The sequence below is a fragment of the Dipteris shenzhenensis genome, chromosome 10, assembly GCF_047967505.1.
Source record: "Dipteris shenzhenensis isolate YYH24624 ecotype China chromosome 10, Dip_SZ_1.0, whole genome shotgun sequence".
NCBI lineage: Eukaryota > Viridiplantae > Streptophyta > Polypodiopsida > Gleicheniales > Dipteridaceae > Dipteris > Dipteris shenzhenensis.
Window position 1 is genome coordinate 3,798,944 of NC_141605.1, and position 72,089 is coordinate 3,871,032.

Consider the following 72,089-nt stretch of genomic DNA (forward strand, 5'->3'; position numbering starts at 1 on the left):
GAGTTGCAAGCCTAGTCAATACATAACAATTTTGCAAAAGTTGATGCACTTTGGCTTCCTATATAGCCTAATTTATGATATTATGCATTTATGCTATTAAGGTTTAGAAATAGACCTAGATCAAAGCATTGGGCTAATTGCATAGCAGGCAATGCTTTACCTTCAAAAAACAAGTGCATATGCACTTACTTATGATGGGTGTACTACATGCACAGAACCACATGGTGATTTATCTTAGTTAGGAGATTTGATATCATGTACCTCAGTATTTGATAGCTATTGCACATTGGTTAGTGGCGCTTTTGCTTAGTTATGCAGGTTCCAAAAAGAAATTGCATTTGATAAATTAGAGTTCCATTCACATGGCTTGCTAATGGCTACAAGAAATGTTTCCTGGATTATAGAAGTGCTAAATTTCATGGAGATTGGCCCGGATGGTTCCGATACAGCTATATGGTATCGATTCTTAATCAATAAACACTGCAAGAAGCTTGGTCAAAGGAAGTGTGAACCGAATACAACATCCATTTATGGCTCTAGTAATTGACATGTTGTTAACAAGAAAAGTGCAATTAGAAAAAAGTGTTGATGATTATATGCTAGGTACTGCGGCTAATCGCATCGCATGCCACATTTGCCCAAATGCATCAACACTTATCTTTTGGCCAATACTTGTTAAAGAAAGTACTATAAATGTTTCCATTAAGGGAGGGAGAGGGAAAGAGAGAGAGAGAGAGAGAGAGAGAGAGAGAGAGAGAGAGAGAGAGAGATGGATCCCGTTATAATATAATTCCAAGTATAAAATCCATAAGATCAATCTTGGTGACACATTACCCTCTCATTATCAAGGATTGACCGTACGATAATTCAAGGGATAAAAGACTAAAGAGGAAGAGTTGAAAGGAGAGAAGAAAATGGGTTCTTGCACCTCCATCGATGCAATGGCATTTTTTAGGTTTGGAAATGACATCCATGGAAAGAAAAAGACCAAGAATGCCTTGTTGAATACTATTTAAAAAATTAAGGCATAATTGATTCTAAAAATTTTTAATTTCACACGAGACAACAAGGGAGGATAAATTTTATGCAGCTTTTGTGCTTGCTAAGTACTAAGTAAGCTAATGAAAAGCAAGGAAGACCAATTCGAGGGATCTCATGGACATTTGCATATAGATGTAGATGGCTTTATAGCAATAAGAATTAAAACGAAAAAAAAAGAGGGCAAAGAGATTGAGAGTGTGTTAAATTCTTGTGACTCGATGGAGTAGCTGTCTATAGCCAAAGCAAGGTGATGGACATGTGAATATCAAGAAGAGAATAAACAATAAAAAAATCAAAGAGCTGAAATTATGTGCATACCAATGGTCATTTTACACAAAGCCTAATTAGATCTAGAAAGACTTAGAATGCATGAGAGTGTATGGAATGTAGGATTGTAGCTATCCAAAAAACCATGTTGGTTTCATTCCATAGCGCCATCTATGCATAGGTTTATAGCAGTTGTTTACAAGAGCTTGCAAGATTTGGGTTTATAGCAACCAGATGCCCCTTCATCCTCTTCTTTAGACACCTCTCCTACTTCTCCAACTTCTTTCTTGCTTGCTACTACTAATACAGGGTCAACATCAACCGCATCCATGCCTCCACTTCACGCTACATCATTAGCTCGCCTATTATTAGTAATACCTAGCTTATTATTTAAAATAATAAAAGTGTATAAATAGAGGAGGGTATGGCTCTACTAATACCTAGCTTGTGGAAAGAAGAATGTATGGATTACTTTGATTGTTCTTGCACTAAAGAATAGGTTGTACTCATAGTACAGGATTAAGGTGCAATATAGAGATGTAATCATACCATTTGCAATAGAATCAATTCATTTAGAGAATAATGTAAGACCTTAACTCGAAACTGTAGTGTAAGTAGAATGATTAATGAACAATACTATAACTTTACCAAGTTATCCACTATAAGGGACCACATAATTTTGGAACAAGCTCATTTTCAACATTATTTCCTTTTCATCCATCGATGATGTTCTTTACAAATGAGGCAATACGTTAGGGGAAAGACCTCAAGTGAAGAAACTAAATATCAACAACCACTTCCCCAATTGGCACTATAAAACCCAATGAGCTATGACTTAAAATTTGTGACTTGATGTTCTTGAGATATGGAAACTTATGGTTTGTTATCCCGCCAAGAAATAACAAAGCCCTCCCCAACCCATTCCATTTGTGGACACACATATTGGCCATGAACTAGATCACAATTCCCGCTACCTAAAAAGCCTTGTGCTATCATCAAGTACATCAGCTAACCAATTGCATGTTGAAACAAAGTGGGATCCTCAAAAGGATAAGTCACAAGCTTATGCAAATTTGCTTCAACTACCTAATAGACCTTTTTTATGTGAAAAATTTCCAACGTCAAATAAACTCAAAAGCTTCTTGGTCATGCTAAACATGAAATGCACATTGCGTAGGGAATTTAAATCCATCAAATTGGCATTATGCACTTTCTTGAGAACAAGCCAAATTGTTTTAGGCTTATCACTAATAAAACTATGAGCATTGGCTCTATAAACAAGGATTCTTCATGACAATTGCATCAACCCTATCCCAAAACTTGTTCTCCTTCATCTCATAATGGTCATTATGAGTAAACCTTGAGGACAAAATAAATAAAGTATAAGGGATTTAAATATGAATAATCATACATTTAGAAAGTATGCTTATAGTATTACCTTAGGCAATGAATGTGGGAGGCTAGCATCATCCCCCTTCTATGGTTACCCTATTTGATCATTGTATTTGTGCAATCAAACATCGCCTGTGCATGATCACAATAATCCTTTCTATCCATAAGGTCTATTCAATGAACTACATATTGAAAAATAGGGCACAGATCATCTCACATCCTCATTTCTTGCCAAGTAAAAACATTCCTTTACAAGATCATACTTTTTATGGATAAGAGATATGGATTCGAATTCAGTTGTTTGATGGTGCCCATGTGTTGTGCATGTCTACTCTCATCCATTTGCAATCCCTTGAATCCTAAAATGAAATTTCCCCTTGTACTATCTCCACATTCCTTATACAAGCCTTTACTATATTTATTACAAAGTTATTGGAATTTTGCAGTAGTATATTATTGCTATCATCTATTAGCACCTCTTGTATTCCTATTACCATGTTTGCAAGCATCTTCTTGTTTGTGTGTGTGTGTGTGTGTATGTGTGTGTGTGTGTGTGTGTGAGAGAGAGAGAGAGAGAGAGAGAGAGAGAGAGAGAGGCTTTAAGGGCATGGTGGGTTATGCCAAGAATTAAATTATGATCTCAGCGTAACCCACCATGCTCTTAAAGTCTCTCTCTCTCTCTCTCTCTCTCTCTCTCTCTCTCTCTCTCTCTCTCTCTCTCTCTCTCTCTCTCTCTCTCTCTCTCTCTCTCTCTCTCTCTCTCTCTCTCTCTCTCTCTCTCTCTCTCTCTCTCTCTCTCTCTCTCTCTCTCTCTCTCTCTCTCTCTCTCTCTCTCTCCATTCCTTTTAAAGTGAAAGGATGTAACAAATATCTATAGCGATAGCATTACTAGCAAGTATATGGACCTCAAGTGACATGAGGAGGGAAATCAATCATGAATAGAGACCACTTTCCACACACACGCGCGCATGCGCGCACACACACACACACACAAAATTAAGATACTACATAAACTACTAGTCGAGTTATAGATAATGTTATCACTAATGTGAATTGTTTATGCACAATATCACAATATTCAACCATAGAGTTTTATCATCAATGTTTTTTAGCCCTTCCAAATCCACATAATTCCACTCTCATCTTGTGTGTTTTTAAGCTTAACTGCTCCAGGTTTCCATGTATTTGTACGCATAGATCTACCTATATGCATGTTTTTTGAGTCTATCATCCTAGCATTTCACCAAAGGGGATCTATAAGCTCTCCACAATAAGTTCACGAGTTTGAACATGAGATCCATCACATATTGACTTTAGAAACTCATAAATTCTTTCATTTAGAAACTCACGAAATTCTTCTCCTAGACACCTGTGAGTTTTCTTTTTCTTTCTTATTGTAAGTTTCATATGCCATACATTATCATGTACTAGGACATAATGCCTGTACTTAAATTGTGCATTCTTGCTCACATCCAATCTGGGCCATGACTTTTGAGTACATTGTCTGTGTAGTTTGGGTGTGCGAGCTCTTTGTTTGATTGGAGTTTGTTTTTGCATGTTGTTTAATCAAGGCCACTAAATAAATGTAGAGGAGCACACTTCGTCTCTTCCATACAAGCTATTAGAAACATCTTTAGAGGACAATTTTACATACTTCTTGAGTTTGTATGAGCTTGTCTTAGTAGATGGCCATAGAATCAGGAGCTTCAATTCTCTATAGGCCCTTTGTGAGATGCTCATGAGCATGTAGCCATTGTTCATCATGGTGGTTGTTTCAAATTTTGTAGGTATATCATTAGAAAAAGCTCCATCCATGAGCTTTCTTCATGTTTTTGAGCTTCTACACTATAGTTTCCATCCGCAAGCACTGTCTCCACACTATATTCTATGGAGTCACTCTTCTTACTGCAATTCGCCCTTTTGAACTCCTCTAGGATAGGGCCGCTATTTAAGTTCCTCCAAGCTAGGGCCATCGTTCGAGCTCTTCGGTCAACTCACTATTCGTGCCTTCACTCGGCTCATCTTCTACATATCTCCAAGATTGATGAGTGTGTCAGTAGAAGGCACCCCTTCTATTGACACACTCAAATATCTTTGCTTTCTCATGTTTTTCTCTTGCTCCCATGCAACTACAAAATCTCCCACCATGCGTGCCAACCCCTCTTTCCAACATCATCATCATCAACATGCAAGGACTTTTTGAGATCCATGTATTCTCTCTCTAGAGACCATCTGCATGGCTAAGGGCTTCATCAACAATGGAGGCATGATAAGAGTTGAGAAATATATACTGGTTGTGTCACACTTACGTTGTGATTGCTTGCATAGTAGTTGCTACTGGAGGATCTCTCTTTGGTTATGATCTTTGCATCTCAGGTGAAGTTCTATGCCATTCTAATCGGTGATTGCTCACACGTTAAGCTTGCTTTGTACTTGTTTTGAGGTGTTACCATATCGATGGTAATTGAAATCTACCCTCCAGTGTTCTAGTTCGTAGGATGTAGAAGTCTACACAAATCCAGCACCATGAAAGAAACATCTCATGCATAGAATACTATCATAACATAAGCTAGTTTTGTCACACCATGTGAGACGAATTAGATTTGTAATGGCAATTCTCTTCCATTTGAGTCTTGCTTGTAGTCTCCCTTCCTTTCCAAGATTTGTACTTAAGTGATGCATTTACTTATAGGCGGGGTAACATTTATGGAGGATTTCCTTGAGAAGTAGGTACAAAAGCATAAGATGCATAAGAATCACGACTAGGACTATTGGCAATACAACGATGAAAGGCTTACAAATTTCGCCTCATATCTCTACAACTTTCCACGTATTGGTTTAGTTGCGAAAAAGCAGATTTTTCCTTCGTTGTTTTTTGAGTACGTTATGTAAATTGATGTCCCTTTGTTTTATGCTCCTTTAGTTTTGCCTACAATTTGTTTTGCTCTGTAGTGTTTGTTTAGTTTTTAAAGAAGAGCTTCCAAAGTTGACGCAAGGGATGCTTATGAACGGATTTCCTTTTGGGCTGCTTCCAAAGTTGATGCAAGGGATGCTTATGAACGCTATCTTTTCTACGTACTTTTGGGCTGAGCATTGTAATGGATTGCCTTAGGTGTCCTAGAGCAGCTAGGCTACGTACGTTTATCCTCGGTGATCTAGAGCCTTTCTTGTTGTTATTGGGTGCACATTCCCTGCACTTACTCATTAATGTGTTGGTTCGACTAAAAACCCTCAGTGCTCGAGAGGATTTCATTTAAATAAGCTCACACCCCTTTTTATACACCATGAGGTGTTAGTATTGGAAGCTACTACATCTAGACCTTCTAGTGTTTGTCCTCTTAAGCTTTGTACCGCTATCATTTCCTCCTTTTGCATTAGTGTCATTGAGCTTGCCTAAGCTACAAGCATGAAGTAGAGTCCAACTTAAACTTCAAGAACCTGCTAGCTTCTCCTTTTGGGCAAGCCTCACCTTGTTTCTTTAGAAATAAAACTTATGAACCCAAGCCCATGACCCTTGGTGGCTAGGGTCTGAGCTTTTCTTTGCTGTGCGTAATGGGTATGGCTTGTGTCGACCACGCATAATGTCAAGGTCCCTGGTCGACGAGATGATAGCGACCGTCCGATTCCCTGGAGCCTGTTATCCGCAGAAGATTGAATCGGGTGTCAACATCACGCTCAATCAAAGCTGGAAATACATTGCATGTCCGCATCACACTGTTTGTGACGATCGATAATGGTGACGGAAGTTGGAAAATGTCCGCAAAATGGCCCTTTTGTGAATTGCCTAGGCATTTCACTTAAGACGAGGGCCTACTGGGTAAAAAACTGCAATGCGTGCCTTCCCGCTCCCGCTCCCGCTCCTAGGAAGCTCCACGTTTACAGCTATGGCCGTAATTCCATGCACGCACTCTCTCCCCTCCGCTGCTTCTTCATGCTTCCCGCCACGCTGTAGCCCCGCAGCATCCAGGCCCCCTCACTTTCTCGCCCTTTTCTTACCTCCCTCAACTTCCTCTTCTCTTGGATCCCCTGTTCCTGCCCCTCCCAAGACTACCCGTCGGCCTTTCCCCCTTTCTTTAGGTGTGCTCTCCTCGCAATGGTCGAGTCAAATTTTCTTGCCTGCTTTCTACACAGCCTGATCAGCGGTTGGTTGGTCTTAGCTATTCGTACGCTTCTGCATTTGTCTACTCCTAGAAACGGGATTAACAGCCCGGTTTGATTTTCCGAATCTGCAGATGGTGCGGACCTAGGTGATTTAGCCACGGAGTACTCCACGTGTCCATCGAAAAAGGATGGTGGCATGTTGGGCTGGGTTCGAAAGGGCCACATGGTATGGAACGCATCTAAATTTGTAAAATGAGGAGTATTAGAAAAACATGAAACAATTGTCAAGAACGTAAGAGATGAATAACGATTTTGAATGGTTTTGGCCTTGGGTTATCATTGAAAATTTCCCAAAAATATTGTGAACCGAGCACGAAGTCGAGGGGCCTAGTGCCTATCAACTTTGGAGGCTGACCTTGGCGTTGGCCAAACAAAAGAGAACCGGGCAATCTGTTTTAGACTAGAACGTCTTTTGGGGAAAAGGTAAGCTTTTTAAATAACACGAGGATAGAGGAGCCTCACAGTAAGCCGATGGGAATTACTTCTCATGTATAGAGGCGCGTAAGCTGATGAGAATTACTTCTCATTTATATAGGAGCCTCACAGGAAGCGGATGGGAATTACTTCTACTAAGCTGAGGTTGCAATATGACATACATGTTGCAATAGCTTTTCTTTTAATATATTTTTATTGCTTCAGCTGTCCGGATCGTCCGTGCACACAACTGCGATTTTCAAATCCAATTGCCCTAAGAGTGTAATGCCAAATCTGTATTATAGGGTGCCCATATTCTAGTCTTGTGTATTTTTCACTATTAATGCTCTTTTTTGTCTCTCTTGTTCTTGGCTAAAATTATTGGGATGGCCTTATTCATACTCATGTGGTAACTCTATTACATGCTGTTTGTATAAATGTGTGCTCGTGTGTATGTGAGTAATTGTGCTAATTACACCCACCGTTGGATGTTGGTGGGGATGTCATGCTAGCTGGGCATGTCCTGCATTCATCTACACACGTACATACAACTACCTATCTATCTATCTATATTTGAGATTGAAAGACTCCACATCCTCAGAGATAAGTTGCCACTGCTTTTAATTTCATCAGCAACTTGACACTCCTGTACAACTTCATTATGATAGATGCTCCTCTGCCCAGCTGGTTCTCGGAGAACTTTTGAACACAAAAAATCCCATAATCTGGAACTCAGTTTAATGAACAAGCTCATAACCTAAACATGGATCTTATCATCCGTGAATTTCTTCACCCTCTTCATCTTTAGAAGTAGAGCCCTTGAGATGCCAATAGTCATGCTGAACTTGCTGCCTTTATTAGCTTCATTCCTTGATTTGCATGCACTCCTCAGCAGGCTTTTTGTCTCAACATTGGAAACAGGTCCTTTATTAGCATTGCCTCCCTAAAATGCGGCAGTCTGTCCATATGGAGTTCCAGTCTTGCAAATCATTTGCATGTCCCAGCCTACCAAATTCTCTAATCCCCCTGTGCTTCTAGTGCCATAGATGAGGTCAGGGTTGTCAAAGTCCTTGAATCTACAAAGGAAAGTGACCACCTGGAAAGATGCATCAATCTGTAGAGGGGTGGCCCTATACTCTACTAGCAGGAGATGGTGTGGGTCTGATGGCTTGGTGCGAATCATTTGTGCAAGCAGTAGAACTTGTTGTCTCTTGATACAGGACTGGTCTGTCTCAGATAGATCTGGGTAGGGGCTATAACTAGGGCAAGCAAGAGAGTCGAAGAGGAGAGACTTGGTGTGGGATAGCCTCTTCTTAGTTAGGCCTGCATAATTGCGCCTCATCATGAAGATCAAGCTTGAAAAGAGAACTCCTAAGCACATATAAGATGTAACAATCTCCACTAGTATCCCATTGAAAGTGAATTGATATAGTTGGAACATCATTTGGACAGATAGGACACTATATGAGCGTAGAGTCAAGACTACAACCAGGTAGAGAGAGGAGATCATAGGCACTATTGGGGTCAAACTAGGTTTTAAAAAATGGCCGACCTTGTTTAGTCTATACACACTCACCCTTAGCCGGATCTTTAATCCTGATTCTTCTATATGCAAGGGGCGTGGTTTTGCTCTCCTCCTTAGTCAAGGGTCTCCAACGACACTTGGACGCACTTCAAACGTTCTGTCAAACACATAATCTATTATGCGAAAATCCATAAAGCAATAGTCAACCCTCTGCTTCGGTGCCTTGGGGACACCTCTCAGAGTGAATTGTCATGTGCTTTGCTCAAAGCCAGGTTGCTTGCCCAAGAGCTTTGAATCCATCATGCTCCACAAAAATTGACTTAGTTGAGTATCAAGTGTCGAGGCATAAATATTGGACACGACATGCCCAATCATAATGGTCTTGTAGTTTTTTGAGTGCATGGGATCCCTTGCCTCATAGATCGAGAAGATGTTGTAAAGGGTCTAGGTGTGAGGGAATCTAGTGCAAATCGCTTCATTAAATAGCTTTACTAGATTGAGGCTAGGGTATCAAGCCCGTATGCAATGTACTTAATGCATAGTCCCTCGTGATCCTTGGCTATGCCATCGTTTAGCTTTAGGGTTAAGTGTTTGATATCGCTAATGGTGAAAAGTGAACAAGAGGTAGGTTGGGGTAGCTGTGAAAAGTCTGGTGTTGGTCGGTGAGGGATGTCATAGAGAGTGCGTGCACTAGATGGTTGATTCAATGAGAGGGGACCGGGATCTTTGTATTCCTCCTTATTCTGTGCATCATTAGCTTGCGTAATGAGTTTGCAATCCTTACGTAGGTAGGTTCTCCTTTCATTTAAAGCATTTCATCTTTGAAACGATTAAAAATAGAAGGGATCAGGTTTTTATAAACCTGATGGTTATAATAAAGAGTAATTTTTGATAACTCACTATCTTTTTTTGAGAGAATCTTCAAGCTCTCAAAGTTTGTAAGGAAAGATGCTTAAATGTGAAAGAGGCATTCTAGTGGCTTTGTTACTTAAGTATGCATCCAGTCTATCCAAGAAGAGATCGAGAGTCACTCAGAACTTAGATAGCAGCTTGTGCGTAGGGGTCCTCTTTTATTTTTTTGGCTCGATGTCCTCCTTTTGTTGGCTTACACATATGTTTGAATTGGTCATTTTTTCTTATTCCAAATGTACTCCTTAGTTACGACGCTCTACTACCTTGAGAACATTTCATTTGTGAGTTTGAAACTATACTGTCTTCATGTGCCCTTGAAGATATTGAGCACCTAGAAACCTATGCAACTACCTTGTGGGAGTCAGTTACATGGAAGTGAGACCTGGATACAAGGATTGTCTTTCCTTTCTGTGATTTATATGCTCGTCGGGGAGAGACTAAAATGAAAATGTTTAGACTTCACAAGCAGTTATAGCTTGAATGAAGAGATTTTGGACTACCTTTTGATTAGCCTTCTCCTTTAGTGCTAGCCTTCATCATGGCTGAGTCTGCCCTTCACCTCCGGAGTGCCGACAGAAACTATACTATGGTCTACACCCACTGTTGGGCGCTGATGACGTCAGTGGGGATGTCATAGTAGCTAGTCCTTGCTATGCATGATGGAGTTTATGGTTTTCAACCTTGTGAGTGACTATCATGAGATTGAAATTGCACTATGTTGTGTTTTTAGAGGATGAGTTTGGGAATGTTCCTGGATTCATCTAGGTATATGCTTCTGCTGTATTAGCGGACATGCAAATTTCACCTTGTGAAGTTTTCGTCCAAGTTGCGGCCTGCTGGTATTGTGATAATTCTTTCTATCTTAAATGGTGCGTTGCCCTATCAGCTAGATTTAGATTTAGATGCTCGTCGGGGAGAGACTAAAATGAAAATGTAAGCAGTTATAGCTTGAATGAAGAGATTTTGGACTACCTTTTGATTAGCCTTCTCCTTTAATGCTAGCCTTCATCATGGCTGAGTCTGCCCTTCACCTCCGGAGTGCCGACAGAAACGCAGTACGAAGACTTTGTATAAATGGATGCTCAAGTATGTGTGGGTGTGTGGATTTGTATGTGTGAGAGCATATTTTTATACTATGGTCTACACCCACTGTTGGGCGCTGATGACGTCAGTGGGGATGTCATAGTAGCTAGTCCTTGCTATGCATGATGGAGTTTATGGTTTTCAACCTTGTGAGTGACTATCATGAGATTGAAACTGCACTATGTTGTGTTTTTAGAGGATGAGTTTGGGAATGTTCCTGGATTCATCTAGGTATATGCTTCTGCCGTATTAGCGGACATGCAAATTTCACCTTGTGAAGTTTTCGTCCAAGTTGCGGCCTGCTGGTATTGTGATAATTCTTTCTATCTTAAATGGTGCGTTGCCCTATCAGCTAGATTTAGATTTAGATGCTCGTCGGGGAGAGACTAAAATGAAAATGTTTAGACTTCACAAGCAGTTATAGCTTGAATGAAGAGATTTTGGACTACCTTTTGATTAGCCTTCTCCTTTAGTGCTAGCCTTCATCATGGCTGAGTCTGCCCTTCACCTCCGGAGTGCCAACAGAAACTCAGTACGAAGACTTTGTATAAATGGATGCTCACGTATGTGTGGGTGTGTGGATTTGTATGTGTGAGAGCATATTTTTATACTATGGTCTACACCCACTGTTGGGCGCTGATGACGTCAGTGGGGACATAGTAGCTAGTCCTTGCTATGCATGATGGAGTTTATGGTTTTCAACCTTGTGAGTGACTATCATGAGATTGAAACTGCACTATGTTGTGTTTTTAGAGGATGAGTTTGGGAATGTTCCTGGATTCATCTAGGTATATGTTATTTGCATCCTGGCGATTTTTTGAATAGCTGGTCTGAGGAATTGGCTGTTTTTTTTAAAATAAAATAAAATAAAAAATTTCTGAGAAGGGGTTGTTAGAGTTTATTGCATTGACATAACTTTAGTACTTCTTGTGCTAGCCTTTACATGCGTATGTGCTTGCATGCATTTGAGAGAGTGGGTACATGCATATGGTTTTAATCTATTTTTGTATATTGACATGATTGCTTGTGTGCCTTTTTGGAGATGCTTTGCCTGGTCTATATGCATTGTGGTCTATATGCATTGTGGGAATCTTTTGACGTTGGTAATTTGGGCTCTGGTGCAGAGATGTGCCCTCACTGATTCTGCACTATGGAATGGAAAACCAGTAGTACCACTGATCCCAGCACAGCGATCACAAAGCTGGAATGGGATCCTTTACCCACAAGATCTTAAAGATGTGGACTTAGAGGACATGCGGGATACACGTCTTCGCATTTTTTCAGGGACAGCCAATCTACCATTGGCTCAGGTGCACTGGGTTCAAATAATTTGACTCATGACTCTGTACATAGTTGATAGTTATTGCCTCTAGTATTTAAACTGCATGATTAAACATTATTTTTAATCCCATCGTTTCCTGTATAGACTGTTGAATCGTGTCACTGCAAAGTACATGTTCTGATGTTATTTCGTCCTCCACTGTTTCACTGAACTTAGTGTTAGAAAAACCCAGACCCTTGGCTAGTTTCTCCATGCAGCGGAAATAGAAATGGATAAGGTGTGTGCAAGTAAGAATTTTCAAGGGGAATGTTTTAATTCAAAACTTCAAGCTTTTTCTGTCTACAAGAGAGAACTTACAAGCACCGAATTCAGGAGATACACAACAGCATAACAGTCCAAAATGTCTCAGAATATATTGCACAAATCTGAGCAAAACACTCTTACAAAGAGCTTCACCAGGGATCCCAAAACACGCAGTCCGCTGCCCTGGTCTATGGTGAGCACAAACACTGCTCCTACTTCTGTCCTTGCACTCCTCAGGTTGTGTGCTCCTCAGTGAGCTTTCGTGACCATCCTTATTGCAAGCTCCTTGGACAGCACCCTCCTGCAGACATGTGCTTTCGTACTGGCTGTAGCTATGCACCAAGTTTTGCCGGAGATTTTGCTCGAGAAGGTCCTTGGGTTGCTTCCAGTCTGAATTTCACAAATGCCCCCCACAATGGGGCCTTTTATAGAGGGCCCAAAGACTGGCCAACCCAGTCTGTAGGTCAGCCCAACAACCACAGACTGGGCCTACCCATTGTTTTTGCTGATCCAACTGCCCCACGCTATATAAAATCCTCTCTTTTACTATTGACCTGTCCAGGACTGCTGCCTGGTAGTCTGTAGTGGACTCCCACCTGGTAGTCTGTAGTGTTCTGTCCAGGTTGCTGGCTCCTGCTGCATACCCCAACTGGTTTGCCGACCTGTGGACTATCTTCTCTGGCCCACTGTTTGTGTGCATCGTGCTGTAGCCTTTTCTCTAGACTTTTTGCACCCTGCCTTCTGATCTGCCGACTTGTTCATCCTCTTCCAAGCCTTGCAAACTCTCCGTACAGGCTGCTGCCGACCACCTCTGCGTTTTGCTTCCGTCAGCCTGCATGTAGGCCATTTGCGCTTCTATCATGCAATCCTTTGTGGCTGCATCTGTCTTTTCCTGCCCTAGCCCATTTCCCCTTTAACCATAGCCCCAAGGCTGGCTGCATACATCCATACCGAGGCTCTATTACAGCGCCTTTGTCAGCCTTAAGTCCTGGGCTATGTGACAGCCTACAGTGCCGTCCACATACTTGCCTTGTGGATGATCCCCTCCACCTAGATTTACCCATGTGGCATTCAAAACTGATGCTCACACAGTAGACTCTTATCCCTCCATCCTACATTGGTATTATGTCCCTGTGCTCTTCTGATGTCGGGGTGTACAGGTGGGACAATGGACCCTTATTTCCAATACCCCCTCTCATTGTCACACTGTGGGCCCTCAATGATCCAAATGACTTCTATACTATGCTCCTCCCTTTTAAGAAGCTCTAAGGAATACTTGAGAAATATGTTGGAATCAAATCCCGATACCAACATACCGTTCATCTTTATGTCCAGCTCTGCTCTATCGTTGCAACTCAAGAACCAAGCTTGTATATAGGTACCATTCTCCAATGGCATTGTCAAATGCTGTTAGGAAGATGAGTGGCACACCATACGACTCGAGTACAATCTCTAGGGACTTCTAGTTGTCCCCCTTGGAATTTGTGCACCATTCACGCCCTGAAAAGCACCAAGTCTGTTGGGTTTGTTTCAACCGGTTATGCAACTTGCATGATCCACAACATACATCCAGAAACCCTTAAATGACCCCAGGTTGTCTTTAGCTACAAGCTCGAGATGAGCTCCTCTTAGGTTTAAATCCAGACTCCACTAAGGTACAATTCCTTTCAGCAGATGCCTTGGTCCTCCTTGAGAAGTCTTCATCGTGAATATCACCTGTAAGTAACAACTTCGTAGAGCTATCCATACCAACTAGGTCCCAGCAACCAATAGAAAGCTTCAAAGTGCTTCTGCTAAGAAAGATCCTCTTGTAGATATCTGTCAGAATGGTTTTCACCTCCAACCTAACAAGCATTTAATGGCAAGCATACTACTGTAGTCATCATGTAAATGTTAGAAATATTCATCTCTCTAAGGCAGTGGCCAATGTAATGAGGGGCTAGGGGCACTTTCCCTTTATAAAGTTTTTTCTCCTTAACCTCAGCTCGAGGTTGAGTTTATGGGTGAGTTTGTGACCACACATGTTTTGACTCTAGTTAGGGTCCATCCTAAGTTTTGTCCCTATGACTATCCTAGCTTTGTACTTCATTCTTGTTGTTGCAATTTCAGTTTAGCTTCCTTCAGCTCCTCGCTCTCTCGCTCTCTTTGCTTCCATTTTCAACATTTGGTATTAGAGCAAGGTTTCCCTTGCTCCCAAGCACCCCTCCCGCACCGGTGGCTTGGTTTTGTTGTGAAAGCCTTGACCTTTGTAGAGAAGAAAGTGAAGCCAGATCTCGTTTTTGCCATCAGCGCCTTTTTCTTCAAGTCCGGAAATCTTGTAGAGCTTCCCTCAAAATAGGCGACTGATTCTGTAGGCTTGGGTGACTTTTTTGAAGCATTTTCTTCGCTGGTCGACAAGCTTTTGCACTGTTTGTTTGTCGACAACTGAGCGACTGATTTTTTGATCTTCTACAGGCTGTGCGAGCTGTTTTTAATAGTTTTGGAGCTGTTCCAGCAGCTGGCAAAGAGCTCATGGAAGAGGTTTGAGGAGACTAGAGCTACAACAACATGAGGCTCAATGGTGGAAGAAAGAAAGTTTGCACTTCTAAAGGATGGGGAGCAGGTCGACAAGCTTTTTCACTGTTTGTTTGTCGACAACTGAGCGACTGATTTTTTGATCTTCTACAGGCTGTGCGAGCTGTTTTTAATAGTTTTGGAGCTGTTCAGAGGTGCCCAGCAGCTGGCAAAGAGCTCATGGAAGAGGTTTGAGGAGACTAGAGCTACAACAACATGAGGCTCAATGGTGGAAGAAAGAAAGTTTGCACTTCTAAAGGATGGGGAGCATGGTTAGAACTACTTTCATAATCCTTTTCCTATGAGGCAATTTTCGGGGCTAAACCCTAACGATTAAACATAATAGATAGCTATGTTTGAGAGCTGGGGTTTTCAAAAGGTAGCTCTCATATATGTGTATATATGTTGGAAAATTATATGTCAGCTCACCATCTGTAAGACCCCAAATGAGGAGTGCATCAAGGGGGTGTACTTAGGGTTTGAGGGATTGCCACATGGGTAGCACAGTAGTTGCCATGTGGGCAAAAGTCACACAAAGGAAAACACAAGGGGATTTTTCACCTCATTTGGAAGGGTTTTTGCAGCTGGCTGCACAGTTTTCTGAAGGATTCACTCAATTTTGCTCTTGTTTGGAGCTGTTCCAGCTCTGTTTTGTGAAGACTAAGGCTGGTGGATCATCTGGGAGCTGATATTTGCATATTAATTGCAAGTACAGTGCTGTACGTTGCTGATCCAGTCCTCATTTGAGGTGTTTGACCTCTGTTTTTTGTGCGGCCTGCGTGTGGGCTGCTTACTTTTGTGGATTTATTCTTTATCAGGATTATTGTTGGTGTTGGAGCTTTGTTTCTGTCTTCTTTGCTCGCATTTTTTGGCCCTTGTGCCATTTGGGTTTGCTCCTTCATGTAGATTCAAAACTCTGTGGGTATATGCCTTGTTGAGCCATTATTGCAAGAAGACATCGCTGAGCGCTTGAAGAGGCTTGCAAAGGAAAATAAAAATTAGTCTGGTATGGCTGTTTCAAGCTCAGCCATAAAGCAGGGAAAGATGATATTTTAGCATGTTGAGCATGATTGGGCATTTCTTACTTGTAGCTATGATGCCTCTTGGGAGTCACGCACTTTCAGCATAAATGAAGCGGCAAAAACATTGCTTTTTGATAGCGGTGCATCCTGTCAGATCACTTCGAGGAAAGAATTGTTTGACATATCATGTGCACCCATTGGCAAGAATGTCTTATGTGCCAACAATTCTTCTTATCCAATGAAAGGGATTGGATAGATTTTGCTTACAACTGTGGATGTTGCAGATCTCCGCATCGAGGATGCTTTGTTTGTCCTTGGGAGTAAGAAGAATCTACTTTTTGGGTCCTCTTTTGCTCAAAGAGGCTTTTAGGTCATCTTTGAAGATGAGAGATGTGCGTTGGTGTTGTGTCATGTGCACGGATTGGTATCTGACGTGTACTAGGTACACAAGACTAGCTCAGGTAACCTGGGGAGGTTTAGAGCTAGGCAGGCTTGATTCTCGGGTTGAGTGGCAAGGGTACGAACTATTTATAGGTCTTCGCTATTTTTGGCGCTTGGGGCTCGAGTCTATATAAGGGGCCCAGGGGGTTCAGTTCTCAGTGTGCCGATGGGAGCAAGTTTCGTTCCTAGGTGCTAGGTTTGATCCTGGATTGAGTCGCGGACGCGCGCTTGCATCTTAGCGTAGCCCAAGGCCCAGTAGCAGATCCCAGGCTTCACAGCGCCACCTGGTGGTATGGGACACCAGGCTGGTTTGGATCTGATTGGGAGTTCGTGCCAGCAGCTCAGCTCGTGGCTCGGAGGGGACATCTTTTGATTCGGGATCACATCCCGTAGATGTCATGGTTGGGTGGTGAGCAACCTGCTCAGTTTCACACGTTGTGTGTGTTTGTTTGTAGATCAGAGGTTTCAGGAGTGCTGGGACGTGTTAGTTGGTATCAGAGCCAGCTCTTGAGGTAGGAATTTCTGATGCGAGTACTTTGGACGATTTCTTCCTCGCGGTATGCCCTAAAATTCGAAATTTGCTGTTGCAAATTCTGGTTGGTTCATGGGTTATCAGGGGTGGTCAGGATGTAGGGAAAAGGTAGGAGAAAGAGAGAGTGTGTTTCGAATTTGCTGAAGGATTTAGGTGAGAGAGGGATGAGCGTAACTGGGAGAGAGCGGAGGTGCAGGTAGGAGAGGCGATAGAGGAGCTGAGTGGCAGGTCTGTAGATCGAGGCTGATCGGGATTGCGTGGGGGTAGAGAACGCAGAGGCGAGTGGTTGTGTGGGGCACCAGGGCTGGAAGGAGTTTCGGTGAGGGCAGGGTGATGCGTGAGGGGCTGGAACAGGGAGCGGCCACCCTGCGGGAGGTGCTGCTTTTTTCGAAAAAGCACCACCCTCCAAAGTTGGGAGGGTGAGCTTTTCTGGGAAGCAGGGCTTCCTAAATTAGCTGCCCTATTTCCTATATAGCTTGGCAAGGTCCCAAGCTCAGCCACAGCCTTGTGCAAGAAGCGCTCTTTGCCTAACGCCGTGATTGTGCCATCGGGATCCGGTACAGCCCGCGTCATCTTCCGTACACCCGCGCTAGCATCCGTACACCTGCGTCACCAACTGTACGGACTGTGATAGCATCCGTACAGATTGCGTCAGCAACCGTACGGACTGCGTTAGCATCCGTAAAGATTGCGTCAGCAGCCGTATAGCCACGTCAGCAATCCGTACTGTTTGCGTCACCTGTACGGCCAGAAGGAGGATTTCGTACAGTACGGATTACTGCAGATCTCCGTACACTGCAGCTTGCAGCGAATTCAGCAAGAGGAAGACTCCGGTTTATTGCGCCCGCGGTTCACCAGTTTTCAGCATCTTCTTCCGTCAGCATCTCTTGGGACGGTTTTTCTCTGCTCCACTCTCCTTTCAGCTTCGATTCCCCCAGTTATTTCTCTCAGTTATATTCGTTTCAAATCAGATTTCAGATATGTCTGATTCTGTAAATCTCGAGTTCACCATGGGAGATCAGGATTTGGATTACACTCCTGTGGGAGAGGAGGACCAGGGTCTTTACGACGATCTGATTACGAAGAAGGCCTTCAGTGAATTCACCACTGCTCTGGATGGAAAATTCGAGCAGGTTAATGCGAATCAAACGGGGTTGACACAGCAACTCCAAGGGATTTAAGCGACTCTCACTCTTCTGACTAGCACTGTGCAGGCACTCATGCATGTGGATGCCATGGCTTCAGTGCTAGGTCCGAACATAACTACAGACCCTTTTCCGGGAGATCAAAAGTCTCGAACGAAGGAGGTTGTTGACACTTGGTTACACAAGTGGCAGGTACACTTCCAGTTCCACCCGTACCCAGATGAAAAGAAGATACAGCTTGCAGCCGGTTTCATGTCAGGTAAGGCTCTGCTATGGTGGAAGGAACTCCAACCTAAGCCGGATACATGGATAGATTTCGAAGGGATCTTCAGGAAGGAGTTCCTGAAGAAGGAGGACGATTATGATATCGTTGGCAAGCTTAAAGCCCTCGATATGTCAAAGCTGAACTTGTCATTTGAAGTTTATCTTCAAAGGTTTCGGGATCTGCAGACCAGGGCCACAAAGATGGATCCAGTGACCTTGTTAGATTTCTTTGTGGATGGTTTGCCAGATTCGTACAATTTGCAAATAAAGAACAACAAATGCACAACGTTGCAAGAGGCCATGAACTACGCGCGTATTTATGATGATACCATGGCTGGTGCAAAAGCAACTACAGTTTTCGACACGAGTGGAAAGAACAAATGCAAGTTCTTTTAGCCTACGACTGGTACCAGGGAGACGAAGTCTGCAGACAACGCCTCCAAGAAAAACTTGACTCAAGCAAAGAATGGTCGAGCCCGTTTCCTTCGCACATTGAAGCTAAAGAAACAAGGACGATGCTTCTATTGCGAGGAGCGGGGCCACACCAAGAATGAATGTCCAAAGCGCAAGAATAAAAAAATTAGCGCTCGGACCGAAGCTCCAGGCGGGTCCAGGTACCAAACCCAAGGGAGCGAACCAAGTTTCGCTGACAGGTATTTCTGTAAATGTCATTACCTGCCCACTTTCTTGTAATTGCACTTTCAATACTTCGTTGTTTGGTTCCCATGATCTTTTCCGAGTTTATGGCGAAGTTAGGGACCAGCAGGTTCACATTCTCTTTGATCCAGGCAGCTCTCACAACTTTATTAATTACAAATTTGTGCAGAAGATGGGGCTGTCCACAGTACCTAAGCGATCACACCTATGAGGTGCAGCTTCTAGCTGGGAAGCAGTTTTGGGATCGCAAGGTTGAAGCACTTCCTATCCGGATTCAAGCTTACACAGGGGTTCTTAACGTGTTATGTTATGCACCTGGAGCATGTAGACTTGTTAATCGGAATAGAGTGGTTTAAAACCCACAATATTCAGATTGGATGGACGGAGCATACCCTTTCTTTTGTAGATAAGGACATCCAATTTTGTATTCAGTGTGATAAAATTCCCTCTTCTCAGGGACCTATTGTATCTGCGATGCAGCTTCGGAATATATTAAACACTTCTCATTATGATGTCTATCAGTGTGTTTTGATTCCGCTTTCTTCATTTGTTATCTCTATAATTAACAAGAATGATTTAAGTGTGTTTGAACACCGTGAATTGAGAATGTTGTTAGATAGTTTTAAGAATGTATTCCCTGCTCAACTGCCGGAAGGTTTACCTCCAGAACGGGCAGTAGATCATCGCATAGACTTAGTCCCATGGGCTCAACCTATTAGTGTACCACCTTATAGGATGAGCCAGCTAGAGGAGGATGAGTTAGCTACCCAGCTATAGGATTACCTGAATATGGGCTATATACGCCCAAGTAAATCACCTTGGGGTGCACCTGTCCTCTTAAGAAAGAAGAAAGATTCTATATGGAGAATGTGTATAGATTATAAACGATTAAATAAAGTGACAATCAAGAATCGATACCCTCTACCTCGTTCCGATGATCTGATAGACCGTTTGGTCGGAGCGAAGTATTTCACTAAGATTGATTTGCGTACGGGTTATCACCAAATCTGTATCTATGCTAAACACATAGATAGAACCGCATTCCGAACTAGGTATGGTCACTACGAGTTTCTTGTATTACCTTTTGGTTTGACCAATGCTCCTGTCACATTTCAGCAGATGATGAACGATTTGTTCAGGGATTTTCTGGGCAAATTTGTTGTAGTGTTCTTAGATGACATCTTGGTATACAGTCGAACGCTTGAGGATCACATAGGACACCTCCGGATTGTTTTAGCTATTCTAAGACAGCATAAGCTTTATGCCAAGATGAGTAAATGTGACTTCTTTATGAAGGAGATCATTTACTTGGGACACAAGATTTCTTCTGAAGGTATTAGCATTGATCTGGATCGTATCCAGAAGGTTTTAGAATGGCCTATTCCTCAGACTGTGAAACAACTTCGTTCTTTCCTAGGATTTACGGTATTTCTACGAAAGTTTGTGCATGATTATTCACATATCACGGCACCCTTGACAAACATATTGAAAGGTCGCGGACGCAGGTCTACCCAGCCGATCTCTTGGAATGATGCATTGAACAAGGATTTTGAAACCTTGAAGTTTTCTATCAAGGAAGCACCCGTTCTTGCATTACCCGATCCTACCCGGCCTTATGTTTTAGAGGCCGATGCGAGTGATTATGCGATTTGGACAGCCCTATTCCAAGAGGGCAGACCTGTAGCTTTCGAGAGTAAGAAGCTAGACGACACCCAATATCGTTGGCCCACACTCGAAAAAGAACTTTATGCTGTAGTGTATGCCCTTAAGGTTTGGAGACACTACTTGTATGGTTCAAAGTTCCTTGTATTGACTGATCATCAGTCAATTAAGTATGTGTGTGATGGATCTGAATTGAGGGGACGGAAAGCTAGATGGGTAGAATTAATGCAAGATTTTGATTTTGAAATACGTTATCGTAAGGGTTCGTTGAATAGTGTGGCGGATGCCTTAAGTCGAGTTAAGTTTGTAAATGCTTTGTCATTTATGGAAATATCCTCAGTCCTATTTCAATCCTTGAGAGGGCTATACGCAACTGATAGTCATTTCGGTTCTTATTGGCAGAGAGTCCAGGATGGGAGCTCCATGGTTGACCAGGACTCAGGGATTGTGCCACCTAGGGTACAGGCGGCGGGAGGTCAGTGGATGATTAGGAACGGCTTGTTGTTTCGGAATGAAAAGATTTGTGTGCCAGATATTCTGGACCTTAAATCCAAGATTCTCTGGGAGTGTCATGATGCTCCTAGTGCCGGACATTCGGGTATACATCGGACTCTGTCTCTTGTGAAGCATACCTTTTAGGCCTAAGATGCGTGTATTTATTGAGAACTATGTAGTAGGTTGCTGGGTTTGTCAGGTTACTAAGGTAGAACGCCTTAGAAGCGCGGGTTTATTACAGCCATTATAGATTCCAGGTAATAAATGGGAAAGTATTTCTATGGATTTTATTACTGGTTTGCCTCGAACGCGCAAGGGTCATGATTCCATTTGGGTCACAGTCGACGGTTTGACAAAAATGGCTAGATTCTTACCTACTAGAACAACTATTTCAGCTGTTCAGCTGGCTCACGAGTTTGTGGACCACTTGTTTAAGCTGTATGGTTTACCATCAGACATAGTCAGTAAGAGGGACTCAAAGTTTACAAGTAACTTTTGGACACTTGTTTTTGAGAAGTTAGAAACTACTCTAAGTATGAGTTCCTCGGATCACGCACAATCCGATGGCAGTACAGAGAAGGTCAACCAGTTGGTTGAAGACATGCTTCGGGCATATGTATCTAAGAGGTAGTCTTCATGGGAAGATTATCTACCTATGATATAATTTGCTTATAACAGTGCAAAGCATTCGAGTACTGGTTACAGTCCTTTTATGCTTATGTACGGGTTTCAACCTAAGTCACCAGTTATGGTTGGGTTAAAAGGGATTCAAAATGATGCTGCTAAGAACTTCTTGCAAGACATGCAAGAAATGTTGCAGTTTGCCAAGAAGTCTATTAGAAGTGCCCAAGATCGGGACAGATTTTATGCTAATAGACATCGTTCACCTCGAGAGTTCTCTGAACGAACGATGGTATATTTACGAATTCCCAAGGAATCCAAGAGCCTAAGTACTGGTTTGGTTCCGAAATTATTCCCCAGATACTGTGGCCCATTCAAGGTCATTAAAAGAATTGGACCAGTTGCATATCGACTAGAATTGCCTCCTGATGTTAAAGTCCATCCAGTCTTTCATGTCAGTAGATTGAAAGAAGTCTTGGGTGCGGATGATCAACTTGTTTCTCCTCATGAGATAATAGAAGTTACAGATTTGACTTTTATTCCACACGAACCTGAGTGTATTCTTGAATTTCGTGACAGAAAGATTCGTAATCGATCTATCACGGAATACAAGATCAAGTGGAAGGATCGTGTTGAGGAGGATGCAACATGGGAGACATTACAAAACCTCCAGAGAACATTTTCGGGTTTTTTAGCGAACTCAGGAGTGAGTTCTTAGAGGAGGGGGAGTATGTCATGTGCACGGATTGGTATCTGACGTGTACTAGGTACACAAGACTAGCTCAGGTAACCTGGGGAGGTTTAGAGCTAGGCAGGCTTGATTCTCGGGTTGAGTGGCAAGGGTACGAACTATTTATAGGTCTTCGCTATTTTTGGCGCTTGGGGCTCGAGTCTATATAAGGGGCCCAGGGGGTTCAGTTCTCAGTGTGCCGATGGGAGCAAGTTTCGTTCCTAGGTGCTAGGTTTGATCCTGGATTGAGTCGCGGACGCGCGCCTGCATCTTAGCGTAGCCCAAGGCCCAGTAGCAGATCCCAGGCTTCACAGCGCCACCTGGTGGTATGGGACACCAGGCTGGTTTGGATCTGATTGGGAGTTCGTGCCAGCAGCTCAGCTCGTGGCTCGGAGGGGACATCTCTTGATTCGGGATCACATCCCGTAGATGTCATGGTTGGGTGGTGAGCAGCTTGCTCAGTTTCTCACGGTGCATATTGTGGGCTACATAAGTCAGAAAGAAAGAAAGAAAGAAGAAAATATTTTAATGTCCTCAGAAGACCTCACTGGCCTATGGGACAAAGTACACACCAAAAAGTTGCAAATACATTTGCATACCCAGAGAATTGAGGGAGCGCTCAAGGCAACTCAGCCCAAATTATTAGATGCATAACTAAGTACTAAATTCTATCTTAGAAAGCCGGATTGAATAACATCAGTTTAAGACTGAGAGTCTTTGGTTTTAGATTTGAAATCTTGAATCAAAGCTAGTCCATCCTGGTAGAACACCATTTACCCTCCTTGCGTGCTTCCTTCACTTTAGTGAGCTCAACGTGTCTTTGCTTGAGCTGGGTTGGAGTGAGCTCCTCAGATATCCAAATTCTTGTACCTTTCAGCTTGCGTGTCTGTCTGAGAATCTTGACTCTGGCTGCTCTCTCATTAAAGCATATCTGCGCTTGTGTTCCTTTTTGAGTAACACTGCATATGTCGCTGTCATCCCAATCAATTGTGGTATTTCTTTCTTGAGGCATTATATCCTATCTTCTGTAAAACCCTCCTCCCCATCTCCAATGCATCCATCTTGCAGCCCCCCAGTGAGCAATATCATCTTGTTTTGTGTATAAATCAGCTATATTAACTTTGGTGCTAACATTTGCAAAATCTCCTGCTTGATAGAACTTACTTGAGTTGCGATCATTTCCTTCACTGTGGCAACATTCTATCTATGGTCTTGGCATTGAATTGATCTATGGTCTTGTTATTGACTTGCATGGCCAAGGCAATAATTTTCAGAATGCAAACCAGGGGCAGCAAGCTATTCCCCAACCCTTAGTGCATCCATGATAGTGTTCCAGGCAATAGCTCGTCAAGCTGTGGACAATCTTGGAAACTATTCTGTTGGTTTTCAGCGTGGAATGCAAGGAACTATGCTTGGGGGTATGCAGCCCAGAATCATACTGTAATGTATGGAAATATTGGTATGCAGCCAGGAATGCAAAGTGGAATGCATGGCACTATAGGAGCTCCTATAGGAATTTGTGGTATGCAAGGAACTGGGGTTGGTATGGCAAACCCTCTTATGGGTAGTAGCAATGTGAGTCAGGGTGTGGGTAATGCTATGGATGCTCCATATTTGCAGCCACCTATTTATGATAATTTGACACCCAAAGGCAAGGTGAGGCAGTAGTGAAGTTTGAGACCTTTAATGGGGCACAAGATAGAGGCTGGAAGCTTTGACTTTTGTTAAACGGTTTGATGCAGCCTTTTCAGGAGGTAACTTCATTGAGTCTTCTAAGATGTGCAAGGGAGCCACCTTCCTGAAAGAGGATGCATTACAATGGTGGACAAATTTGTTAATTCAGAACAAAGCACCGTCTAGTTGGGTTCGATTTAAATAGATATTCTCAGCTGCTTGGCTTACAACCACATTTGAGGTGGTTGTAATGACAGCTTGGCATAAGTTGGATGCAGCAATTGCCATAACTTGGAAGGGTATAACAAGAAGTTTTGGTAGGCCTTGCCGCTCTGATCGAGTGTTGTATACAGGTTTCACTCCGACTTCGTACTCGCGTGTTTAGGTTTTGCTCCGACTCCTAGTCCAAATGCAAAACATATCGGAGAATGAAGCCTGCTCTAGATCCGCAAGAGCATGTTTATTACCTAGAGCTCGAAGTTTGAGAACACAAGCAATTTTGTTATAGATTTTGCTGCAGCATATCTTGAATATAACGCATGCAAGTGCAAGTTTTCACCTTCAAGAAAGAAGGGGTACTCATTTGAGTGCTTGGCTGGATCTTGGTTAGTGGTATTTGATAGAGATGACTTGCCCCATGCTGCTCAGATGCAGTCAATATTGGCATGTGGACTCAAGACTCTGGGTCAGCACATGCACTTTGGTTGCACGTGACTGATAGCTTTTGGGGGATGGCCATGTTTGTGCTATCTTTTTACTACAACAGTAACATTGATAGCTGACTCTTTTCAGCCTGAAGCAAATGAAGGTCAAACAGGATCTAGCATTTTCTTGTTTCATCCAATGCTCCCTCCTTGTTCTACCAAGACAGATTCAAACAAGTTGTTTGATTATTTTGTGTGGGACCATGCTTACATGACTGCTGTATTTGGGCAACTCCATAAGTTTCTCTATTCCCCCAACGTTCCATGGATCAAGAGTTCTCACATATGAGAAAACATAGGGCTCCAATGCTTGGATGCTAGTATACATGTCTTTCCGATGTCTTCCAAGGATCATGCCTGCTAGGAGCAGCTATAAGAGATGATTTTTAGTTCTTCACATTTGGTAAGGACAGCATAACCAGGGATGCAATGCAAAGATAGCTCATCGAAGCTACCATGTGGGGTATATGGCAAAGCAATTAATGCTTTACATGTGGAGAAAAGTGGACAAGAAAGCACGAGGGGTTCTGCAAAACAAAAACCATGGGACATCTAGAACTTATGTGATTATGGAGCTTTTTGACGATGAGCGTGCTAGGATGGATTACCACCCACATGGCCCTGCAGGTGCGTCAACAACCAAGGCAAAGGAATATGTCACATTTCCTTTTGGCCCTGGTGGCATGCTTGATGGAATGTCTTTTCTATAGCAGGGGGCCTTGATGCCCAGCCATCACCTGCAATTTTAGGACAAATTTGGTTTTTTGAGGAGGGATGGATTGTAATGAAGGCCAAGTTTGTGCCAAGTTGGTGAGGGTTAGGGCTAATTTGGCAAAACAAAGCACGGGTGTGCACTCCTTTCAAGCTGCTATACTCGAGTGTTGTAGGTTTTGCTCTGACTCCTAGTTCATATACAAAAACATATCATGCTCTAGATCCATAGGATCATGTTTATTACCTAGAGCTCGAAGTTTGAGAACTCAACCAATTTTGTTATAGATTTGGCTGCAGCATATTTTGAATATCAACGCGTGCACGTTCATGCATCACCTTAAAGAAAGAAAGGGTTCTCATTCGATTGCATGGATGAATCTTGGTCAGGTGCAGTCCATATGGCGTGCGGACTCAAGACTCTGGGTAACCACATGCACTTTGGTTGCACGTGGCGGATAGCTTTTGGGGAATGACCATGCTTGTGCTATCTTTTTACTGCAACAATAATTTTGACAGCTGACTCTTTTCAGCCTGAAGCAAATGGAGGTCAAACAGGATCTAGGATTTCCTTTTTTATCGATTGCTCCCTCCTTGTTTTACCAAGACAGGTTCAAACAATGTGTTTGATTATTTTTTTGTCAGGGGGTTGGCTTTTGGTGTATCCAGTGTCAAGGAAAGATTGTGGGACCATGCTTACATGAGTGCTGTATTTGGGCAGCTCCGTAAGTTTCTCTAACCTCTCAACATTCCATGGATGAAGAGTTCTCACATATGAGAATACTTGGATGCTAGCATACACGTCTTTCCGATGTCTTCCAAGGATGTTGTCTTTGCTGAATAATCTGCGAGAGACAAATCAAGCCTGCTAGGAGCAGCTATAATGAAGATGATTTTTAGTTCTTCACATTTGGTAAGCACAGCATAACCAGAGATGCAATGCAAAGACAGCTCATTGAAGCTACCATGTGGGATATATGGCAAAGCAATCAATGCTTCCCATGTGGAGAAAAGTGGACAACAAAGCACAATGGGGTGTGCAAAACAAAAACCATGGGACATCTAAAACTTATGTGATTGTGGAGCTTTGTGATGATGAGCGTGCTAGGATGGATTACCCCCCACATGGCCCGACAGGTACCTCAACAACCAAGGAAAAGGAATATATCACATTTCCTTCGGGCCCTGGCTTGATGGAATATGTTCTTTTTACAGCAGGGGGCCTTGGTTCCCAGCCATCACCCGATTTGAGGACAAATTTGTTTTTTTGAGGAGGGCTGGATTGTAATGAAGGCCAAGTTTGCTGCAAGTTAGTGAGGGTTAGGGCTAATTTCGCTAGGGGATGTTTAGGCCTAGAGGGAGACAAAAATGAGATATATTGGAGCGGACTATACAAGTCTACCTCCCCATTCTTTGTATGTACTTTTGATGTGACATCTAATCCTATCTGAAATCCTCCTTCCTCCTACTTGCTGCATACTCTCTCTCTCTCTCTCTCTCTCTCTCTCTCTCTCGCAGCCACTCCCCCCCCTCCCCCTCCCGTAGCTCCGCTCTGCCCCCCCCTCCCGTAGCTCCGCTCTGCCCCCCCCCTCCCGTAGCTCCACTCTGTCCCCCCCCTCCCGTAGCCTCTGCGCCACCCCCCCTCCCGTAGCCTCTGCCCCCCCCCCCCCCCCCCCAGCCTCTGCGCCACCCCCCGGTAGCCTCTGCCCCACCCCCTCCCGTAGCCTCTACGCCACCCCCCCCGCTCTCCCTCCCCCTCTTGCAGCCTCTCCCCGCTCCCCCTCTCTCCGCTGTGGGCCCCCCCCCCCCCCTACTGTAGCCTCTCCGCTCTTCCCCCCCCTCCCGTAGCCTCTGCGTCACCCCCCCCTCTCGTAGCCTCTCCGCCCCGCTCCCCCTCTCGCAGCCTCGGTAGGGACCTGCTGCCTACCCTCGATTGCACTTGGCCTGCTGCCCCGTGGTCTGAGGGCCCTTGTCTGCTGCAAGCCTTGGCTTGCCACTGGCCCTGCGCAGGCCTGCGCACCCCTACAGCAATGCTGAACAAGATGTGCCTCTGCAGGAAATCGTGCACCTGAACAAGTCCTACAATGGCCCACAAACCCCAACAGTCTCCGAAGCCAATTGTGGGAGAGATCACAAAGTGCATCTCCAGGAGTGGATTAGCAATTGACAGCCAACCAGTCCTGAAAACATCGGGTGTAATGGGCACCAATGCAGTTCTTTCTCCCGCAGCCATCATCTCTACTCCGACCATTGCCTCCCCCACTAGTATACCACTCAGCCTGCCCCCCACAGGAGAGGGTCACAGTTCCTCACCCCCCACACAGCTCCCTTCTGTCTCCACCACTCTTATGTCCCCCCTTCCCCTCAGCTAGCAGGGATACCCAAAGAGCAACGGATCTGTAGGCTATGCACGTTGGGGGAGGTCGAGACAGAGGAGCATTTGATATAGCCCATTGGATCCAGAGATCAAGGAGACCATGTCCCTCGCCACAACGCAAGACAGCTTGATAGACACAGATCCGAGATATTCTACAACCCACGGAGAGCCACTACGGTACTGGGTTTCAACTTCTGAGTCTCAGCTTTCAGCTTCAGTTTGTTTTTTGATTTTTTTTGTCTCATTGAGTTCTTTAGCTAGTGTAGTATTCAGCAAGGGCCCTAGCGTACCCTTTGCTTCAGCCCCTTGAGGCTTGTACGAGTTATTTTTCGCTTGGTGTACTCTCTCTCTCTCTCCCCCCTCCCCCCCCCCCTGAAATATCATCTCCCTCTTCCTCCCCCTTCCTCTCTCCCCCTTCCTCTCTTCTATCCCCTTCCTGTATTCTGTCCCTACCCCTTTTCTACAAAGTTTGTCTATCTTTGTTGCAATTATCTCCCGCTGAAAGGAAGTAGTTGCATTGTGCCATAGTGTGCCTGATCCTGATGAGAGTTGGGAGGCAAATCGGTAAATAGCCTTCTCAAGGTCATGGAAATAGTGCTTAAATATCTATTATTTTTTAGTGACCTCCTATTGAGTAATGCCACCTTGGTAAAGATTGTGACTCACCATAGATGACAACCCTTTTTTTGAGTAGGGAGACCTTGGAGACTGTGTTGTCCACTTGTCTGAATATTTGCTGGTTTGGCCCTTATATTGAGATTGCTGTAACTAACGGAAAAAAGGATTTGAGTGCTGTGGCGCTTTCCAATTCGTAGGACATCAGTTCTATTGGGGTCTTCGTTGCATTACTTGTGACCCTCAAAACTCTGTTGAAGCACTTAAGGCCTTTAAATCTCTAAGCATGCTTTCTTTTTGCATACCACCTCGCTTTATTGGGAGGATATCTTGGGTTTTTTTCTTATCGCTGTATGAATTTTGTGAAGGATGCTTTTTAGTAGCTCGACTTGAATCCCTATTTTATATTTTGCAGGAGATAGCTTGCTACATGGGCCTTGACCTTGGCAAAATAAACATCAAGCGTTTTGCAGATGGTGAAATCTATGTACAACTCCAAGAGAGCGTGAGAGGGTGTGATGTTTTCTTGGTGCAGCCAACGTGCCCCCCTGCAAATGAAAACCTGATGGAGCTTCTTGTAATGATAGACGCATGTCGGCGAGCTTCGGCTAAAACCATTACTGCAGTAATTCCATATTTTGGTTATGCAAGAGCAGATCGCAAGGTGATTCTAAGCTAAAGCCATTACTGCAGTTATTCCATTAATGTTATTAGAGCTAGGCAGTCACGAATGGCTTTTCTTTGCCCGTGAATAGCTGTTGGCGTTTGTAATGTAGCCCTTGATAAATTACTACGGTTTGGTTTACCACATTGCTGGGTCTGACAGGAGTGCTCTTATATTTCTGTTGATTGATAGTGAAAATGTGTGTATGCATAGTATTAGCTCAGCTAGGGGCAATGTCCTCTAGTTTTATCCTTTAGAAGATCAACAGACCTTAGTTCTTATGAGGAAGGGCCTAATGTCTAGCTGTTTCAAAGGGTGTGGTCAAAAGGAGCTCCTCTTGTTGTAATTAAGAACAGAAGAGACGGGTCGTTGTTGTTCTTGGGCTCTTGAGATACCAATAGACCTAATTCAGGCATGCACTTGCTCTTGTGCTGGAGTGCACGCCCTATTCTCTCATCTTTTATTGCATGCATGCACTCTGCATATTCTTCAATTCTCAATTCCTTTTTTGTGCAATTGTAAGGGTAAGACTCTTCCATAGATGCGATTGAAGGCATCTGAGCCTTAAACCTTTTCTTGTTACTTTCTCTTTGTGGTTTGCAGTCAAAGAAGATTATAACCAAACTGACGTTGCCATAGGGGATACTTTTATTTCACCCCCATGGTGGTACTCCCAGTTATCCTAGCCTGCTTGGCTTGATTACTGATTTGCTCTATATACCCTTCCCTTGCAAAATTCCTTTGGAAAACTGGTTTCTTTGGGTTCTCTCATTGAGATCCTTGTTGCACAAAATCACTTGTTCTGCCTCTTATGTCCTTGTAATTTATTGAAATAGCAAATTGCATCATCGAGTGTGGTCGCATACTTGCCTCTAACTTGTATGCCGATCCAATCGTTTAAATCTAAGTATAACTTTAACTTTGACAAAATTGTGGCAACGGATCACAGATTTTTAAAATAATCTCACGGAATTTGTCAGTATATGCTACTATGGATAAATTTATGTGTCTAAGATACCTATATTCATCTCAATCCTTAGCAGCTCCATCAATTGGTAAACTAGACTTTAGTTTAATATTCTCCCATTACGTGGAAGCTATACCATCTTTCAATTGTGTAAGCTTCCATCTATTTGCTGCCTCAATAATTATGTAAGTGGCTTCGCATATGTTCATGATATCATTATCCACTTCGCAAATGGATAAAGCCTCATCCCATTTATGAAGTGATCCCTCAATGATGTTTGAATTTCTTTTTGGTTCCATCAACCTTTTCTTTTTCCTCTCACGGATGATTCGGGGGAAACCGTCTGTACCACACCAATCATTCAGATGGAGTTTGGTGGTTCTCCACTCCAGCTAGATGCAGCCTTTCAGAACATTATTTATCTACACCGGGTTAGATCATATGGGGACTGCACATGAGGGAGACAGAGGTTGCCATGGTTGGCTCTCGATTCCTCCATGAGGTTGGCAGTAGAGGGAGACGAGCGATGCTAGTATGCACGGACTCACAGATGGTTTGTGAGACTAGGGTTCCACATCGATAGGATACCTCCTTTTCAGTACAGTTTAGATGCCCCTCCAGTACTCCCACCCGCCATCCCGATCGGGCCACACACCAACCAGGTCATTCGAGAGGATCTCCTGCAGCTACACACCTTCAGGACCTGGTTGGAGCCGAGGGAGCTTCCAGTGAAGCTGAGTTTCTACATAGATTACTGTCTTCGTATTTCAGAGGAGGGATTCATCACACCATCGGGGTACATTGAGCTTCATATGCCTCACTCACTACGGATCTCCATCGAACAGTTTTGGGTATCATCACACCGCCTCCGCATAGAGAGCGGCAGAGCAGAGGGGATTCCTAGGGAGCATCGCTTATGCATATTGTGCGATTGTCAGGAGGTCGAGTTGGAGGAGCATTTTATTTTTAGGTGCCCAGTGTACTACAAGATCCGAGGTCGCTACCACTGTCTCTTCAAAGACAGCTCCGGGCTCCTTTCCAGATTCCTCACCTACCCAGATCAGAGATGCCTCGCGGCCTTCATTCACGAGGGGGTTCGACACAGAGAGTACTTACTCAGGCGACGGGGCTTGGCCACGTCATCAGACACCTCTCAGAGCAGGATCACATAGTTCTTCCCATCGAGTGACATTGATCGTCCAGTCTCTAGCCGTAGACGTGACAGAGATCCCAACCCGACGACCGTAGCACGACACACGAGACATCAAGGGGACACACAGATCACTCTGGGAGACCTCTCGTCATTGTTTAGACTCGGGATACGTCCCACGGGAGTCACGGTGGCTTTGGTCTTGCGTCGAGCCTCGTCCAGGAGATTGAGACGCATAGCACTCCTTGACGGGCGCTAGTGTCCCATCACCGGCTATGCACCAGCCAGGGCATAGTCACATGAAAACGCGTTTCGTCTTGTCGAAACAGGACGAAACGTTTCGTGCCGAAACATTTCGAAACAATACGAAACGCTCCCAACGAAACGCGTGTTTCGCCTAAATCTCAAAATGGCGATTTTGCCCGTTTTTTTGTTTCTGCCCTTCGCGAATCGATTGCGATCCTCCCGCCTGATTTTGTTGCTAGTCCGCAGCCCGCTTCTGCTCCCTATGCTACCTACGGTGAGCGCTCACGTGAGCTTGTGGCTCGTGACGCTGCTCCGTTCGGCGTTGACGTGCAGGCTACTGCTCCGTTGACCTGCAGCCCAGCACTGCCGCTGCTCCTTTGACTTGCAGGCTGCTTGCAAGGCTCAAGCTAGCTGCTGCTAGCTACCACTAACACAAGGCCTGCAATCGACTCCCACGCTCTGACGCCATCAACGATCTACAGGCTGCAATCGAGATTCGACTCCCACCGGTGACCGTCCACGCCTAGGGCCTGCAGCCTGCTGCCATCGACAGTCCTGCCCACCATCCCCTTTGTTGCTGCTGTTTTTTGGTTCTGCTCAAGGAGCAGCACCTGGATCAAGGAGCAACAGCCCAATTTGCCCCAATTCTCTGTTTCTTCCCAAATTTCAAGGCCTTCTCCATCATGCCTCCTCGCAAGTCTCCCACTCAGCGTGATGTTTGGCAAGATTCAGTTCTCATTAGCAAATATGGTACTTCTGGCACAAAATGTGTGGTTTGCAAGTATTGTGGGGAAACAATTCGAGGAGCATCAAACCGGGTGAAGGCACATTACATTTGGGAGAGAGCTCAAGGAACACATGGCTGCACTCATGTTCCAGAAGGTATTTTTTTGGCCCATGGTGGATTGCCATCAAAGTTTGAAGAGGTCCGGTCATTGCTCCTTCTACCTTTGCCTTCGGAGATAATTGATGGGAAGGTGCAAGAAGCCAAGGAAAGTGAAGCGCTGAAAAGAGGGGCCTCTACTTCAACAAGAACCTCAGTTCAAGTGTCTTCTCAAAGTAATACTGGGGCTTCTTCCCAAGTTCATATCACCCCGGAGTCTTCTAACATTGCTGAGTCTTTACCCAATGTCAATGCAGATGAAGCTCCCTCGAATGTTGTGGCTTGTCCACATTCATCAAGCTTTGTTAGTGTTGCTGTGGGTCATGAGAGGATCCCAACATCCTCCCATATTCATCTCAAGGCTGCAACAACAAGAAAGAGGGGAAGAGACCTGCCAAGGCGCCAAATCACCCTTGATGCTAGCTTTGCTCCAAAGTTGAAGCAAGAGGCTCAAATAGCTGAGCATCGTTTCTTCTATCAATGCAACCTTGCTTTCAACATAGCTCGATGTCCAGCATACCAAAAGTTCCATCGTGCACTTGTGGCAGCAGCCGCAGCAGGAGCTACAGGTCTACAACCAGCAAATTGTGAGTCCTTGAGAACTACACACTTGACAAACCAAGTGAGGCAGATTCAAGAGGAGCTTGTGGGTTTGAGAGCTTGTTGGGAGCGATATGGTTGTAGCATCGTGTCAGATGGATGGAGTGACACTGTAAGTTATAAGTACAACCCTTCACTCTTGACTCTTGAGTCTTTGGTAAGATTTGTGGTGGCTGATTTTAGTATTAACAACAAATGTATGATTTACTTATGGATCTTGATTCTTGTGACTTGGCAATGTGGCCAGCGGCGGCGCCACATGATAAATATCTTGGTCTCATCTTGTGCTGGCACTACATTACTTCGTGTAGTTGATGCCTCCACCCCTGGCTTGAGTATCACTGGGGAATGGATTTATGGACACATTAAAAATGCCATTGAGGAGGTTGGGCCTCAAAATGTGGTCCAAATTATTACTGACAATGGCTCCAATTGTGCCAAGATGGGAGAATTGGTTGAGAGAGATTATAAAAGCATTGTTTGGACTCCATGTGCTTCTCACTCGATGGACTTGATGATGGAGGACATTGCCAAGTTGGATTGGGTGCAATCTACTCTTAATAAAGCAAGCCAAATCATCAAGTTCATAACAAGAAAGAGCATTGCATTAGCTCTTTTCAGAGCAGTATGCAAGTATGATCTTGTGAAGCCATCTAAGACAAGATTTGGCTATCTCTTTCTTGTTCTTCAAAGGTAAGTCAACATCCTTTTTTAGCTAGCCAATTGAGAGTTAATTTCAATTTTCAATTCTTAATACTTATGTATTCAAATTTTGATTCTTAACTTGTCCTAAACTTGTAGGATGACACAAACGAAAGATGCGCTTAGGCGTCTCGTTTGTAGTGAAGAGTGGGAAGCTTGGAGAGGAAGCCGCAAAGCAGAGGCATGTACAATCACTTCATACATCTTGGACAGTATGTTTTGGGAAGAAGCTGCAGCCATAAAGGCTGCCATTGCACCTTTGTACTTCATTTTAAGATTATTTGACCATGAGGGAAGTACAATGAGTCATCTTTATCACTACATGCAAAAGCTTAAAGAGAGTATGCTCAATTGTAGATCTCTCTCAAGTCATAGGTATGCAAACTCTTTAGTGATTCTATCATGACTCATGAGCTACTACATAGAATTTAGAGAATGTTTATTTATACATAGTATTGAAATTTAATATATTGCAATTTACAGGGTGGATGATCTTCGTGCCATATGGACAAAAAGATGGAACTGGTTTCATAAACCAATCCATATTGTTTCCTACATGGTGCATCCATTGTACAAGCAGGAAAGTCATTGGTCCGATATTGTTCTTATGAATGGATGGACATCCTATGTGGATACAGTTATCCCCTCTGAAGAGCAAGGAATGTGAGTACTAACTTCTAAGTATCTTGATTCTTAATTCTAGACTCTAGTATATTGTACGATCTATTAGCTTTTACTTGCAACCTCTTTTGACTCTGGCATGCATGCCTTTAAAGTCTACTTCATGAATCATTATCCTAATTCCTATCTAACACTAAAGCAATGTCCATGACTCAACTTATAGGATTGAAAGAGAGTCTGTCCTCTATGTTCATGACCGTAGCCAATTCAGGCGAGATGTGGCTATGAGTCTAGAGCAAAGGAAATTTGCTGTATCATGGTGGGAGATAAATGGGCGACTTACTCCCACTTTGCAAAGATTAGCTCTTCGAGTTTTATCACAGGATTGTACTAGTGGATCAGCTGAGCGCATATGGAGCATATGTGCGGACATCCATACTAAGAAAAGAAATAGGTAATCCAACTTATAAGTTATGAATGGTTGGATGCATTTCTTGAGTCTTGAGTCTTCTCCAATTTTACGAATCATGACTACTTAGAATCTAGATTCTAGATGCATTTTCAATCTTGTTTTAGTTCAAAATATTTACGTTTTATGTGATGTAATCATGTATTATGTTACAGATTGAGCACATCACAGCTTGATAGGTTGGTCTATGTAAATGCCAACCTTCGTCTCTTGGAGCGGTTCAAAGACAAAGAAAGTACCAGTGGGGCTGAAGGGGCTGAAGTGTTACATTGGAAGGTGAAAGAGGTTGATCCTGAAGTTCTAAGAAAGCTTGAGCAAGGCTTGGCTCGAGGGGAGAATATTGATATATCATTCATCCAAAGGCGCAGCGATGAGGATATAGCATATGATTTCCTTCGAGAGGATGAGGCACGCTTTCGACGTGTCACACGTTCGCAATCAAGGGTTATTGCACAAGCATCTACTAGTGCACCACCCTTGATTGCAAGCATTGGCACTTCATCTTCACCACGCTGTTATAGACGCCGACGAGATCGTGGTCGTACCCTTGCTACTAGTGGTCATAGTAGTGATTCCTTTGAGGAGATGGTAGCAAGGGTAGAGGAGGAAGAGAGTTCCGATGGCACAGAATCCACAGATGAAGATGCAGATAGTGATAGTGAACTTGGTAGAGAGAGTAGTGAGCACTGAGTAGTTTCAGATTATGATTTGTTATCACTCATGCTACTCATTTTTGGAACTTTGAAGTTTGAGCTTACAACTCGTCACTTTGGGAACTTATTATTTCATATGTCTATTTTGGGAACTTATATTTACTTGACATTTTGGAAAGTAATGACTCATATATCTAGATTCAAATTTCAATGAATCAATGATGTTCATATCTCTAGAGTCTAGATGCTAGAATCCAATGTCCAATGTCAATATGCTTTTAAGTTTTGACTCCATAAATATTAATTGGTCTAAATTTGAAACTTGAGAAAGGAGACTTGAATTTTGAATGTGTTTGTGTTTTGGATTACCTAGAGGCTAGACACTGGGTGTCTTGACTAAGGACTTGTCACTTGACACTTGTATTTCTCTTTGTTCACTCTAAACTTGAATATAACATGTCTTATCTGCCCCTATCCTTGTATTTATCAAGTATCATTTCGAAACCTATCCGTTTCGTCCGATGATTCGAAACGAAACGAAACAAAACCTGTCGAAACCTCGAAACAATGAAACGGACGAAACGTTTCTTGTGACTATGAGCCAGGGCGACATGACATACGGAGGATTCTGCTCCGCTCCAGTCCTTTTCTTTTCATTGTTACATCCAGATGTATTTGATTATGTATGATCAGACTTAGGATTCAGCACGGGTGATGATGCTCGTTTCAGTAGCTCCACCCTTACTGTGATTTGTATCGGTTTTCTTTCAGTCTCATAGACCCATCGGTCTTCCGAAGACTCTAATAAATTTCTTTTCTTTTCTTCTTCTTCTTCTTCTCTAGATTGCCCATCATTGAGTGCATGAATGACTTTGTGTAACTATTCCTAACCCTCATTAGCTTGCATCTGTTGAGAGTCAAAGGTTGTTGCAAGGCATCCTCTAGATTTCCGATCCTAATGCTTTGTCAGGGACTGAGTTTCACGGGCCATGGGGTGTGATACTTTTTGTATTGGCTCGATCCTATGGGATCCACATGAGAGGTTTCTCTTTCAGTTTCATTTCTTGATCATTGGATCTTTCGTTCTTTTTCCCAACTATTTTCTACATTGGAAAAACCTTTGAGGCTAAATCATAGTGCAAAGCAAAATACCAAACAGCTTCAAAACTAACTGTTACAAAGAGCAGGAGAGCTTCTTAAGGAGTCTAGATATGCGCTTGTGAACTACAAAATTGATGAAGATCTTTGCACCAACCAAATTACTTCTATGGAGACTTTTCCACAGCAAGGCCAATAAGAGAACCCATTGTAGCCCATTACACCGCATCATAATCATCACCAACATCCTCTTTACACAATAGGAAACACAACCCAATGATTTGGAAACCATTCATAATGAATTATGTGTTGCAATAGCTCATAGCCCTTTGAAGACTTCAAACACTATCGTAAAATTCACCACAGCCCAATAATTTGGGAGCCATTTCTAGTGAATTTGTGTCGAAATAGCTCATAGCTCTCTAAAGACCTCAAACAGTCTTTGATGTAGGTTGGTTTGTTCGTGTACAACATGTATTCTTAAAAGAAAGACTCTGCTGGAACATGAGTTAAGTTTTTCTTTAAAAAATAAAGGGGATGTTTGCTCTCATGCTGTCACTGTTTTACTCCAGACTCATGGCCGTGAATCGATTGCTGCAAAGCTTGTAGCAAACTTGATTACAGAAGCAGGGGCACATCGTGTGCTTGCTTGTGATTTGCACTCTGGACAATCAATGGGGTACTTTGACATCCCTGTGGACCATGTTTATGGCCAGGTTGGTGTAAATCTTTTAGCTAATGCACTGCTAGAAGTATTTCTACAACCTAAGTTGGGTTATGCTTCTTCTTTGAAGTGGTTTTTGGGTGGGTTTGACTAATCTTGCTTGCATCTAGCCTGTTATATTGGACTACCTTGCCAGCAAGATGATATCGTCACAGGATTTGGTTGTGGTCTCTCCTGATGTTGGTGGTGTTGCACGGGCTCGGGCCTTTGCAAAGAAGTTGTCTGATGCACCTCTTGCCATTGTGGATAAAAGGCGGCAGGGGCACAACATTGCAGAGGTATTGCTTCTGCTTAGCGGAGAGTTGGTTTACATTTGGTTTGCTTATGCAAATGTAATTTTTTAGTTGATTAGGAAGTGCATGGAATGCTAGTCAGTTTGGTTCTTAAATGTAAAAAAGGGGTGACTCTTATTTTTAAAGTATGATAGGGTGTTTATATATATATATATATATGTATCGATCGATTGATCTCTCTCTCTCTCTCTCTCTATATATATATATATATATATAGAGAGAGAGAGAGAGAGAGAGAGAGAGAGAGAGAGAGAGAGAGAGAGAGAGATACATGCATGTATGATGTTTTTTAAATTAGCTGTAGCTCCATAAGGATTCCTGCATTTAGACTTTCCAGAAGGCTCGTTTTTTCCCTTGCACCTGGTCCTTTCGGCAAGTAGCACCTTTTTGTAAAGAATTGTTTTGTGGTGCATTGATTATTGATTTTTAAGAGGCTGCAACTGGAATTCTAAATAGTTTTCCTGGCTTTATTCTAACCAGCTAGAGAGGGAGCCTGCTTGTGTATAGCTATCCAGGTATAAGAAGCGGCAGGTAGGATTGTAGCTGTGAGGTCTATTTTGAGATGAAGAAATTATACCAGGTTCTTTTTGCCAGGGAGAAGCCATGGTAAATGCCTCATGCATTTCTTTGCATTCTTGGTTGCCAGCTTTGGGCAGTGATTTATTTTTTAAAAAAATTCATAGGCTAAAATTAGGAAAAGGACAGAACAATATTTTATTGGCAAGCAAGTTCAAAAGCGAAGTCTTTATGAAGATCATCAGAAGCCTTACCTACCTCATGGATGACCCCCGCTTTGGGCCAGAATTGACTGGTTTGAGGCTGCCTGAAAGTGAGGGCTCGGGTAGGATTTGGCTATCACTCAGGGAAGCATGTATGTTGGCTTTTTAACTGAAAGAATTAGTGCTCATTGTCACCATCTGTGACTTGAGTCCATTCCTATGGACACTTCTGAAAGGGTTATACCCATTTGATGGGTCATCACTAGAGTAATGACCTTCATAAAGTGGCACAACCCTATGGAAGAGAGACACTTCCCTATAGAGAGAAACTTAACCTTATATGCTTACACTGAACACCCTTTCACACACTTCACAAAGGGTTACAATGTTATGTGCATCATACATACCTTGCTGAAGCCATCTTTGAAAATGCAGTGGTATCAGCCTCTGATCTCGTAGTATTCTGGGCACCTGAAAGCGAAATGCTTCCTTGACTCTCCTGGGTCACACAAGGTACAGATGCGGCCCTCTCTGGGTATCCCCTCCCCTTGACCACTCTCGAAATCTTCATAGAGTGGGGAGGGTGGGTCCATGCATATCCTGGTGGGTTGATGAAGGCCTCCTCTGAAATTCGTAGGTAGTGGTCTTTGTAGAAGCTGAGCTTCACAAGGAACTCCCGGGGTGCCAATCAAGTCCTGAATGTATGGAACTGTAGGAGATCATCTCAGATGACCTGGTTCACCTTGCTGTATGTGAGCAGGATAGATGGGGCCTCTATGGTGTATTAGAAGGGGGTTAGCTTGTCTATATCGCGGCCAAGGCTCTCAAACCATTTGCAAGTACGCGCATACCAACACCTGTGGTCCCCCTCTGCTGCTAGTGTCATGGAGAAATTGAGAGCTAATGTCACCTTGTGGTGCAAGATCGATACTGTCGAATGCAAAAGAGGTACGTGATGACCTGGAATACTGCATCGAGTTGTAGTAGTGGGGATGTCCCGAACTCAGCTAGAACTATCTGATGTGAAATAGAAGACTTACTGTGGATCATCCGTGAAAGCATAAGAACCTGAATGTGTTAGAATATGAAGCCAAGTTGACTCTGTTTGGTGTATTCTAGTGTGTTCTAGTGTGAGTTCTAGTCTAGTGTGTCCTATGGATGCCAAATGTCACATTGGGAGTTATCTCATATGCATAGGTGTTCATATGTGTGTGTGTGTGTGCTCCTGAACTTGTCTAGTGTCATATCAATCGAGTATCAAGCTACAAGCTCTTTGGTCTACATGTGAGTACTTTCATTGGTTTATTGCTTAATCATTTCATTTCCATTTCATTATGTCTTTCTTTGAGTATCATTATCTCTCTCTCTCTCTCTCTCTCTCTCTCTCTCTCTCTCCCCTTCTCCACCATGTGCCTTCATGTAGTAGTAGAGCCTCCCTTTCTATTTTCCCCTTCTTCTTGCTCTACCTAGAGGATGAGAGAAGCCCGCAAATGGAAGCTACCCTCTTCTCCAAGGTAGAGCTCCCTTCCCTTAGCCTCACCTTCGGGAGCTGATCTACATCGATTGCATCGGAATGCCTCTTCATCAACTACTCCTTCAGCCTCGCCATTAGCCTCGCTATTTGCTGCCCGTACAGCCAGCCGTATAGGCCGTACAGCCAGTTGTCACAGGGACGTGAATGTACCGTGACTAACTTTGGCTTAGGGGACTAGCCCAGGGGAAGCGACACTTCCCAGAAGTCCCTAGGTGCACACACTAGGCCTACATGCTAGGGACAAGGCAAGGTTTAGAGGGGTCATAAAGTTGGGCCCTAGGAAACCAATGTTTCATTGGTTAGAAGGGTTAGGATTTAAGTGTGAGGGGCAAACCAATGTCCCATTGGTTTTGTGGGGTTAGAGCTTTAATGAGGGGGCCCCGTGGCAGCCCCTCATGCACACCTACCCCCTTCCTCTCCCTCTAAGGCTAAGGTATGGATTTCTTTTGACGACGTTCATTTGACGCATGCTGAGGTGAAGGGTACGGTTTTTTTCTTCTGCTGGCATGCATCTCGAGATACCTTCAACGCTATTGTGCACCCCCTTTTTCCTGTTGTACAGCTTGTTCAGCTCCTCTCTCCTGCCCGTGATCCTCCTGCTGTCTGATTCCAGCTCATTATCTCTCTTCCTTCCCCTCTTCAAGCTGCATGGATCTGTTGCCCGTGGAGGTGTTCTGGATTGGATTGGAGTTCCTTGGAGCTGATCTAGAGCTGGATTGAAGTCGTTTGAAGCTGGTTTGAGTTCTCTTGTCACTATCCCTTTCACGTTGATTGCATTTGTGGATTTTGGAAGCTTATTATTGCTCCATTTGTTGTTGGAAGCCCCTCTTGGCCATTCAGGTAGTGATTGGGCACCCAGTCACAGAGGGTGTAACTAGATTGGGGTCAAAGGGGCAGTGTGTGGATTTTCTTTCTCTATTGTGGTCACTTGTTCAGTCTGAGATCTGTGTTGAAGCTTGGTCACCCTGAGAGGCTGGCCAGTGGGTTGTGGGATTGCCAGTGCTGGTTGAGCAAGTTGGATGCCTTGTGGAATGCTTGGACACCTTTATAGTTGGTCATGGACAATGGTGAATGCCTTAGCCTTGCCTTGGCACTTGGGTACTAGTGTGTGCACTAGGATGGAATGCAGGTTGTAGCCAAAGTTTGGCTTGGACAGTGGAATTGCCCGTGGGGCAGAGCACAAGGGTGAGCCCTTATTATACGTACCAATTTCATTCCTAAAGAAATAAATAAATATCAGAAGGGGCGCCAAGTGTTTGGGGCCAATGTGGTGTCTTATACTTGGTTTCATTGAACAGGGGCACTCTAGCCTCCATCTAGTTATTTCTTAAATTGTTTCTAAGTGGTATTGTTTGAAGTTAAGTGGTTGGAAATGATGCAATGTGGTTGTCAGTAATGAATATGCAATGCAAGTTATGGTCTACTGCCCTTTAGAAAACTGAAGGCCGGTTACACCAGCCTGTCCGTACAGCTGTACGGATTGTATGCACTGATGCGCCGTACAACAGGCTGCCAATCCGCTGCACCAGCCCTCCGTAGCTGTCCGTACAGCCGTACCAGCCCTCCGTAGTGCTCCATCCGCACCAAGAAGCCTCGAAATGCGTGCCATTGCTGTCCATTCTCTCCTCCTCCACATGAGCTAGTGAGCTGAGCTATCCTCATTCTTTTGCTGCTCCATCTCTCTCATTATGACGTCTCTATCCTCCTCTTTACTCGTAGAAAAGTTAAAGGGCCAAGGCTTTCCTACTTGGTAGACGAAGGTGCAGTTGCTTCTCATGAAGGAAGGAATATGGGATGTCATTGCAACTGATGACATTCCAACGGATCAACAACTTCTTAAATTTTGGAAGCAGCAGAATGACAAAGCTATTGCTCTTATTGGGCTATGCTTGGCAGATTCTCTCATTCATCACGTTGACTTCAAATCCAAAGCTGGGGAGGTCGGGCACAAATTGGAGAGCCTATTTGGTAACAAGGTTACTAACTCCAAAGTTTTCCTGAAATTGAAGTTTTATGAGCTGAAAATGGAAGAAAATGAAGAGCTAGGTGATCATCTTCCCAAATTTCACTCTTTCATTCAATAATTGTTAAGTTTGAATTGCCCTCTAGATGATGAGGACAAGATGGCTGTCCTAATCAAAAGTATGCAAGGTATTTCTCGCTTTGAGCAAACCATTGAGGTTCTATGGGAGGTTCTACGACTTGCAGCTACTACATTTGAGGATTTGGTTGCTCTTCTTATTGAGAAAGATTGCCGGAACAAGCGAAAGGAATCTACTTCTACATTCGGCATTGAAGAAGCTCTTATTTCTACGAGCAAATGGCAAGCCAATAAGAATATCATATGCAGATATTGCAAACGGAAGGGTCACATTGAAGCATATTGCTTCAAGAAGAAGGAGAAAGAACAAGTACGACACCATGCTAATCTTGTTCTGCTAATCTTGTTCTGCTGAAACAACAGAGGAGATTCCAGATCTCGACCATGCACTCACTGCCCTTGTCACCCTCGTTGAGTTTGACAACCCATATGTATTCTGATTTCTCTTATGAAATAAAGGTTCTCTGCCTTGAGTAGTCCCTCTAAAATGAATGTTTGAAGAGTCAATAAAGGTCCTCTGCCTTGGATAGTCCTCCTAAAATGATGTATTTCTTTTATATTTATGGTGTGTGGCTCCATGTTCCTAGTTAGTCCTTGGAGTCAAGAGGGGGATGTACTGTGGGAGCCATGTATTGGCATTGATAAGGTCTAGTTATTAGGCCTGGCATATGAGTTCCAAGATGTTGGTGCATTGGTCTTCTAGACCTCTGGGTTGTTCATGCATCCATGCTGAAACATGAGTCTCTGAGTCATGTTTGGGACATAAAGCCATGTGAGTGCTTAGTCCGACCTCTGAACCATGATCAGACTTCAGCCTTTGAGTTAGCATGGAAGCCATGTCTAGTTCAGACATTGCACAGTTTAGTAGTCTTGTCACTGTCATGTTCTGTCCTTGGTTCCATTCCAGTAGTCTCTCACCTTGCCTTCATGGGGGGGTGTTAGAATATGAAGCCAAGTTGAGTCAGTTTGGTGTGTCCTAGTGTGTTCTAGTGTGAGTTTTAGTCTAGTGTCTCCTATGGATGCCACGTGTCACATTGGGAGTTATCCCATATGCATAGGTGTTTATATATGTGTGTGTGTGTGCTCGTATATAAGAGCTGTACTTGTCTAGTATCATATCAATCAAGTATCAAGCTACAACCTCTTTGGTCTACATCTGAGTACTTTCATTTGTTCACTGCTTAGTCATTTCATTTCCATTTCATTATGTCTTTCTTTGAGTATCATTATCTCTCTCCCTAGCCTATTCTCTCTCTCTCTCTCTCTCTGTCTGTCTGTCTGTCTGTCTCTGTCTCTGTCTCTCTCTCTCTCTCTCTCTCTCTCCCCTTCTCCACCATGTGCCTTCAGAATCCTCTCAACTTGAGCCCATTCCGTCTTTGATAGGTCAGGTAGCCAACAAGGGCTCCATAAATACCTGCGGGACGAACCAGAGAGTCGAAGAGAAGAGACTTGGTCTGAGGGTCTTGGAAGTGAGAATGAAAGCACTATTGCTCGAGCATATCGCCTGCTCTGTTGGACGTGTAGTGCTGGTCGCATTGTAAAGATCGGGCCGGAGACCCAGGTATGTGTAGGATGCAACCACCTCCATTGGTAACCCATCTAAGGTAAAATCCTCTCTATGCATGGCTGCTCGGGATACGTTGAATTCAAATCACGACCTTGGGTTGGCCTTCAAGTGATGTGTCTCACAAAAAGTATGTAGCACGTCTAGTTGTTGCTGGAGTCCTTCTGTTGAAGAAGATGATAGGACCATATCATCTACGTATAGAAGTATCTTAAGCAATGATCCAGCTAGAGAGCAACCAGTCTCTCCTAGGATTCCGAGCTTATCTATGCAGTCCAAACAAGGTTGGTGATAAAGGACAACTTGTTTGACCCCGATGGTGCTCATGATATCCTCTCTCCATCTTGTTGGAATTATTGCCATAATTCATGGCAGTGACCAATGTATAGTAAATAAGTGGGTTAGGCATTAGAGGTTTTTTCCCCTAACCATAGTTAGGATCCCTAACTACGGTTAGTGGATAGGTTAAGGTTTTGTCACTTTGACAAGGATGACCACTATCAGATCAGTTATTCCTTGCTATGGCTGCACATTTTGATTGGAATGTTCATCATTTGGATATAAAAACAACTTTTCTTAATAGAGACTTGTTGGAAGAGGCTTGTGTCAAACAATCTCCTGGCTTTGAAATTTTGGGTAATGCACATAAAGTTTGCAAGCTGAATAAAGCTTTGTATGGGCTGAAACAAGCTTGCCCCACGTGCATGGTACTCCAAGATTGATGTCTTTCTTACGAGTAAGGGGCTTCATAATAGTCCAACTAAAAGTACCCTATATATCAAGAAGGATGGGGGGGATATTTTGGTCATCATTTTTTATGTAGATGACATGCTGCTCACAGGGTCACATGAAGAAAAAATTGCAGATTTGAAAGCTGAATTGAAAGCTACATTTGACATGTCAGATTTGGGCATGTTACATTTTTATTTGGGGATCCAGTTTATACAAGAGAGACGTGGCATTATTATGTCTCAATCCAAGTATGTGCAAAAGCTCTTGGATCCGTTCAACATGCAAGATTGCAAGCCTACAACCACTCCCATGGAGCCAGGGTTGAAGCTTACTATGTATGATGCAGGTGAATCAGTAGATGCCACACTCTACATCCAGGCTATTGGATGCCTCATTTATTTGTGCAATACATGGCTCGATATTCAGTTTGCAGTATCACAGGTGAGCAGGTATATGCATAGCCCAAAGACAGCACATTGGCAAGCTGTAAAACACATCTTCCGTTACTTGCAAGGCAAAAAGTCTTACGGCTTGATGTTTCCCAGGGAGGGTGAATTGCAAATGCATGCTTACAGTGACTCAGATTGGGCTGGAGATTATGACACTAGGCAATCCACAAGTGGTAATTGTTTCTTTTTGGAACATGCTTGCATTTTTTGGCTCAGTAAGAAACAATCTACTGTGGCTGCTTCCTCATGTGAAGCTGAGTAGAGGGCAGCTTTCACAGTAACAATTGAGTGTGTATGGCTACGTCGCTTATTTGCTGATCTTCATCTATCATTGGAGGGTCCTTCTCCAATTCTCACTGATAGTTAGAGTGTCATAGTAGTTGCAAAGAATCCCGTGTTTCATGCTCGCACAAAGCACATTGAGGTTCATTATCATTATGTCAGAGAGAAGTTACATGTAGGGTAGATTAGTATGATCTATGTCTCCACACATGGCAATGTTGCAGACATCTTCACCAAAGCACATCCACGTGAGAAGTTTGAGGCATTTCGCAATGCCTTGAACTTATCTCCTTTTGGTGATTGATCCTTTCCTTGTACATCATCACATCGACACTCCAGGGGGGTGTTGGAATTATCGCCATAATTCATGGCAGTGACCAATGTATAGTCAATAAGTGGGTTAGGGCACTTTTTGCTCATTAGAGGTTTTTTCCCCTAACCACAGCTAGGATCCCTAATTACGGCTAGTGGATAGGTTAAGGTTTTGTCACTTAGACAAAACCTTCACCACTTGTATGTTTTCCCTTATCTCTTCTATTCAGTACGATTGTGGCTCCCTCTCCATTGCTCTTTGTCTTTCACATCTTGCACCAGTCCGAACCCTTACGGAGACTCTCTTGATCGTATCCAACTCTTGTAGGTGCTTGATGAGTCGGGCTCTCGGTATTGCATCAAAGGCCTTGCAAAAATCCATAAAGCAATAATATATCCTTTGTCTTTGTGCCTTGGCCTCCTCAATGATTCCCCTAAGTGTGAGTATATGGTCCATGGTAATGTGATCTACCTGGAAGCTTGCCTGCCCCATGACTTTGAATCCTCGAAGCTCTGCAACCAGGCTAATGTTTGCATTAGTTACTAATTGTGGACATATCATGTCCAATCATAATGATTCTGTAGTTTTCAGGACTCGTGGGATCTCCTGCCTTGTGTATGGGGGTGATGGTGTAAAGGGTCCAGGTGTGTGGGAAGCCTGTGCAAACTGCTTCATTGGACGAGCTTTGCTAGGATCGGGTCCAAGGTATCTATCCCATATGCAATGAATATAGTGCATAGGTCCCCATGATCTTTTTCTCGGCCATTGTGAAGCTTCTGAGCTGCACTACCTTCTGCTATGAAAAGCATGCATGAAGTGGGACACGGTACATGTGAGAGGTCAGGTGCTAACTAATAAGGAACATCGTACAATGTGGCGCGTAGGAGTGCCAAGTTTTGGTATCTGTGAGAGGGGAAGGGGCTCTCCGTTTGCAGAACCTTCGTTAGAAGTCTTTAGAATTGTTACTGAACAGAATGTTTAGTATCTCCTCTTCGTTTCGGCGGACGAAAGGTTGCTTCTTTTGGCGAACCAAATTGGTACTCACGTATCGTCTTTACTTCTCGTGGAAGATGGTGCTTGGCTTTGAGTCGGAGTTGTCGGCATAAAGGCTTACACTGAAGTCTTCATCTAAGTGGATCTTTGGGTGGGCACGCAAAGCTGAGCGTCTGCGTGGGCCTGGGCATCTCTAAAGCTAATGATGAGAGGTTGCTTGTGTTTGGGGTCCCTCCCAATAACGTCAGGCTCCTCTATCCCGTGCACCTGAACCCCAACGGTGAAAGTCACATACTCGATCGTGTCATCTACGGGGGCTGTAGTTGTTCAAGGTGTCCCAGGTACTCTAACATTGAGAGCCTTACTGGCCCTTTGCTACTGCTCCAATGCAATGGCTGACTGCATGGTGGCTATGTGTGCCTCAACGGCCTCTACTGCTGGTCCACAGTGTGGAGCTGTGACTGCGGCTACCATCTCCCTCCGGAGCCGTGCTTTTCCTGGCTCAGGTTGTGGATGAGATGGTCCTGCTCTGCCTCTCATGTGCGGAGGCGATGTATCTCCAAGAGAACATGGTCCTAGGAATCTGACGGGATTGTGTGGCGTGAAAGGGGGCTCGATGACGGGGGTTGGAAGCGAGGCATGGTGAGGGCACACCTGGAGTGTGGGAGTGGGAGGAGGCCGTCTGGAAATGCCACAAAATCTTTTGTTTTCACAATGTCGAGTTTTAAGGAAGGCAGCAAATTATTATCTCCAGTGTCAGTGTGCAAATAACTGTCTAATGAAGTGCTGTTTTGCATTTGAAGAATCCACAAGGGATAGGAACTTGTGAGGGCTGATGCTTTGTAATGATTGATAGGTGATGAATCTTATTGGAGATGTTAAAGGGAAAGTTGCAGTTATGGTGGATGACATGATAGACACAGCTGGTAAGATAAGTTGGTCATTTCGGATTCGCACTGAGATAATCTGTCAACAAGTCCGCATGAATTATTTGTTGTATTCTTGCACCAAATTGATGATGGCATGCCATGCACCTCTTCTAATTACAATATTCAGATTCACTCTTTTGACAAATTTCCTTAAATTCTATGCTGTCTCCTACATTTTTTTTTTCAGGGACAATTACAAATGGAGCAGCTCTTCTCCACCAGGAAGGTGCTCGTGAAGTTTATGCCTGCAGTACACATGCAGTTTTCAGGTTGGTCTTACTATTTACATTGGTCTCATAAAAAGTTGGAATACCTTGTTTTTTGTTCACAATTGTGATGTATCATACTCTTTCTTGATGATTACAGTCCACCTGCCATTGAAAGATTATCTGGGGGACTTTTCCAGGAAGTCATTATCACAAATACCATACCTGTAAAAGAAAAAAATTACTTTCCACAATTGACAGTGTTGTCAGTGGCAAATCTTCTTGGAGAAACCATCTGGCGCGTTCACGATGATTGCTCTGTGAGTAGCATTTTCCAATGACGTAGACTGAACAGACGGTGCAGAAGCTTCCTCAGTCCAGAAGTTACTGGAAAAAGTTTTGTAGAGCTTTGGTTTTCAACTTCTTGTGGTGTACGAGATTTTGTGTTTATTTCACAATCTTGTGAATTGCGGCTGTTTTGGAAATTCAAGGACATTCTAAAGGAGGTTGAGAGCCTAATTTAGTAAAATTACATGTGTAAGCTTATTGCAAGTTTGTTCGTACGTGGCAATGGATACATCTTGCGTTGGCACTGAGTTACAATACTTGCGTTTCCAATGCGGTGTTTGTCAGGCTGGTTCTGAACGGCATTCGAGCCTCGGCATTGATTAAAGTGGAATCAGTATGTTGTTCTGGGTACCTACGGAGAGTACTTGCCTGGTCAGATGTTGGCTTCCTTCCCTTAGGGGAATTCTCTTTTCCTTGGCATGGCCACTTTGGGACTCGTAGAGCTGTATGCTGCATGATGATCTATTTACTTGATCTGTACACAAAGCTGAATGTAAAATTTTTCAAGGCTTTTTTTTGCAACTCCCAGGAACTTCAGATGATAAAATTCTATATGGTGCTGCTTTAAAAAAGTGGAGTCTGTCCAACCTTGAGAGGTGTCTTTGTACAAAACAGTGCTTCGTTAAAAGACTCTAAACGGCTGTGTTTCTATGTTTGAGAATTAAATTCGGTTTTTTATTTATGCTGGAACTCCATGCCTCCTTCTAGCTAGGTTCACAAAGAGAGCATGAGTCGTCAAATTCTAGTCCTGTGGATCCACTAGTTCTGCACATGCCCTTGCAGAGCTCCTTTTCTGGACTATTTATTGTTATAACTTGCATTGTTTTGTATCAAAAGGTAAGTAGTTATGTCACGTATATTTTAGTTTTCTTTCTCTTTGTTCCTCTTTTTTTTTCTGCAATTGTTTGTCCAATTATATCAGGTACATGTACAGTGGAGTTTTGGAGTTGTGGAAAACTTCAAGAAAATGCCAGCCCTCTATCACATGGCTATAAAATTCTCATTACAGAAGTCTTATTCAAGGGGAAGGTGCCTGTTCTCTATGCAAGTTCCCCATTTCAACTCTTGCCTCTACTAGATAAGGTATGAAGGCCATATATTTACTCGGCCACTACCACCCAAAATGGTATATTTATACAGTTGCAAGTAATTACTTGTTGTAGCGTCTCCTGGCTTTCTGCATACTTGAGACTCACTGGAGTTTTTACTAGTCCTAGACAAGTCCCCTTCCTGTCAATATCGTAGATATCCCTTTTTTTTGAGGGGGGGGGGGGGTGGTTATAGTTTTCGTTTGAGTCTGCTTACTGCAGCCCTGGGCATTCATGGCTGCATTATGGCATTCAAGCTATTCTCATGGAAAAAAACAGGGTTTATGTGGTGCCCGCTTTCAACTTGGTCTCACTTTGAATTGTTTAAGGGTGGTTATAGTTTTCGTTTGAGTCTGCTTACAGCAGCCCTGGGCATTCATGGCTGCATTATGGCATTCAAGCTATTCTCATGGAAAAAAACAGGGTTTATGTGGTGCCCGCTTTCAACTTGGTCTCACTTTGAATTGCTGAAGTAGAGTAGAGGAGACGGCAGGGGGGTGTTAGATTTTATAGTTTTAAAAAGTGAGTCTACTTACTGCAGCCCTGGGCATTCATGCTTGCATGCATGATGGCATTCAATCTATTCTCATTGAAAAAACAGGCATCATGCTCACTTTGAATTGGTTGAAGTAGAGGTTAAGAATCCTCTGCACTGTACATAGTGCCATGTGATTTAGAAACCCCCTTTTGGTATTCATGGATACGTTTTAGTAATTGTGCTTGAGTTTTCTGATTCTCCAAAGAAAAGAACCTTGCTATTAATGCTTGAGAAAATCTAATCATACAAATCAGCTATCCATGTGCTGCTGATCATGGAAGGTACATTATGCAAATGGCAATGAGGGATGCTTCGGGTGGAGGTACCTGGACACCATCGCCCAAACACTATCCTTGGGTGAGGGTGTAGGTCATTGATTGAATGGAGGGATTGAGTCTTGCACTTCGATCTGGAAAACCCTTTGTCCAACAATCCTCTATGCTGGCAAGACCATCTTGATCGAATAGCATGACACCCCTATTAGCTAGGCTGCCATGCTTCAAGTGACGTTCTGCTGCATGCTCTGCGTTCTAGCCACAATTTAGAGGACCCCTTGCTAAATCCTCTTTGCTGCGGGACAGCTACACAAACAATGCAGTATGTCTCGAGGTCTCTCTTTGACACCGGTGAAACCTCCCATTGACTAGTAAATGCTCCAACCACAGGCTGATGGGCAGTCCCCCATGGGCAACTATCTAGAAGAAATATGTATTCTTTCGTGGATGAAGGCTAGTTTTGACCTTTTGGGACGCCTACTGCTCTACCCAATGCTGGTATCTTGAAGAGGTCCAGGTGGGCCGTGTCTAGTTTTAGACATTGACCAATGCATGCATTGTATGAGAAGCAGGGCACCTCTGCAACGCTCTCCTACTGCCTTACTATAGATGGAAAAATCCATTGACTTGGGCCCCATTGCAATTCTCATAGAGGGGACGACTCTCCCATAATTTGCAGAAGTGAGAAGAGAGAGAGAGAGAGAGAGAGAGAGAATAGCAACTGTATATCCAGATCTAGGGATCCAATCAACATCTAAGGCGTTGGTCAAGTGAGAATACTCTAATGTTAAGACATTGAGTGGCGAGTGGAGGGGGGCAAGATAGCCCTCACCTAGTTGGGTGGTCTATCCAATGAAATGACTAGGTAGGCCGGTTGACCCGACTAGGTAGGTCGATTGACTCAACCATGGCTAGGTCAGTTGAATCGAGCCTAATTTGGGCACCCTACCCATCCCTAACACCTGCCTTTACTACCTTACCCAGGCCTACCTATCCTAGCCTCTCTAGGCAGGCATGCCCCATAGAAGCCCTCTCTCACTATGAGATGCCATACTCTAATATCCTCTTTGTAGCTCATGGCGAGCATAACCATGGACCCTTTAACAGTGTGCCTATTGGATTCACCTTTTAGAGAGCACCAAATAGCCTTAGATCCTCTTGACCACGCAGTAGAGAGTACATAGGGCCGCCAGTACTTCATACCAGGCCTCAGATTGTCCTCTGTTTACAGCGGCAAAACTTGTGCAGGTGTCCTACGTGCAATGCCCTCTCAATTGCGTTAGCTCAGCCTCTCTAAGTCCCTCAGCATTGATTATACTAGGCCGTCTGAAGGACTGGTGGCCCTATGTACTGTCTACTGCGTGGATAGACTCCACCTAAACAGGCCCAGTACTTCATACCAGGCCTCAGATTGTCCTCTGTTTACAGCGGCAAAACTTGTGCAGGTGTCCTACGTGCAATGCCCTCTCAATTGCGTTAGCTCAGCCTCTCTAAGTCCCTCAGCATTGATTATACTAGGCCGTCTGAAGGACTGGTGGCCCTATGTACTGTCTACTGCGTGGATAGACTCCACCTAAACAGCTGCCTCAGATAGTCCTCTGTTTACAGCAACAAAATTCATGCAATGCCCTCTCAAGTGTGTTAGCTCAGCCTCTCTAAGTCCCTCAGCATTGATGGCAAATGATACCCTGTGAGAGTGGTGCACATGTGGAAGCGTGAGAGAGAGAGAGAGAGAGAGAGAGAGAGAGATGGGCAATAGCAACTGTATATCCAAATTAGGGATACAATTCACAACCAACTGATGGCAAGAGGGAAAGAGAGAGAGAAGAATGCTCCATGAAAGGCCCTCCATTGTGAGACTCATTGGAGAGTGGAGGAGGGATTGTATAGCCAATGAATCGATGAGCCAAGTCGGTTGAACTGACCAGCCAGATCAGTTGACCTGACCATGGATAGGTCCGATTGACTTGACCATGCAGGTCGTTGGACTTGACTTGTATGGGGGCCCAGTTTGGGCACCCAACCAAGCCCTAACACTTACCCAAACTAGACTATCCAGGCCTACCTAACCTAGCCCCTTTGGGCAGGTAAACACACATAGAAGGCCTCTCTCACTATGAGATGCCATACTCTAATATGTCTAACCTTGTGTCTCCCTCTGCATCCGATTCAAGTAGACCCCCCTTGGGCCGGACGGGGCGGGAAGCGTTGAAGTCTTGATGTATGAGGAGGATTGTCAAAGGCACCCTTGTCTTAGACAACTGCCCATACCAACTCTGAGGAGTTGAGGCAGTGTTCAAACTATCCCTCTAGGACGCGAGAATGGGGTCATCTATCTCCACGGTCCTCATAGCTCTCTCTCTTAGGTGCAAGAGGGCTCTTACCCATATCTCGGTCTCCCAAGGAATCGGTTCTAAACGATCTAGTAAGACATCTGTCCGATTGTGGCTATTTGACGTGTGTACACTCCGTAGTCCAAAGGATCTAGTTGGGCCAGTATCCAATTGTGCCCACCCGATGAGCATACATCCCTCCTAATCCTCGACCTTCGGATGCCAAAGTAGGGGTTGTCCCTCATACTTGTCTCAACATTGTGGGCTAGCTCAGATGAGTCCATCAAGCAGACACTACCACACTATATGTAAGCTTTTCATCAACTGTAATCCCTTGTGACGGGAGCCTTCGAGGAGATCCAAAGAGGAGACTTCTGCCATTATCCTCCTGTACAAGGGGTGTTACACGTCCCCAACAAGGCTCTGCTTTGCATCTCTAGATCAATGATGCCATGCCCTCCCTCTATTGGGAAAATTCATTGTTTGCCAAGCGACCTTGGCTCTAGTGTTTCGAGTGTTGCCTGGTCCTGCCCACGAGGAGTTGTCATCTGATTCATCTCATGTAGAAGCACCAACAAGAGGCTATGTACTAGGTCATGGCCAAGAGGACCGGTTGGCCATGAGGGCCCTCTCTGCTAAAGAGAGTTTGGTCGAGCTCCAATAGAGGAGTTTTAATCACACACTCTCTAACATTGGCGCAATTTGGTGCTTTGCGAAATGAGCCCATTTGGAAACCCAAGTACGGCATCAAATGGAAGCCGAGAGAGGTCTCGCATTCCAAGATATATTGGATCTCCTTAGTTGTCATGAGGAAATTCATTGATTTTGTTTTAGTTGATCCGCAAACTCAGAGTTAAGCAGCTCCTTGTGGATCAGGAGGTGTACTGTACTAAGGCCCTCACATGAGGATGAAGAAAATAGCTAAGAGCCTTTGTCACAAAGAGGAATAAGAATGGGACTAGATTGACTTGCTATAAGCATTTGATTGAAACTCTAAGTACATAGGCGGTGGGAAATTGCCAAATCCATTGCTTCGAGAACCGATCCTTAGCCTCTTGGAAAAAAACTCTCAAAAAAAGTACATCTCTCGAAGTTCAAGAGGAGGACTTTGAGAGGTTGAAGTTCCTCATGGGCCTGTAGGCCATCATCTCTTGGTCTTATTGATGCCCTCTAGGCCTTGGTATGTGCCATGTAGCTTTAGTTATTGGCACTTAGGTCACCTAGTACTTTTTGTGTCTTATGACACCTAGTACTAGTGGTACCACTAGAACATTGTCCTAGGGTTCCCCTTTATTTTGTACTTTGTACTTTCATTTGTTAGTTGATGTGACGGCTTTTAGCGTTCTACTCCACGTTTGTACCTCCTTTCGCTTCCTTGAGCCTACAGTGGTATAAGAGCATTTTGCTCTTGGAACCCGTATTTCTTTTTGCTTCCATATGAGCAAGCTGCTTTCATTGCCTGCATCTTCAGCTAGCGTGGAGGTGTCGTTCAGTGTTAGCAAAGTGTACATACATATCCGTACAATCTCTCGTACAAAGGCCTACGTGGATTGCGTTAGGGTTGTACAACTTGTATCAACACCAGACACCTCTTGTACAAAGTTGCGCCATCCATCCATACAACGTACAAAATCATCAATTCGACCATCGTCGTCTATACATGCTTGTCCCTACAAGGCTTTGAAATACAAGCACGTCATTCCTACACGTCTGTAAGATTGACGCATCTGTTCATAAGATTGATGCCAAAGCGCTAGTTTTCAGCTCTTAGTCACTTTTGCATGTTTTGTCAACACACTTGACTTGTGCATGTCCATTTTCCCAGGTTTTGGGGGCTTTTGCAGTATTTGCAATTTGTTGGCTCAATTTCATCTCCAAAATTGGGGCTTTTGAGTGCTTTGACGTCAAATTGTCAATTTGCAGCAATTTTTAGGGCCTTTTCCTTAATTTGGCTTCTTTTGTTGCAATTTGCCCTTTAGAAATTGGGGCTTTTTACATTGAGCTTCAATTTTGCAAAGGACAAGGCCTTTGGCAGATTTGCAGGTACTTTTTCTCTCAATTTGAGTGAGAATTTGACATTTGCTATCTTTAGTAGTCAGATTGTTCTATTTTGGCATTTTTGCAAGACATTGCAGTCAGACTGTAGGATATTCTCAGATTTAGGTTATTTTGTCACATTTGCTCAAATAGCAGTGACATTTACTTGCTTTGATATGAAATTGGCGGTTTCAGTGAAATTGATAAGAAATTGCATAACATTGCAGGACATTTGGTTACATTTGCAAAGTTGCAGCTTAATTTGGGGCTTTTCCACATTTGCCCTCTTTTTTATCATTTTTCCCTTTCAGATTGTGGGGTTTTTGCCTTAGCTTCTATGTGCAGTGATCTCATTTGGTCACATTTGCAGTTGAAAGCCTTGATGCTATTTTTGCATCACTTGGTATGTGCACTTTTACTTGTGCTTTTTACAATGGCTGGCAACAATAATGATTTGTTTGGCGTTCTCCGTGAAGATGATAAGTTGGATGGCACCAACTATCCTATGTGGTCCTACCTTATGAAGCATATCCTAGTTGCAAGAAACTTTTGGAATATTATTTCAGGTATTGATTTGAGGCCAGTCAATGCTCAAGTGGCTGCCCCTACTGCTGGCACTCCTTCAGGGGGGAATCTTCCTTACTCTTCTTCCTCTAGTACTCCTGTCACTACTCCTACTTAAGATCAGATCAGATGGGACTCCACAGATGCAAATGCACACGAATGTATTGCCTTATCATGCAAGAGAATCATTATTCCACACATCTGGTCATGCAGGACAGCAAAGGATGCTTGGGAGAAGCTAGCTTCTCTTTATCAAGCTCGCAATGAGGCACGGGTTGCATATTTGAGAAGACAATTGCAGGAACTCAACATGCATGAAAGTGACTCAATGGATACATATTTAACAAAGGTCAAGGACCTCATGGAGCAACTTGCAAATATTGATGAAGTGGTGCCTAATTCTCAGCTTGTTAGCACTACATTGAATGGGCTGCCAGACACATATTAAGGGTTTGCTACAACCCTTAGACTTATAGCCAATGGAAATCCTGATCACTACTCATTTGATCAGTTAGTCACTTTGCTTTTGCAGGAAGACCAAAGTCGTGCTAATAGGCAAGCTACTATTGCTGATCATGCATTTGCTTCACAGCAGAAAGGAAAAGGCAAGGCTTCCAAGCCTATGGGCAAGCCTAAATATGTGCCTAACAGTGGAAATTCCTCCAATGTATCTCAAAATACAACAGATAAGTCAAAGAAGAAAAGATGCAAATGTTATCGCAAGCCAGGGCATGAAATTTCAGAATGTAGGAAGCGCATTGCTTCAAAGAAGAAGAAAGCAGGATTGACAGTAAATGCCTCACATGCAATTGAATCCCATGAGCTAGCGGACGCCTCACATGCACATGCTCTCCAGGATGATTGGGCATGGGTTGTCCATTGCTCTTTTGATCCCTCCAAAGTTGATGCATTCTTTTCTGCTAATGATGCTTAGTCTTGGTATTTTGATAGTGGAGCTTCCAAGCACGTGACCTCTTGCAGACAGTTGTTTCATTCCTTGGCTAATGCTCTTCGAGGGGGTACTGACACATGTGCTTATAATGCTTCCTATGCTATAAAAGGAATTGGAGATGTGCAGCTCGCATCCCTTTCAAGCGATCCTGTCACTTTGACAAATGTTAATTTTTGTGGCTGGAATTGAAGTCAACTTGATTTGAATTTCAGCAATTGCCACTTCCGGTTTTAGAGTGAAAGATCACATAGTTGGTGCTTCTATGCAATTGTTATATGAAAGAAAAACCACCATATTGAGGTAAAGGATGCATGACTAGGTTCATTTTTCCTAACCCACTTATTGTTTGGCACCACGAGATATATAAACGAGCTTACCAGGCAATTTTAAGTGAAGTTTGAATTTTATTTTCATGTTAGAGACCTTTGCCTTGTCTCACATAGCTAGTCCCACTCTTATAAGTCGTGAATTAAAACTACTTCGAATATAATAAGGCTGCACGTGGTAAAAAACGTATGTGGCTCTGGTCTCGATCGCTATTAGTTCACGATATTTTATTTATTGCCATTAAATCTTTATGGTCACATTACGTTCTTTTTTTTTCCGTAGTCCATCCATTTGCATAATTAAAGTCTTAGAAATTTTGGAAGATTTTTTTCATTAAATGACATAGTAACTTGCATGATTTCAAGTGTGTAATTGATCTAGATCTAGATTCTTCACTATTTGAGCAAGGGATCTCGGGCCTTTAGCTTGATATTAGTAAGCTTATTCACAATCAAGCATTTCCTAGCTTTGAATTGTTCATTTCGTTGATAACAATGGCGTCATCTCGGTACCCAGGAGTTCAATAATCAAAGGAATCCTTCTTGGAAGAGTATCCAAAAGTTTACTAATCAAAAGAAGCTTTACATATACAAAAAAAGAAGAAGATAAAGTTTCAATCTGAAGTAAAGATGCATAATAAAAGCTTAGATTATATCCCATCATCCTATCTTGAAGTGCCACACTTATATGGTGAAGGGAATTTTGATTTTCCTTGCTTTAAAAAATCGTGTGTGCACATGTGTGCGTGTGCCTATGTGTGTGCGTGCGCGTGCGTGCGCGTGCGTGTGTGCATGCGTGTGCGCACACGCGCGTGTGTGTGTGTACCTAAATAACAAACTAAATACAGCAGATTTTGAGCTAAAGCTTTTTTTAATTCTATTTCCTAAAGAAGCAAATCAATTTGGCTAAAACTAAAATAAAAATTTTGATTTTTCTTGTATGTAAAATGCTACATATATGTGTACCTCAATAACAAAGTTCAAACCAAACAAAAGGTACGTTTAGAAACGTATTCTAAAAAATGTCTCTTTAGATTCCAACACTTTATGTAGTAATTCATATATAAAGTTTTGATAAAAGATAGAGTAATAATTTATAGCTCAATAATACCATATTTTAATATCCCTTCTACTTTGAATGTGTTTTTTGCATCTTTGCAGGAAGTGAAATAGACTTCTGTGATTGGTGTGCTAATGAAACTGCATCAAAAATACATGAGTCTAGGCCATCAACTTACCTCACCTTGCCTTTAAAATTCAAGATAGTGTGTGTGGAAAAGTGGATTGTTTTATTATGAATCTAGACTAGCACTAAGAGAAACTTAATACAAGACAGCTAGTCTACATCCTCAAGGTTGCTCAACTTTATTTTTGCCTTGAGAGAAACTTAATACAAGACAGTTAGTCTACATCCTCAAGGTTGCTCAACTTTATTTTGCCTTTGGCACTTTTGCATCAACACATAATTAATGACGGCCTTCACATCCTGACGACCATCAACTATCAAGGAGAGTCTACATTAACTCGACTGATAAAGCTTGTCTCCACGACTATTGATGAAAGCTTTATGTGCCCCTTGTTGTAGATGAGTATTCCAATCTATAAAATATTAATGACACTAATTGGTTAGGACCATTAGATTTATTAGGATCAATGATGACACTTAGATTGAAAGTAGTTAGATCAATGATGGTGGCATGAGATGTGCGAGAGGTTGTTAATGGAGATCATGAGCATTTTTCTTCTTGGTTGAAAAGGAACAGTTCGCTCCTTGGCTAAGACATTGTGAATCCTTGTTCCCTCAGTTGGATGCCATCAACCCGGTATGCTTGTCATTGCATTTTTTGTTTCTTTGAATCTCTTGTATTATTGCATGGCTTGACCTTTTGTGTTACTATGCCCATCAGTTTGTTGCAAGAGGGTGTGATTTCGAGATCAAGAGCGCTACATTTTATTGCAATCAAGTGGCTACATGGCACTGCTATCAACGGGTATGCTTCTACTGTATTTGTTTCATTGTTTCTTTTGTAGCATTTGAATGCAGATCGGGTTTAAAGGGGTGATGCTATCTGTTGCGTTTGGTCCGCCTCAGGACTTGGAGTCTGAACTGCTACATGAGAGCATCTCCATGGACGTCATTAAAGATTCCTTGATAATAATTTGGCATTTGATCAAGCTTTTCCAAGACCAAAGAGTCTCATAGCCTAGGAGCCAAGGAAGTCCAGGTAAATGACAGCCACAATGGTAGAGGAGGAGGGCGAGGAGGATGCCCCAAGACTTGTCGGAGTGTTGAGGAGAATGTGACAGATCTTGAGGTAGAAGTGAAATGATTCAAGGTTTTGGCAGTGGACACGATTGAAGGGCCAAACGTCCATTGCCAGAGTCGCTTTTGCTTTGACCCATGCTGTTTTGAAGCCCAAATCTAGAGTAACAACCTGCATACTCTTTAAATTAAAAATTATGAATGCTTGCAGTAAACTGATGGACATAGTAACACAAAAGGTTAAGCCATGCAATAATATAAGAGATTCAAAGAAACCAAAAATGTAAATGAGAAACATACCAAGTTGATAGCATCCAACCAAAAGAACAAGGATTTACAACGTCTCAACCAAGAAGCAAAATGCTTGTGATCTTCGTTCACAACCTCTCGCACGTCTTATGCCACCATCATTGATCTAACTGCTTTCAATCTAAGTGTCATCATTGATCTCAATAAATCTACTCGTCCAAATTCTTTCAATGGTCCTAACCAATTAGTGTTGCTATCAACTTCCTTAATCAACCTGGTTGTGCAGAATGATGTCCTATGTGTAGGCGAATTGGATCCTGCGTGTGTGGAATAGAGGCCATAGATATGAAGGCTTGTCTTCTACCCAACGTTTGATCTCAAGCAAGAATGCTGCATTTTATCGCAATCAGGTGGCTACACGATGCTTCTATCAATGGGTATCCTTCTATTGTATTTGTTTTGATATTGCTTTTGTAGCATATTAATGGAGATAGAGTTTAAAGGGGTGATGCTATCTGATGTGTTTCATCTGTCTTAGTCCAAACTGCTACATGAGAGCATCTCCATGGATGTTAATTAAGATCCCTTAATAGGAATTTGGCATTCGATCGAGCTTTGTCAAGAGTAAGAAGTCATGTTATTCTAGTCTTACAAAGGTATATATAGTTCTCCTCTTATGAGGAGTTATAGAATGCTTTCCAAAAATGTAATGATCACATCTGTTCTTCCCATAGCTTCCTCGAAGGTGGAAGGCTCACCACAATCTATCAGCATGATAAAATCAGCCACATTATTGGCTCCTGGAACAAACCTGTCAGGAGGCCGTTGTACACGGGTGCTCCTCCTAACAAAATGCTCCGTATTAGGCTGCTGTCTAGCCTGTTCGTCATGCATGACGGGTGGCTGTACCACCATATTTGGCTGTCCTACAGCGCCATCTGCTGGCATATCCAGTGGTGCATCATTGGCAAAATTGTCTGGCTGATTTTCAGCCTGTATACCCTCTTAAACAGGGTTATTTACAGCAGCCTGCTGCTGCATATTAATGGGCATTCTTTGCTGTCCGACATCATCATAAACAACCCTCCTGTATTCCACAGGTTGCATGGGTTCTTTGTGTACACTATCCTCTTTAAAGATGACGTCATTGCTGCGTATAATCTTCCGTTTGACAGGATCCCATAACCTGTACCCCATTTCACCTTCATCACTGTAACCCATGAAGATGCATCTGAAAGACTTTGGCTCCAGTTTGGTGCGCAGTTCTTTGCGTACATGAGCAAAGCACTTGCAGCCAAACACACGTAAGTGCTTATATGAAGGTGGCTTGCCAGACCACACCTCCTCTGGCACTTTCAACTCCAAAGCCTTGTTCGGTGACCTGTTAATTAGGTGAACTGCTGTTTGCATGGCTTCTGCCCAAAAGCCATGGGGCAATGCAGCATAAGACAACATACATCGAACTTTCTCCTGAATAGTTCGATTCATCCACTCACTCACACCATTTTGAGATGCATTATGAGGGGCTGTGAGTTCCTGTTTAATGCCCTTAGCTTCGCATAACTGTACAAAAGCATGTGACACATACGCCCAGGTAAATGAAAGCCACAATGGTAGAGGAGGAGGGGGAGGAGGGTGAGCAGATACTGCAAGACTTGTGGGAGTGTTGAAGAGATGCGATAGATCTCAAGGTAGAAGTGATTATTTAAGGTGTTGACAATGGGCACGATTGAAGGACCAGACATCCTTCCCCAGAGGCCTCTTACTTTGAACCGTGCTATTTTGAAGCTTAAATCCAGAGTTACAACCTGCTTAGTCTTTAAATTAAAAATTACAAATGCCGTATCGATGGTAGAAGGCAAGCCTTTGTATCTATGGTCTCAGCTCTGCACACACAAGGTCTAATTTGCCTGCACACAGGACAATCATTATGCACAACTAGGCTGATTGAGGAAGGTAAATAGCAACTAGCTTGGCTATGCGACCAGCAGACCGAGGATCACAAGAGACTCCTGACTAGCCGTAGCAATAATCTAAGGTATTCCAAGTAGCTCTAATAGACCGGAATCATCGGAGGTGATGCTAGACTTGAAGCCAGGTCTTGTGAGGAGCATTGAGCCATTGTAGCTACTATTGAGGAGAATAAAAGCAATAGGAAGGCTCAAAGCAATCCCAATAGAATGGAAGAGGAGGCTATGGTAGCTTGGGAGGTGGAAGATTTTCGTATTCACATTTCTTTGGATTTTTCTACGAGAAGATTGGTGGCTTCAAGACCTTTTTCCATCAGAATCCATAAAGGTCGGTGTATGTTGAGTGCCGATAAGCTTGGGTGGCCTTGTAAAATGTTTCCTCCTCAAAGACCCTCGATCGAGCGATATCTCAAGAAAGAAGCCAACAATAGAGCAAAATGAAAGTGAACCCTCCATCCATTAAGTGAGAGTAAGATCTTTAGCCTATAAAAGGCCTGTGTATCTTTTTTACCACAACATTAGGAAAAAAAGGGAGCACATTTTGCAGCCTTTTAGGGTTTAGAAAAATAGGCTCTCAACCAATCAGAAGAGGGCCAACGTAACATTGGAAAAATACCATAACCATGTAAAAATATAAAATAAGTCATATTCAAAATCTTTTTCTTTTATTATGTCTGACATATGTGATCTTCAAAAGTTGATTTTATGTGTTGTATTTGATGATTCTAACATTGCTAGCGCGTCCGGAGCAGACTCTAGAGACACTGAAAATTGATGCCCGGAGGCCCGGAAAAGGGAAAAAATGCCCAGAATGGGGGATTTGCACAAAACGCGATTTGGCCAGGTGGACAATTCCAGCTGGCCAAACTGTGTTTTTGTGTAAATCTCCCATTCCAGGCATTTTTGCCCTTTTTCGGGCAACTAGGGTCGCTTTGGGGGGTTTTGGCCCGCTCCAGATGCACTGGCGATGTCAAAATCATCAAATGCTACACAAAAAATCAAGGATCTTATATATGCATTTAATGTGAAGGCTGAGTACTAGACTGGCATTTTTGTAGTAAGTATTCGTATTTTATGGCATTTCCCATATTTTAAGTGCAACAAAAATAGGTAAATAGTAAATTTCTTAGAGGGCCCCAAAATTAGTTCCCTTCTTTCCTAATGTGCCTTGTTTTAATGGACTATCCACATAGTTTTATCACCATAAAAATTTTACTTGATACATTATAATGAGTTATGTGTCTAATTACACAATTGTTAAATTCATGTCCTAACCATTCTATTATCCATGGGAAAAAATCAAATATTTTCTAGATTGGTTAATTTAGTAGGGATACCATATGATAGCCAAAGAATTAGTTTCTAATTTCATGCCCTAACCATTCTAAATTTGTTTCATGTATGTTAGTTGTAATTTATCATCCATGTGATGAAACCTATCAACCACTTGTGGATATCCAACCCCTTTTACTCCAAACATTAGTAAGAGCCATATTGCCATAGCCTCCTTATCATGACTCTTTTTTTACCCCATCCAATCCAAATATTAGAAAAAATAGCAATGCCACAATAGAATCCTTAAAAGAAGGCTTCCTCTTTCACGTAATAGAAAGGAAAGGACTAGCCACAAAGAATTACATAGCCCTTTTGTTTCAAAGACCAAAAAGAGCACAAACACCACAATGTTTCCATCATAATTCTTCTCTTTCCCCCACAAATTCAAGGATCAGTCAATGCAATGATACCACAATGGAATCCTCAGAATGAGGATGTACACTTAATCCATGTAATTGATAATTAATTATTTTCTATCAAACTACCAGTATATTCATGACTAATGAAAACTTCTTATACTAGTGGCATAATAATGTATACTAGTAATATATAGTACAATACTAGTGATAATAAGGCTTATCTCGGTGGTATAATTCTCGGTTACCAAGTCATCACCAAACACACTGTCATGATTTTCTATTGCTAACATGATTATATAGTCATGTTAGTTAACATGATGCATGATTTCCTAATCCTTGGAATGGAGTGAAACCACACCAAGACAATAGCAACCATAATCTATAGATTTGTTTCAACTTTGCACCAAATATGGAGATAAGCTCTCCTATATTTTCTTTTGATACATTTTTAGTCTCTGATGTTAGAGTATTGTAAACTTTGAGATACATGATCAATTTAGTTTTCTTGTTCATTTTAGTAGCTTCACCACTAATTTTGTTGGTCTTTTCTTATTGTATAGGTCATGTTTCTCTTGTTGAAATTGCCAAAAAGAGGTTGAAATGAATCCTTTATTTGGTAGCACCTTGGTCTTGGAGAAGAATTAATGAACTATTTTGAAATGGAGGGTGTTGATTTGGATATCTACTTGCATCTTGAAAGCTTATGGTATCATAACATCCCTAGATGAGGGCCAAGAAATACCCACTTGGAAATATGACATGAGTTCATTCATTGTGCTAAAGAGGGTAAATGCTTCAGATGCGGCAAAGAGGGGCATGTGGTTGCCCAGTGCCTAGAAAAGCCTTCAACTCCGAAGGGAAAAGAGGCAAAGAAGCCACGGGGACTGCACAAGCCAATGGCAGGAGGAATTCCTGACATACTGGGTCATGTTTCAAACCCATAGGAATGAGAATTGCTGCTATCATTGGGCAATGTCAGAGACACACGAGCAATCCACTCTAAAGGGTTGCTTCAAATAAGATTAGACGTTCCCCTATGTGGTTTAAGTACTGATCAAATTGGTGCCCCACATTGCATGGAATGCAATATTACCTAGGTGCAGGAGTGTGCAAAGTATTATACCCATTGAAAATACTTTGCATGGTCAATCACACATTATATATTATTTTTCCTCTGGTGTTATGGACAACTGTCAAAAAATGCACTCCCAGGTGTGTTATCATAACAAGCACTTATGGGATGGGTGTGCCACTTTGCATGCATGTAAATACCACCTAGTTTGAGGCACGTGCAACGTATTATCCCTATTTGATATGCTTTGCATGGTTCATCAGTGTGATGCACATCCATCAAAAAACACGCTTCTAGGTGTGTTATCTAAACAAGTAGTTATCGAATGGGTGTGCCACTTTGCAACCAAGTCAATTCCATATATATTAAGATGCGTGCAAAGTATTGTGTCCATCAAATATGATTTGCATGCTCAATCATGCATTATACATCGTTTTCTTCCTAGTGTTATGTACCACCGTTAAAAAATGCACTTCCCGGTGTATTATCAGAACAATTACTTATGGGATGGGCGTGCCACTTTGCATGCAAGTAAATACCACCTAGGTTGAGGTACATGCAAAGTATTGTGCACATTTGATATGCACATGTAGACAAGACACTTGCTGAAGTGAAAAAACACGAGTGTAAAATGCAAGAGGAATGGAGAAAAGAAAAGGGCAAAAAGGAGGAATTGGAGAAAGAAAAATCTAAATGGATATGTAAAAAAAACAAGTTCTAGGATAGGATGTACAATCTTGAAACTAAAGAGCAGAAACTAAAGGACATTAAAGTGTTTTTGGAAGGGGATAATTGCAAGGAAATGGAAGAGTTAAAAACAAAGAATGCCACTTTCTTGAAGGAGATTGCAAGCATGCAAGAAACAATGCAAGGCACCCACATTGAGCTTAAACAACAAATCAGCAATGGGCAAGCCAAGATGATGGAATGGAAGAATGTAGTAAAAAAGGGCACAGAAGCCCAAAGAAAGAATTCATCTCAGAGGCACTTGAGGAGGAAAACAGAAGGACCAACAAAGCATTAAATGTTATAGATTCTTGCATTAAACACCGTTTTTGCCTCAGTGTAATGCACATCCATCAAAAAACATGCTCCTAGGTGTGTGATCCAAACAAGTACTTATCCAATGGGTGCACCACTTTGCACCCAATTCAATACCATCTAGATTGTGATGCGTGCAAAGTATTATGTCCATCGGATATGATTTGCATGCTTGATCACACATTATACATCGTTTTCCTCCTAGTGTTATTCACAACCTAGATTGAGGTGTGTCCAAAGTATCTTGCCCATTTGATATGCTTTGCATGGTCAATTCTCGCATTAAACACCATTTTTGCCTTAGTGTGATGCACATCCGTCAAAAAACACGCTCCTAGTGTGTTATCCAAACAAGTACATATTGGATGGGCACACCACTTTGCAACCAAGTCAATACCATATATAATTAGATGCATGCAATGATTGTGTCCATTAGATATGATTTTCAAGCTCGATCACACATACGCACTCCCAGGTGTAATATTCAAACAAGTACTTATGGGATGGGTGTGCCATTTTGTATGCAGGTCAATACCACCTGAGTAGAGGCTTGTGTAAAGTATTGTGCCCATCAGATATCATTTGCTTGGTCGACCAAGCATTAAACACCGTTTTTGCCTCAATGCGATTCACATATGTAAAAAAACATGCTTCTAGGTGTGTTATTCCAACAATAACTTATCGGATTGGCTCCCCACATTGCATGCAACTCAATACCAGCTAGGTGGAGGTGCGTGCAAAGTATTATACCCATCGAATATGCTTTGCATGATCGATCACGCATTATATACTGTTTTTGCCCTAGTGTTATGCACAACCGTCAAAAAATATGCTCCCAAGTGTGTTATCTGAACAAGTACTTATGGGATGGGTGCACCACTTTGCAAGTAAGTAAATGCTACCTAGGTTGAGGTGTGTACAAAGTATTGTGCCTATTTTCTATGATTTGCATGGTCGATTATCTCATTAAACACCGTTTTTGCCTCACTGTGATGCACATACGTCAAAAAACATGCTCTTAGGTGTGTTATCCAAACAAGTACCGGATGGGTGCGCCACTTTGCACCCAAGTCAATCCCATCTATATTGAGACATGTGAAAAGTATTGTGTCCATCGGATATGATTTCTATGCTCGATCATGCATTATACATCGTTTTCCTCCTAGTGTTATGCACCACCGTCAAAAAACATGCTCCAAGGTATGTTATCCGAATAGGTACTTATGGCATGGGCATGCCATTTTGCATGCAGGTCAATAGCATCTAGATAGACAGCTGTGCAAAGTATTGATTTGCATGGTCGACCAAGCATTAAACTCCCTTTTTGCCTTAGTGTCATGCACAAGCATACAAGAACATGGTCCTAGGTGTGTTATTCTAACAAGTACTTATCGGATTGGCGTGCCACATAATGCAACTTGAAATCACCTAGGTTAAGGTGCGTGCAAACTATTGTGCCCATCAGATATGTTTTGCATGTCGATCATGCATTATGCACCGTTTTTCCCCCTAGTGTTATGCACAACCATAAAAAAACATGCTCCAAGGTGTGTTATATGAATAAGTACTTATGGGATGGGTCCGCCACTTTGCATGCAAGTAAATACAACCTAGGTTGAGAGGTATGCAAAGTATTGTGCCCATCGGATAGGCTTTGCATTGTCGATCAAGCATTAAACACCCTTTTTAGCTAAGTGTGATTCACATCATCAAAAAACACGCTCTAAGTGTGTTATTTCAACAAGTACTTATCGGATGGGTGAAACACATTGCATGCAACTCAATACCACCTAGGTTGAGGTGCATGCAGAGTATTGTGCCCATCATATATTCATGCATGGTTGATTATGCATTATACACCATTTTTCCCCTAGTGTTATGCACAACCATCAAAAAACGCACTCCAAGGTGTGTTATCTGAACATGTACTTATGTGATGGGATGGTTGACACTCGCATTGAACACCGGTTTTACCTCAGTGTGATGCATATCCTTCAAAAAACACGCTCCTAGGTGTGTTATCCAAATAAGTACTTATCGGATGGGCATGCCACTTTGCATGCAAGTCAATACCATCTAGGTTGAGATGTGTGCAAAGTATTGTGTCCATAGGATATGATTTTTATGCTCAATCATGCATTATACACAGTTTTCTTCCTAGTGTTATTCACTCACAAACATAAAAAAACATCGTTCTAGGTGTGTTATTCTAACAAGTACTTATCGGATTGGCGTGCCACATTACATGCAACTCAATACCACCTAGGTTGAGGAGTGTGCAAATTATTGTGCCCATCGCACAGTTTTCCTCCTAGTGTGATTTACTCGCAAGCATAAAAAAACATCATCCTAGGTGTGTTATTCTAACAAGTACTTACCAGATTAGCATGCCACATTACATGCAACTCAATACCACCTAGGTTGAGGAGTGTGCAAATTCTTGTGCCCATCGGATATGCTTTGCATGGTTGATCATGCATTATATCCTATTTCTTCCCTAGTGTTATGCACAACTGTCAAAAAACGTGCTCCCAGGTGTGTTATCTGAACAAGTACTTAAGGGATGGGTGCACCACTTTGCATGCAAGTAAATACCACCTAGGTTGAGCCATGTGCAAAGTATTATGCCCATTTTATATGATTTGCATGGCCGATTATCTCGTTAAACACCATTTTTTCCTCATATGTCAAAAAGCATGCTCCTAGGTGTGTTATCCGAACAAGTACTTATCGAATGGGCATGCCACTTTACACACAAGTCAATAACATCTATATTGAGATGCATGCAAAGTATTGTGTGCATTGGATATGATTTGCATGCTTGATGATGTATTATACATCGTTTTTCCTCGTAGTGTTATATGCACCACCATCAAAAAGCGTGCTCCTAGGTGAAATATCCAAACAAGTACTTATGGGATGGGTGTGCCACTTTGTATGCAAGTAAATACCACCTACGTTGAGGTGCATGAAAATTATTGTGCCCATTTGATATGCTTTGCATGGTCAATTCTCGCATTAAACACCGTTTTCACTTGAGTGTGATGCACATTCATAAAAAACACGCTCTTAGGTGTGTTATCCAAACAAGTACTTATTGGATGGGTGCGCCAATTCGAACCCAAGTCATTACCATCTAGAATAAGACACGTGCAAAGTATTGTGTCCATAGAATATGATTTGCATGCTCGATCACACATTATACATCGTTTTCCTTCTAGTGTTATGCACCACCATCAAAAAACGCGCTGCTAGGTGTAATATCCAAACAAGTACTTATGGTATGGCTGTGCCACTTTGCATGCAGGTTAATACCACCTTTGTAGAGGCTTGTGCAAAGTATTGTGCCCATGAGATATGATATGCTTGGTCGACCAAGCATTAAACACTATTTTTGCCTCAATGTGATTCACATCCGTAGAAAAACATGCCTCTAGGTGCGTTATTCCAACAAGTACTTATTGGATTAGTGCCCCACATTGCATGCAACTCAATACACCTAGGTGGAGGTGTGTGCAAAGTATTATGCCCATTGAATATCCTTTGCATGGTCGATCACACATTATATACTGTTTTTCCCCTAGTGTTATGTACAACCCTCAAAAAACGCGCTCCTAGGTGTGTTATCTGAACAAGTACTTATGGGATGGGTGTGCCACTTTGCATGCAAGTAAAAACCATCTAGGTTGAGGTGTGTGCAAAGTATTGTGCCTATTTTATACGCTTTGCATGGTTGATCAAGCATTAAACACCGTTTTTAACTCAGTGTGATTCACATCGGTAAAAAAAACACGCTCCTAAGTGTGTTATTCCAACAAGTACTTATCGGATGGGTATAACACATTGCATGGAACTAAATACCACCTAGGTTGAGGTCTATGCATAATATTTTGCACATCAAATATCCTATGCTTGGTTGATCACGCATTATACATCGTTTTCCCCCTAGTATTATGCACAACTATAAAAACACGCGTGTGTTGGGATTAGTTGATATGATGATTCATGAATTGATTGTTACTGAGGCTCTATACTGCTGCAATTCCTCTTTCATAGTTGCTAACTCCTGCTATTATGCCCATTCGATATGATTTGCATGGTCCATTCTCGCATTAAACACTGAATTTGCCTCAGTGTGATGGACATCCGTCAAAAAACAGGCTCCTAGGTGTGTTATTTAAACAAGTACTTATTAGATGGGTACGCCACTTTTCACTCAAGTCAATACCATCTAGGATGAGATGTGTGCAAAGTGTTGTGTCCATCGAATATGATTTGCATGCTCGATCATGCATTATACACAGTTTTCCTCCTAGTGTTATGCACCATCGTCAAAAAAACACGCTTCGAGGTGTGTTATCCAAACAAGTACTTATGGCATGGGCATGCCACTTTGCATGCAAGTCAATACCAACTAGATAGATAGCTATGAAAAGTATTGAGCCCATCGAATATGATTTGCATGGTCGACCAAGCATTAAACTCCCTTTTTTCCTTAGTGTCGCGCACAAGCATCAAAAAACACTGTCCTAGGTGTGTTATTCCAACAAGTACTTATCGGATTGGTGTGCCACATTTCATGCAACTCAATACCACCTAGGTTGATGCTCTCCCAGGTGTGTTATTGGAATAGGAACTTATGGCATGGGCATGCCACTTTGCGTGCAGGTTAATACCACCTAGATATAGAGCTGTGCAAAGTATTTGCATGGTCAACCAAGCATTAAACTCCGTTTTTGCCTGCACATGTCGATGTTGAAGTCTCCTACTATTATCGTAGGTGCCTTTGATGAGCCCATGTTTGCTAGTATTTTTTGGAGGAATGATATGAACATGCACCTAGGTTGAGGTAAGTGCAAAGTATTATGCCCATCTGATATGCTTTGCATGTCGATCACACATTATGCACCGTTTTCCCCCCTAGTGTTATGCACAACTGTAAAAAAACACGCTCCCAGGTGTGTTATGTGAATAAGTACTTATGGGATGGGTTTTCCACTTTGCATGAAAGTAAATACCACCTAGACTGAGTTGTGTGCAAAGTATTGTGCCCATTGGATAGGCTTTGCATTGTCGATCAACCATTAAACACTGTTTTTGGCTCAGTGTGATTCACATCCTTTAAAAAAACATGCTCCTAAGTGTGTTATTCCAACAAGTACTTATTGGAGGGGTACAACACATTGCATGCAACTCAATACCACCTAGGTTGTGGTACATGCAGAGAATTGTGCACATCAGATATGCTATGCATGGTCGATCATGCATTATACACCATTTTTGCCCTAGAGTTATGCACAACCATCAAAAAACGCGCTCCCAGGTGTGTTATCTGAACAAGTACTTATGTGATGGCATGGTTTATTCTTGCATTAAACACCGATTCTGCCTGCACTTCCAAAAGATAATCATCTCCAAGCTTGAACTACAATTGCTAGTGCACAATACGATCTAGGTTGAGATGTGTGCAAAATATTGTGTCCATACGATATGATTATCATGCTCAATCACGCATTATACACTGTTTTCCTCCTAGTGTTATTCATAACCGTCAATAAAAGCACTCCTAGGTGTGTTATCCTAACAAGTACTTATGGGATGGGTGTGCCACTTTGCATGCATATCAATACCACTTGGATAGAGGCCTATGCAAAGTATTGAGACCATCGGATATGATATGCATAGTCGACCAAATGTTAAACTTAGGGTCATGCACAAGCGTAAAAAAACACTGTCCTAGCTTGGTTATTCTAACAAGTACTTACCGGATTGGCATGCCACATTACATGCAACTCAATACCACCTAGGTTGAGGTGCATGGAAAGTATTGTACTCATCAGATATGCTTTGCATGGTCGATCACACATTATATCCTGCTTCTTGTCTATTGTTATGCACAACCATCAAAAAACGCGCTCCCAGGTGTGTTATCTGAACAAGTACTTATGGGATGGGTGCACTACTTTGCATGCAAGTAAATACCATGTAGGTTGAGGTGTGTGCAAAGTATTGTGCCCATTTGATATGATATGCATGGCCGATTATCTCATTAAACATCTTTCATGGTTGTCTGGAGCCATAAGTGCATGAGAGCATGAACATTTTTTGTTGTGGGGTGTCTTGTAAATCCACTGTGTCGGGATTGTATTCATAATATGTGGATAGTCGGTGGGAAATTAGATACTAAGTGTTTGTGGGCATGCATTAGTGTGCACAAAGTCTATGGTTGGGCATTAATGCCTTGGCTTATCAATGTGATGCACATCTGTGAAAAAACACACTCCTAAGTGTGTTATCCAAACAAGTACTTATTGGATGGGCATGCCACTTTGCAACCAATTCAAAACAATCTATATTGAGATGCATGCAAAGTATTGTTTCCATGGGATATGATTTGCATGGTCGATTACACATTATACATCGTTTTCCTCCTAGTGTTATGCACCACCGTCAAAAAATGCGCTCCTAGGTGTATCATCCGAACAAGTACTTATGGGATAGGTGTGCCACTGTGCATGTAGGTCAATACCACCTAAAAAGATGCATGTGCAAAGTATTGTGTCCATCAGATATGATTTACATGGTCGACCAAGCATTAAACACCATTTTTGCCTCAATGTAATTCACATCCGTAAAGAAAACACGCTTCTAGGTGTCTTATTCCACATTGCATGCAACTCTATACCACCTAGGTGGAGTTGTGTGCAAGGTATTATGCCCATCAAATATGCTTTGCATGGTCGATCATGCATTATATACTATTTTTCCCCTAGTGTAATGCACAACCATAAAAAAACACACTCCCAAGAGTGTTATATAAATAAGTACTTATGGGATGGGTGCCCCACTTTGCACACAAGCAAATACCACCTAGGTTCAGTCACATGAAAAATATTGTGCCTATTTCATATGCTTTGCATGGTCGATCAGTGTGATGCACATTCGTCAAAAAACACGCTCCTAGGTGTGTTATCCAAACAAGTAGGATGGGTGCACCACTTTGCACCCAAGTCAATACCATTTATATTGAGATGCATGCAAAGTATCATTATCCAACTCATCATTTGTACTCAAGCCACCAATTGTGTTATATGTTACAATCAATTGATGAATCATCACACCAACTAATCCCAACACAATTGTACACTTGATATACAGACTTCAAAATACTCATCTTGCAACCAATTGCAATAACACTAGTAACACTAGCAACATTAGTATTAACATGAAATCATCCACAACACTAACCATCTACCCTAGCAAAAACACAGGTAGTTAGGCATCCCCAACTAAACTCCACAAAGCATCCACTAGGACCCCCGCCGCGTCTAGTGCGCTCATATGGGATACTTTGCCATAGTCACACTTGACTAAAATAAAATAATTTCTATAGCAAGAGTATCAAAAATCCAATTCCATAACACCAATCTACATCAACACTTCACCTCAGTTTTCCATCAGATATTATTTGCATGCTCGATCACACATTATACATCGTTTTCCTCCTAGTGTTATGTACCAGCGTTAAAAATGCACTCCCAGGTGTATTATCTGAACAAGTACTTATGGGATGGGTGTGCCACTTTACATGCAAGTAGATACCACCTAGGCTGAGGTGTGTGAAAACTATTGTGCCCATTTGATATGCTTTGCATGGTCTATTCTCACCTTAAACATCGTTTTTGCCACAGTGTGATGCACATCCGTAAAAAAACACGCTCCTAGGTTTGTTATCTAAACAAGTACTTATCGGATGGGTGCACCACTTTGCATCCAAGTTAATACCATATATATTGAAATGGTTGTAAAGTATTGTGTCCATCTAATATGATTTGCATGCTCGATCATGCATTATACATCGTTT

At 42.7% G+C, this 72,089-nt stretch overlaps 2 protein-coding genes across 4 annotated transcripts; both read left to right on the plus strand.

The window, feature by feature from the left end:
* Positions 1-6,490: 6,490 nt before the first annotated feature.
* Positions 6,491-48,538, plus strand: LOC147897279 (ribose-phosphate pyrophosphokinase 5, chloroplastic). 3 transcript variants are annotated; one of them, XM_087380360.1, is made up of 10 exons: positions 6,491-6,777; positions 6,933-7,027; positions 11,920-12,105; positions 28,999-29,247; positions 37,209-37,352; positions 37,471-37,638; positions 47,197-47,266; positions 47,457-47,538; positions 47,636-47,795; positions 48,109-48,530. In XM_087380360.1, the coding sequence occupies exons 1-10, from the start codon at positions 6,531-6,533 to the stop codon at positions 48,145-48,147; spliced, it is 1,440 nt and encodes a 479-aa protein (XP_087236486.1). In that variant the 5' UTR covers positions 6,491-6,530; the 3' UTR covers positions 48,148-48,530. The 3 variants fall into 3 exon arrangements, with proteins under 3 accessions (XP_087236486.1, XP_087236487.1, XP_087236488.1); XM_087380361.1 differs by having other exon boundaries at positions 47,636-48,538; XM_087380362.1 differs by lacking the exons at positions 6,491-6,777; positions 6,933-7,027; positions 11,920-12,105 and adding an exon at positions 15,093-15,205 and having other exon boundaries at positions 48,109-48,533.
* Positions 33,896-35,575, plus strand: LOC147897280 (uncharacterized). The gene is made up of 4 exons (XM_087380820.1): positions 33,896-34,170; positions 34,279-34,458; positions 34,640-34,870; positions 35,041-35,575. Exons 1-4 carry the CDS (start codon positions 33,896-33,898, stop codon positions 35,573-35,575), a joined length of 1,221 nt encoding a protein of 406 aa, XP_087236946.1.
* Positions 48,539-72,089: the final 23,551 nt, after the last annotated feature.

Excerpts from the sequence above, each read along its gene's own strand:
- LOC147897279 (XM_087380360.1), top strand. The coding sequence starts at position 6,531 with ATGCGTGCCTTCCCGCTCCCGCTCCCGCTCCTAGGAAGCTCCACGTTT. Across the intron at positions 6,778-6,932 it reads GCCTTTCCCCCTTTCTTTAG|ATGGTGCGGACCTAGGTGAT; the intron begins GTGTGCTCTCCT and ends CCGAATCTGCAG. Across the intron at positions 37,353-37,470 it reads TGGACCATGTTTATGGCCAG|CCTGTTATATTGGACTACCT; the intron begins GTTGGTGTAAAT and ends GCTTGCATCTAG.
- LOC147897280 (XM_087380820.1), top strand. The coding sequence starts at position 33,896 with ATGACACAAACGAAAGATGCGCTTAGGCGTCTCGTTTGTAGTGAAGAG. Across the intron at positions 34,171-34,278 it reads AGATCTCTCTCAAGTCATAG|GGTGGATGATCTTCGTGCCA; the intron begins GTATGCAAACTC and ends TGCAATTTACAG. Across the intron at positions 34,459-34,639 it reads CCCTCTGAAGAGCAAGGAAT|GATTGAAAGAGAGTCTGTCC; the intron begins GTGAGTACTAAC and ends CTCAACTTATAG.